Genomic DNA, 72,089 nt, shown 5'->3' with positions numbered 1-72,089 from the left:
CAACTTTATCTAGTAGAATATTGTAAGGAAGGTGTCCATGTGGGTTTGCATATTATATTTTTTAATTCTATAGTTCTATATTTGTGGAGATAATAGGAAGCTCATATTTTTTCTTACAATGTTTTTTGTGTTTATGTATTTATGTTATGTGTTTCTAGTATTAAGGGAAGCACCCTTTATCAAGTGGAATCTGAGTAGGGATTCCTAAGTGTGTAGATATATTTTTTACTATGAGGAAATTTGCATGAAGATAATGGTTTGAGATAAGTGTGTAGATATATCATTGATTGTGAGGTAGTTTTCACTAGGGTTTCAATAATAAGCACAAAATTGCCTCCATAAAGGGAACATTGCGAAAGAGAAAGAGATGTAAAACTTGAGCATTTTAGAGCCCTCTAGAGACAAATGCAAGCATTGAAACAATGTATGCATAGAGGGATAAATCTTCTCATGAGATATAAGAAGAGAAGGAGAAATTTTTGACCAAGAAGAAGAAGGAAAAATTATGAACCAAGAGGACAAAAGGTTTTTTAGGGCCATTTCCTACCTTAGGAAGATTGAGGTTCCCACATTTTTGGTAAATCTTAACCTAGAGGAATTAATTGATTGGGTCAATGGATCGGAAGAATATTTTGAATATGAAGACATTAAGGATCCTAATAGGGTCAAGTTTTCAAATGCTAGACTAAAGGGGCATGTAAAGCTCTAGTGATAGGAGATTCAATTTGAGTGAAATAGAAGAGGAAAAGAGAAAACCAAAGAATGGGAGAGAAAGATAAATTAAATCAAAAATTCATTCCCATTGATTATGAGCTTGTCCTTTTGAGCATAATGCAAGGTTTGAATCAAGTGGAAAGATATTTTCAAGAGTATATATTACATTTTTACCGAGTTCATATCAAAATAGGCCATGTAAAAACTAACAAGGAGAAATTTACTCATTGTTGATGTAGAGCTCTCCCTAAAATAGCAATAATAATGTGGTGTAGCCTTGTATCACATTAAAAACCCCAAAACTAATTCAAGAGAGGGTTTTACACCTTTGAAACAAACTTACTTACAAACATGGCCTAGGTACTCAAAATGCACAACTAGGTCTTAGAGCACAAAATCTCCCAATAGTATGTTTTTGTTTGAAAATGGAACTGATGAGTTTATAGGGGAGTGGAAAGGTTCCTTAAAATCCAAAAAACTCAAACTAGTAGGTTTGATCTGCCTATCTTGTTCACAAAGGTCATAGAGAGCAAAATAGCCTTTTAGGTCTTAGAGCCCCAGTTAGCCCTATCAACAAGGTAATAAGGGTTTATTTTGAAATTTCTCCAAAGGATCTAGAAAAAAGAAAAAAACTAAATATATTGATACCATTTTGGAAGCAGTATAAGATCCCAAACTTTCAAGCTCTAGACTGGTCAGATGACCCCCTTACCAAAAATGCAGCAATTTCCACTATTAGGCCTAATTGCTAGGTTTACAAAGGAAGTACTAACCAATAAATTTCTTAGGCCAAAAAACCCACTAGGATACTTTAAGGGATAAATTAGAGACCACAATCTACCAATATTTTGGTTCTATCCACCCCCAAAGTGCTATTGTTGCTTCAATTCACTCTAGATATTATCAAACACATTGAGATGTTTGGCCTAGGGCTTGAGTGCAAAAATAGTAGATATAATCCCCATGTTCAAATATTTTTGAATCTTAAAATTAAAAGGTCCTAACTTTAATTCTATAGAGAAACAAGGAATTCCAAGGGTGGAATTACAAGTTAGGGCATTTTTGGTAAAAATTACCAAATGAAATAGTATTTTGGTGCACCCGCCAGAGATCCTTTAATATCTTTTGACACAAAAAACTTGAAATATTAAAATCAATTGAATTATTCTTCTAACTCAACTAGGAATCCAAATCAAAAAATCATTCAAGCTTTCCCATTCATACCAGTCTATACATAATCATTTTCTTGTTGTTTTATAGGGAAAATAGGGATTTTTATGGATAAAAATGGTCAAGTAGAATTCTATTTCTTTTGCCTACATATAAGGTCAATGTGAAGACCTTTTCCAACTATTCCAACCAATTTTTAAGGTTTGTGAGTATTGGGAGTTTAAATTACAAAAGTTGACGACTTTTTCAGAAAGTTGTCAAGCAATTTTTGGTGCACAATGCAATTTTTTGCAAAGTATGCACCAAGCACACTTTTCCCTTACTAGGACCTTTCTAAAGGATCCTAAGGACTTAAAATGGTTTAAAAAACATTAAAAAACACCTACCCTAACCTAGGAACTAGATGGTACCATTGACCATAGTCAAAACTATTGGTTTATAAAATATCAAATGTTGAGTTGGCCTCACATTTTAGGCTTTATTAGCACCTAAACTATCTAGAAAATGTTATGTATGAATTCCCTTGGATGAATTTCAATTAATATCTTGGAAAGTGTAAGAATTTTCCTTAGGGAAGAATTCACCCAAGACCAAGGAACTTAAACATAAGCACAACAGTAGACCAAAGAGAGAGTATGATCAGAATGACAATATATTCATTCAATATGCCATATGAAAGTACACTAGGAGTGCCTATATATAAAGGCCTTTAGAGAGCTTCTGGAATGCATAGAAGTTAGCATCATGATAATTCATACAACCAGGGACATTTCCATCACATATGGGTTATCTTCCATTAAGCACAGAAGTAAGTGCAATGATGAGAGGATAAGTCTACAATGTTGTATCACGTAAATCAATGGTGTAGACAACATGTGCTAAAAAGGGAGTGCATATAACTATGTTATCTACATGAAAACTTAGTGAATGATGCAAACTCCTATGTTGTAGACACCATATTTTGAAATACAGTTGTGTACTTCTATGTTGTCAACATGACAACTCATGAGAGTACACAAACTCCTAAGTGTCTCACCTAAATAAATAATAAAATAATTCAAAATAATAAAATAATGCATTAACCTAAGTAAACTTAAGTAAAGTGTAAATAGTAAATACTTATTTACACCAATACCCCCCATTAAGTGCAACTTAGGGAAATTTCCTTAAGCTTACTAAAATGAGGAAAAAGTGCAGAATGGGTCTTGGCTACTAGGCCATGTTAGGTATCCATGTACATAATGATATGCAATCTCTCATAAAGTGGAGAAAGAGGGAAAACCTCATGGGAAAAACCCTCCCCCAAAAAGAGAGATGAAAAACACATACGATGTATGGATGGATGGAGTAATCAAGACCACCCCCCCCCCCCCCCCCCCCCATTATGACATACATCAAGTATATACATAAGCAAAAAATGAGAAGAAGAAGAGAGACAAAATAGATAGAATAGGCTCCCCCCCAAAGAAGAATGCCTACCAGTGACTGTTCCGATGAAAAAGTTGATCCAAGACTAAAAAATGGTGTTCATCCCCTTATGAAAAAACAAAGCCAAGGGTACAAATAAGATTCTTCTATTATGCATGGAAAGAATCCCATAGGAAAGTGATGTCTCTAAAACCTACTCAACTGGCTGAAGAACCTATCTCAAAGAGCTATATGTCTCCTTAGCTGATGAAGAACCCTTCTACAACTGTTGATCAGGTAGAGAATGAACAAGAGGTTCGGATGGAGCCCTCATGAAAACTAAAGAAGGTGTTGTTGCATCAAGAAGAAGAGGCAGATCATCAATACTATCCCCCAATCTATCACTGAAACTAGACCTGGAAGACTGGATGTACCTTGTTGTGTTGGACCTATCAATGTGGCAATATATGCATGTAGATTGAATTGATGTAGTAACCTCTCACTACAATTATTGATAGAACCCCACATGTCTAAGTCTGTCAAAGCACTATCACTGGTGTCACTATCAGTTTCCACATGGTATGATGTGCAAAGAGGATTAGAGGATAAGTTGGGTAAACTTTCCTCAAGTCTAAATCCTTCTCCACAAAAATCTAATTTGTCTTTGGATCCAATAGTTTGTATGCCTTCACACCATCTTCATAACAAATGAAAGTACAAGGCCAAGGTGACTATGCCTTGCATCCCTTAGAAGATATCTTTTCCCATGCAAGATGACCAAAGAATTTGAAGTGTGTCACAATAAGTTCTCTATTGCACCATGCCTCAAAAGGAGACTTGCCATCTAAGGCTGGATGAGGAGACCTATTTAGAATGTGAGTGGCACTACTAATTGCTTTGACTTCAAGTGATGGATATAGAGACTTGGCTTGTATCATGCAACTTTCTATAGATTTGGGAGTTTGGATCCTCAATACTGTGATATCTATCTTATGTGGACTGAATGTTGGCAAAGTCTAAAGATCAATTCCCTTAAGTCTACAAAATTATTTTAGTCTTCTACTTACATACATGCTTCCACTATCCCTTCTTAGAAATTTGATGGCTTTCCTCAATTTCTGCTCTACATGAGTCATGAAGGCTAGAAACTTGTCTAACACTTCATTCTTACTATGAAGAAAGTAGACCCAAGTGTATCTTGAAAATTCATCACTGAAAGTAAGTATATAGTAACCTTGGCTAACTGCAAAATAACCTACTAATACCATGTGAACCATTTGCAGAACACCTGGTGCTCTTGAAGACTTCCCTTTCTATAACTTTCCCTCTGGATGCATATCCACTAAATCTGTTGAACATTCACAGTGGGAAAAGTTTATTTGAGATAGACCTTTGACCATTTTGTTTGTGCAAAGTTGTTGAAGATAGCGAAAGGAAAGATGTCCAAACCACTCATGCCATAATTGCACATTTTAATTTGATTGAGATAACAAGGCCTTTGAAGGAGTATTGGGCACAAAATAGGAGAAAGAGTACAACCTTTTGTTATGATTCACTTTCCCCACTGCAACCAATATGTCATATTTTAGACTATGCACTTGTATTGAGTCTAGAAGGAACTTAAACCTTTGTCCATCTCTAAGGTGAGTGATTTGGTAGATTGATAGGAGATTAGAACTTAGGTTTAGAACATAGAGAACATCTTGAAATTATCCATTTTCCATTTCCACATTTCCTTTTCCTTCAATTTCCATTTTGGTATCATCTCCTATGAAGATGTGCATACCTTCATCAGTGGTATCAGAGTGGGAGTTCCTGAGCATGCAGACAGATCACCGAATATGAGGCAGTTTGCACCAGGACCTTGAGTTGGGTATAGTTTGTCAACAAGTTCTTGATTGTGTAGACAAATCACTGATTGTGAGGTAGTTTGCACAAGGTTCTTGTGTTGCACTAGATTTTTCTTCTAAAGACTTGATTATGGAGAAGAGAAAGAAGAAGATGACTTTTGTGATTGGATGGATTCTAAGGATTCTTCGACTTGAGAAATTTAGAGCAAGAAATTGACAATCATTGCTAGTTGATTTGTAGAAGCAAGTGAATGAATTAGAATTTGAGTTGCAGAAGAGAAGAACACATTACCAAAAAAGAGACGTTGATAATTATTTGGATGCGAAAAAGAAAGAAGATCTAGTGGAGTATCTGACATGTGGTATAAAAGAAGAGCAAGAGGATGTAGAGGAAATTATTTGCGAACCTAAAGTTGAAGAAGATGAAAGAAAAGAGGAAGAGCATGAAGATATCCAGATTTGTATACTAGAAGCAGATGAAGGTGATTTGAAGACTAAAACAATGGTAGAAAAATATAGTGCCTTAGTTGCAGATCAAACAAGTGAAGTTATTACATGCATTATTGATGACATGAAAGAGGCAAGAAAAGATGAAGATGTCAAATAGGCAAATTCTTATGAATCATGGGATGTTGTCTTTGAGATGAGTTTAAAAGATATTGATGATGGTTTGCATGAGAATCTTGTTAGTGATGTGTGGTATGCAAAGAAAGATTGGTATGGTGTTGTTGGGATAGGTGTGATTAATTCAACAAGATTGAATGAGGATGAGATTTATATTTGGACAAAGTTCATTGCAAAGGAGAAATTTCAGCAACAGACACTTGTTCTGACTAGGTGTTGGAAAAGAAGAAAGAAGAAAATATATTGGCACTAGATACTTGTTCCAGCTATGTGTTGGAGGAAGACATATATATATATATATATATATATATATATATATGTCAACAGTGGCTACTTCATTTTGTGAATCCATATTCACAATAAAATTTCTACCATGGGAGTCAGATGCAGGAGCATCATGCATCAAGAAAAAAAAATGTGCAAGCCTTTAGTGAAGATGAAGATGGTTGTATATCTTTCTTTTGGTGTCAAAGTGCAGGACACACTTTTCTATCTACCAAAGGAGTCTGATGCAGGAGCATCTTGCATGGGAAAATTTTTTTAAGAATTATTTAAAAAAATTGTGGAGAGAGAAAGTGATGAAAATAGAAGGAAAAATAATATTTTTTTTTTAAGGGAAAAAGGAGAAAAGAAGAATAAAAAAAAAGGAATTTCTATTTTCAAGGTGCATGGGTGGCATAAATAGGAAAATAGTTCTCATTCCATTTATCGAAGTGTGTAGGTGGCATCTTAAGAAGTTTGTGGAAAGTTCCTTAAATCATGCATTTAATATTTGTTGTGATCTACAAAAGAAATGTAATTTTCTAATTGGGCCACATGGTGGTGCTTAGTTGTATTTAGGTGGAAATTCTAGAAGGTTGTGGATATTGTAGAAGGTTGTGGATATTCTAGAATTTTGTGGATAAATCATGCATTGGGTGGTAAGTGCCTATTTAAGGAAGGGTTATGTTCATTTGTAATCAAGCTCTTTGAATTTAATCTCTTGTAAGGAAGCTCTCAAGGTGTAGCGAACAACCTTTTTTTTTGTAAGCTCTTCTAGTTGGAAGCCCTTAGTAAGGAATCTCTCTTATATTATAAGAGATGGATTTTTTCCATTTGGAAAATATTGTAATGAATAACAAGTATTAATGGATGGTTTATGAAGCATTGTTTTCTTCTCTTTGTCTCCATCTTGTTGCATTTTTTGTTGTGAGTTGGTCCGGGTGGTGCAGCCCTACATCAGTGTGGTACCTTTGACTACTCCATTGAAGATAAATCCTCCTTTGAAGAACCCATGTGATAAGAGGCACTTGAGTCAAGTATCCATTCCTTTGAAAATTTTGAATTAGCCATGAGTGCTTGCCCTTTAACCTTTGAATCTGAAGAAGACCCTTTATCCTTATAACCATTAGGCAATGGAACATTATTTTTCTTCCTGATGTTTTTCAACTCATCAATCTTCTTAAGATAAAACTCATGTTCTTCATGACCCATTTTCTTACAATAGGCACACTTCTTCTTCTCCTTATTATTGTCCCCCTTCTTGTTGGAATTCAAGGAATTGCCTTGTTGATTGGATTGTGGTGTTGTCTTTTCTAAATCCTCTAATTTTTTGTCCTTCCATTTTTTATTCTTACCCTTTCCTTTATTTGAAGACTATCCAACTAAATTTTGAGAACCCTCATTGTTGGCCACCAATCCTTTAGACTTAGGTGATTTGAGAATCCCCATTGATTTCAACTTCTTTTCTTTTGTATCCAACAAATCAGCATATTCATCAAAAGTGACTTTCTTATAGGTAGACCCTAATGTATTCTTTGAGGTGTTAAAAGAATAAACAAATTTGGAATACTCTGATTGTAGCTTGTTCTGAATGAGATAGATCAAACTGTCATCTTTGATAGAATTCCCATAATCAGTAAGCTTTGTCCTTAATTCATTCACCTTGATGATGAAATCTTGTATAGAATCAAATGACTTAGGATCTAAGGAGACAAGCTCATCTTCAATTTTGAAAACATCCTCTTCAGACACTTTACCATATAGGCTTTTGAGGGTATCCCAAGCTTCCTTGGATGTAGAACACTTCTTGATTTGATACATGATCTTGTCATCTACCCCCAAAAATATATCACCTAGGGCTTTCATATCCATTGCCACCCAAGCTGAAATATCACTAGTTGATACATTATCACCTACTAGTTTAGGAAGGGTACCATCTACATATTGAGAAATTCCATTGTGCATTAAATGATACCACATTTTGATTGAACATGTAGCATAGTTATGAGGAGTTAATTTTGAAAACTTAAAATTTTCCATGATGCAGAAAATGAAAGAAGAGTATAGAAAAGAGAGAGCACAACACCAAGAACACCCCCCCCTTGTCACTAAATCAAGAAACCCCCCCAGAATAGATATTTTTTGACACTTTATAAGTAGTGCAATTATAATGGACACTTGCCAATTTTGGCCTTTGTGGACTTCTAATTTTTCTTGTTACAACCTCTTAATGAATTACAAATGTAAAAATTTACAATGTGCTACAATTATGAAGTAATACAAAGCAAAGAAAGGCCTTATTTCTAAAAGTGACACTTTTTTCCGCACAACACTACAATTTGATTGCAGATCTAGAAAGTAGACTAAAATTAACACACTTTCAAAAAAAAGGAACCTATTTTTTAGTCTAGATGTGCCCATATGAAGCGTTTGAAGTTGCAAAATGTAGGATTATGCAGGTTTAGTTGCCAAAAAATGCAAATTTTGACAAATTTGTGCACCAAAACCAGAAAAGAGTTGCACCATTGAAAAGTTTAGGAAATTCTACCCAATTTTTAAAAAATCACACCTGATTTAGAGTCTGGCTAACGGAGATATGGCCTCCCAAAGTCAGACTACAAAATCAAAAATCAATCTGGAGAGGGGTTGCATCAGCAAAAGATGAGGTTAAATTTGATAGTCATATGGCCATTGCAGTAGTTCAATTTTACCCTGGAATGACGGTCAAAAGGCCATCAATTTTAGGATCATAAAAAGATGACGACAGTGACTTCTACCCCTAGGATGATGTTAGTGATGACATCAGTAGTACGGATGGTGATGTTGATATATGAAATTGTACGTCCATACTATACAATTGTCTGAATAGAGGAGGCAACAAATGACATGTCTAGTGATTTGATTGTACGATGGCTAAGGTGTACTTGTATGGTTGCTAACTATATTGTTGACTCAGTCATCTAGCTGGCTACTTATGTGTAGGGTGACACACTGTTGATGTTTGCATAGGTGGCTAAGTTGGTGCAGAGGGTTGCTGATGTGGTGGCCAATGTAATTGAATTATGGATGTCACATGAGTTGTTCTAACAGGTCTATGTGGCAATGATGTAGGCAAATTGTCTATCACTTACTGGCACCAAGGTAGTGTACATGGAGTGCAAGAGGCACTGAGTTGGCAAAGGCAGAGGTCATGGTCCTAGAATATTCATGTGCATGTGTCAAAATTATAACAGTGTTTGCCAAAATTTAAAAAACCATTGTTAGTTTCTTTATTAAATATCCCACATTCATGGGGAGAGAAGGATAGGAACTATTTAAATCCAATAGTCTGCAGGTAATAAAATAAAAATGGAGCCCATTGGTGGAAGGAGAGGCTCAGCCGATCAGTTAGCTATTAGATTTTGTGAGATGTGCTCACCAGTATGTTAGTATGACCCTTGCCGGTAAGAGTGACAGTAGCCAATTTTAATGCCCAAAAAATGCAGAGATCCTCAGGAAATTTGTACAGAGCCCACCAAATTAATAATGTGTGTGTGATTAATTAATAAAATAGTTTCCAAAATTGTAGAGTCAGGGTGTGCCTACCCAGTTCTACAAAAAAAAATTCTCTGACTGGGCAACTGACAGAGAATTTCAAAAAATAGAAATTTGGAAAAAAAAATTGCAGAGATGAAATTAAATATTAGATCTGAAAAATGAATAATGAGATCAATTAAATAACCATATCCAAACTGCAAATCAAGGCCTTTGGGTGTCGATTTGCAAAAAAAAATTGCCTCACAATGAACTTTACCCTAGCATAGACAAATTTATAGTTGATCTTCACTGAATTGATGTTTCGGACACAATGGTGAGGTCAAATCTAGCTCTAAACACTCCCATTTTTTGCAGATTCTCTAAATTTGGGTTAAGGTGCTAAAGCATGAATAGTCTCAAATGGCTATGTGTAGAGAATCTCCCTGAGCTTTGGTACCATGTAAGAATTTTCCTTAGGGGATAATTCACCCAAGACCAAGGAACTCAAACACAAGCACAACAGTAGACCAAAGAGAGAGTATGATCAGAATGATGATATATTCATTCAATATGCCATATGAAAGTACCCTAGGAGTGCTTGTATCTAAAGGCCTCTAGAGAGCTTCTAGAATGCATAGAAGTCAGCATCATTATGATTCATACAACTAGGCACATGTCCACTAGATATGGGTTATCCTCTATTAAGCATGGAAGTAAGTGCAATGATGAGAGGATAAGCCTACAATGGTGTATCACACAAATCAGTGGTGTAGACAACATGTGCTAAAAAAGGAGTGTGTATAACTGTGTTGTCTACATGACAACTTAGTGAATGATGCAAACTCCTGTGTTGTAGACACCATGTGCTAAAATAGAGTTGTGTACTTTTGTGTTGTCAACATGACAACTCATGAGAGTGCACAAACTCCTAAGTGTCTCACCTAAATAAATAATAAAATAATGCATTAACCAAAGTAAACTTAAGTAAAGTGTAAATATTAAATATTTATTTACACCAATAGAAAGGTTTGATGCCCTGAATAGAGGAGATAGATGCTCCTGCACCATACTACCATGTTTTAAAAACTCAAGTTGCACTTGAGAGCAGTTTTTAAACAAAGGTGCCATTTTTTTCTATGCATTCCTCACTCATCCATGTAGCATCAATATCTAGGAGACTCTTCCATTTCACCAAATGATATGTATAGGTCTTCTTTCTTGTTCGTTTGACCACCTCAGAATCAATAATTTTCTCCAACTATAATGGTTGGCTATGTGGTAGATCTTTGTAAAAGTTGTTAGTATATGGTCCTGCATCACCTTTAAAAAGAGTAAGGTCACAAACATTAAATATAGGAGAGATATAAATTATTGGAGATAAAGAAATTTCATATGTATTTTCTCCAAATTTGTGCAATATCTGACATGGCCTAGTCTTCCTCATGTGTAACTTGGTGTGTCCTCTTGGTAGCCTTGGTTGTTGAGATAATGTGTGTTGCACACATTACATAATATTGTTATATTGTATTATTTTATTTTATTATGTAATGTTGTACCTAGATGGGCGTTCAACATGGAAAGATTCCCATGGGATATACTTGATGACTTGTATTGTAACATTGTGATCATATTTTATGTAATTATTTAATATTGGAGAAAAGAATTAAATGCCCAATATTAAATGTGGGGTCAGTGGGTTAGGTAGGACATGGTTTATGTAATACCACTTGGTAGTTTTGTAAGACTTGCTACTATATAAGCAGCCACAAGGGTAGTTGTTCTGACAAGGAGAAGACACAAAGACAAGAGTCGAGCGGGACAAGGCTTGACAGGTTAGCCAAGGGAGCATTTGTGAAGGTTGGAAGCATGGCATGGGATGTGTGGATTCATGCTTGTTCACATGGATTGCTCAGTGGTGGCTATGGCTTTGAAGGCTTCCATGGTTGTATCAAAATGGTATTTTTGTTGAATAATACATGGTGATGGATGCTTTTGGAGACTGGGTTTTTCCCTCAATGAGGGTTTCCCAGGGTATATCTTGTGTCACATTTTTGTGGGTATGTTGTCTATTCTCTTGCATGTGGATTTTAATTATGTGTTTATTTCAAATCTATTATGGGTTATGTGGAAATGGTTATATTCTTTGTTGCCAAGTTTCCTTACAAGTGGTATCAGAGCTATGATTTTATTGTGGTAACCCTAGTTTGAAATTATGAGAATGCATGAGAGGATAAAAGAAAGGGCATGATATATGAGTTATTTATTATAGATCTAAAGGTTTTGGATTTTTGGTTATGATGAGATATTAAAATATTTGGGCATGTGAAATTTTTGGACAAAATAATTTTTTGGATGTTTCATTTAAAAGAGGATTCTAGGGGGTAGCTTGTAGTAATGACCTCCTAGATAAAAATAGACCTCACCATTGGATCTGGGTTGACATTTCCATAAATTTTTATATATAATGTGCCCTAGTTTGGCCATGTTCAAAGGAAATGAAAGAGTTTATAGTTTCAGCCCGTGATGGCTATCAAATTTAATCTCGTCAGAATTTTCGTCACAAAAAAAAATCACAGTGAAAATGGTTAAAAGACTGTCTTAGTAAAATGGCCATAACTTTTACCAATAGTGGCATGTTGTGATGGTTAAGTTGTTAAGTTGTTATCCTTTCTATCAAGGTTCAAATCCAATGGGGATGAGGTCCCCCATTTGTGGCCTCACTTGTTCATAGCTCTAGGTCAAAGCATTTACCCTTCTTCAAAATAAAATAGCCATAACTTTCTCTTAGGATATCAGATTTCAGACTTCTTATAGGTGTTGGAAACCTAATTCAAAGTACTACAACATGGTGTAAATTTGGTTCTATGATTTTGAAATTTTTTTAGGTTTTAAGAGCTCAAAATTCAAATGTTATTTATTTTGAGCACAAATTAGGACATAACTTTGGCATACAAAGTTGGATTTTGGACTTTGAATAGTCAAAAAAAAGCTCTTGGAGAGCTCTACATATTGGTTTAGATTTGGTGTAGGTTTAGCATGATTTATTTGGTGATATATTAATCAGAACAGTTTATGGTATATATTTTAACTATGGTAACATTGTGAGTTTATGGCATTGTATATTTTGGAGATTTAAGATTTGATGTCATTGTATACTCAGTTGATATTTCAGATTGGTCTCATGATGATATGGTTATTAGTGTTTTATTTTGGATATGTATGATGACTTGTTGGGTCTACAATTTGTGTAGCATTCTAAGCGGTCTATACTTACAGGTTGTATTTATAGCTTGGTTATGAGTTGTCTATGCCCATTGATCTTTCATTATTGATGCATATTTAGATTAATAGCTTGGATTTTGGTTGTCTATGCCCTAAGTTACATGATTTACTAATTGTTCTTCATGTAGAAGGGTTGTGATGTTGTTACAAGGTACAGTCATGAAAAAGGATTGTGGTTGACTATTTTATGCTAACAAGTTGAGCATATTGAGAGTTAGATGCTTAGTTCATGAATGTGATCATGGTGCCATAGATTTTGGCATGACATGATTGGATATACAGTTACATCCTTGATTTTCATTGGTTTGGATTCCTAATTTGGTTATGGTGGTATATCTTCTTGGTTGAGGATCATGGTTAATTGGTTTATTTTGAGAAGCTCGTGATGTGCATTTTGAGTTCTTTGATGATTTTATTCCTTGGTTGATTCTCATGGTTAGAGGATGGATTTTTCATCATGATGTCATGGATAGCTTGGATACATAGTTTAGTGGGATCTGGTGATAGTGATGAGGTGACAGTATAGGATTAGTTCCTGGTTTGGTTTGTATCTTCTTGGTTTGGAGATCTTGGTTTCACTTGGTATTGACACTTTGGTTGTGTGTAGACATGAAGGATCTTCATGTAGGAGATGGATGTTATGATATCATGGGTGACTCGATACCACATTTTAGTGGGAGTTCTTGGCATTGATATATTTATTAAGTGTTTGCAGATGTTGGAGGTTTTTCTTAGATCTTGTTGTTGTAGAAGTACCTTTGACATTTTCTTGGTGCACTTGTTATCTTCCTGGTATGTGAATATGGTTAGATCTTGAGGACTCATGGAGTTCTTCATTTTCTTCATGGTGTGTGGAGATGGTTCTTCATGGTATGTGGATATTGTTTTCTTCATGGTGTATGGAGATGGTTGCATCTTAAGGACTAGTGGGGTTCTTGCTAAAGGTGTGGTTTGTGCTTTCATTTGACATGTTATCGTTGGTGTAAGGATGGTTTCATTTTTATGTCATGATATACTCTTGATATGCATTTAGAGTTGTGACATGTTATATTATGTTCATATGGAGCATGTTATCTCTTTTGTTGAGATCATTAGATCATGTTGTCATATTTATGTTCTTGAGGCCATGGTTGGAACTTTGACATTGATCTTGGTTTAGTTTCTTGGTATTAAGTACACTAATCATAAGCTAGATACTTCATGATATTTTTATTTTTCATTTGGAGCAAGAATGGATTGATTGGTTACAAATGCTCATGGATACTTAGAAATAGTGGTGATGTTGATTTCTCTAGGATTAGAGAAGTATTTGTTGGGACAGTTGATGATTTCAGCAAGAAGTCTGAGGGGCAGTCACCTGATATGGACCTAAGAGGAGATTGTTCCTAGATGATTCTTAGTTGGAGACTTGGGTATCTTGATGAGCATTCTCATTCCCTACTCTTGGTCTAATTGGCAGTTTTATACCTGAGAGGTATAGCCCATAATTTTTTCTCAAGTGCATTATATTTATTCTTGTCTTTCATGGACATGAATCTTGAGCCATGGTACATTAATTAGTTCTCAAGGGTTCATCTGAGAGATGGTTTAGCATTGGTTATCTCCATTTACATATGTTGTTATGTTGATTGAGTTTGGGAGATGGTTTTATATTGGGCATATTCCTTGGATTAGGAATGGTTTATGAGTTTGATCTTCTTGTGAGAGGCTTACATCCATGATTAGTTATATGGTATGGTTTGGGTGTTGTTGAGGCTTCTTGTTGGAGTTTTATGGAGGAGATCATACTTGCACAATTTACATCTAAAGGTGTATGTAGAAGGACATGATACAATTTATGAATTGCATGGTTTCTCTCTGGTCTTGGTTATTTTCCTAGATGTTTAGTTTCACTTAAATTGGATTTGAGATTGGTTAGAGATTATGATCATTGCTTTGTGCTCATGTATTTCATGTGAGAGATGACATGGTTATTCCTTTATCTCTTTCCTTTCTTGGTTGTGGAGAGCTTGGGAGACTATTGGAGACTTTTTATGAGAGTTATTCTTGCAAGTTATTGGTTTATGTATTGTGGATGTCCTTGATACTACATGGATTCACTTCTTTGAGATGTTGTGAGTGAATTGGTTATAGATTTGACATTATCTTTTACAGTGGGAGATTCTCGATATATATGTGGCAAGTATTGCTCTTGAGGCTTTTGATTGCAAGTTATAGATTGGATATGTTGATGATGTGAGATTCACTTGGTATACCTTTGGAGGTATGGATAGTTGGATGGGTTTGGCACTTGTTGTGGGTGCTATTTCAGCTATGGATATTTTGAAAACCATGGATACATGTGATTACCTTTGGATTAGGTTTTTTTTCTTGGTATTTTAGTTGGTATAGGATTTTATGATCTTCTAATGTGACAAGTCAGGTGGCTTTCTCTTTGGATGGATTCTATGTATGTCCAATGGTAGTGGCATAATAGGAGGTGAGATCATTCATTTTTGAGATGTTGGATACTTGTATTTTTTTGTGAGCACCAGGATGGAGCACTTGATATACTTTGATCTATGATGGTGGATGTGTTGGGAAGGATTGTTCCCTTGTTCATTTATGTGGCTACAAATTGACCCTATGCAATGTATACAACAAGTGGGAGATTGTTGAGATAATGGATGTTGCACACATTGCATAATATTGTTATATTATTTTATTTTATTTTATTATGTAATGTTGTACCTAGATGGACGTGCAACATGGAAAGATTCCTATGGGATATACTTGATGAGCTATATTGTAACATTGTGATAATATTTTATGTAACTATTTAATATTGAAGAAAAGAATTAAATACCCAATATTAAATGTGGGGTTAGTGGCTTAGGTAGCACATGGTTTATGTAATAACACTTGGTAGTTTTTTGGGACTTGCTACTATATAAGTAGCCACAAGGGTAGTTGTTGTGACAAAGAGTAGATAAAAAGGAAAGAGTTGAGTGGGACAAGGCTTGATAGGTTAGCCAAGGGAGCATTTGTGAAGGTTGGAAGCATGGCATGGGATGTGTGGATTCATGCTCGTTCACTTGGATTTCTCAATGGTGGCTATGGCTTTGAAGGCTTCCATGGTTGTATTGCATTGGTATTTTTGCTAAATAATACATGGTGATGGATGCTTTTGGAGGTTGAGTTTTTCCCTCAATAAGGGTTTCCTGTGTCACATTTTTGTGGGTATGTTGTATATTCTCTTGCATGTGGATTTTAATTCATGTTTATTTCATATCTATTATGGGTTATGTGAAAATGGTTATATTATTTGTTGTCAAGTTTCCTTACATTGGCTTGTTTAGATATGACCAAACCTAATCTCCTACCTTGAAATAAACCTATCTTTTCTTCTTATCTTCTTGTACCTTCTACTTAGTAGTATTTTGGTTTAAGGTATCCTTAACCTAATCATGAATCTATTTGATCCATGTGGATAGTTCTTCACCTTGAGCAATGAACTTGAATTCATTGCATAAGTCTTTCAACTCCATAACTCCTCTAGGGTGAATTCCATAGTTTACTTGGAATGGCAGCTTGCCTATTGATCTATTCACTGAATCATTGAAATCAAATTCTTCTTGGGGAAAGATAGCATTCAAAGACTATCCATTTTTATTTTTTAGGCACCTTAGAAGGTTTCCCAAAGACCTATTAACAACTTTAGTCTACCCATCTATTTGAGGATGGTAGGAAAAATTAAAAGAGAGATTTGTCCCCAACTTTTTTCATAAGGTTCTCCAAAAATGACCTTGGAATTTTACATCTCTATCTGAGATAATGAATGTTGGAAATCCATGAATTTTGACCACTTAAAAGAATAGGTTAGTAATATGTGAAGCATCATTTGAGCTCTTACAAGGAATAAAGTGAGTCATTTTCCTAAATCTGTCAATAGTAACAAAAATGCTATCAAAACCTTGTTTAATCCTTGGGAGTCCTAAGAAAAAATCCATACTCACACTATCCCATGACTTTGTTAGTAAGGGTTGATAGGGACCTTGATTTACTTTCACTCCTTTGGTTCTTTGAGATATTGTACATATCTCCACAAACTTCTTGACATTATTATGGAGTTTAGGCCAATGATAGTCCCTTCTTGGGAGCTCTAGGGTCTTATTAATCCCAAAGTGACCTCCTAGAGTGCCACAATGTTTTTCTTTGATCAGATTTTCTTCCATAGAACACTTGGGTATATAGAGTTGTCCACCATTGAATAAGAGACCATTCTACAATAAATATTCAAAATAAATAGCATTGTAAGCATCAAAAAGATTAGAGAAAACCTTATAGATGTCACCAAAATTTAGATCATCCTTGTATAAGTGCTTAAGGGCATCAATCCCCATACTTTATATTTGAACTTCTTCAACCAATCCCATTCTTCTACTAGGTGCATATGCTACCTTGTAAGATGTTCCTTTCTTGTGCTTGATTGAAAATGTGAAGGCTTGGAGTTGTTCAATCCAGTTCATGTGCCTACAACTTAGTTTGTCTTGACTGTTTAGGAAACTCAAGGCATGATTATCTGTGTAGACAATAAATTCTTTAGGAAGCAAGTAGTGCCTCCATTTCTTTAGGGCTTGAACCATTATATAGAGTTCTAGGTCATATGTACAATACTTCTTCTTTTCATCATTTTATTTTTTAGAGAAGAATGTAACTGGTCTTCTCTCTTGATTGAGAATTGCATCTATGGCTAGGTTGCTAGCATCAATTTCTATAGTGAACAATTTTTTTAAGGTAGGAAAAGAAAAAATAGAATATTGTGCCACTCTTCCCTTCAAATATTCAAATGCATCATTAGCTTGTGTGGTCCACTAAAATTTTGTTTTTCTACCACCTTTAATGGTATCAAGTAAAGGTGCACATACGTGACTGAAATTTTTGACAAATTTTCTATAAAATGTTGCCAAACCATAGAAACTCTTGACTTCTCTAGATGTCTTAGGTGTTGGCCAATTGATGGTAGCCTCTACCTTTTCAAGATCCATTTTCAAAGTGCCCTTTGAGATGACAAATCCCATCGATTTCAACTTTATTTGCATAAATGAACATTTTCTAAGGTTTATTGCAATTTTCTTCTCGTGTAACCTTTTAAGGACATTTCTCCAAATGTTTCATATGTTCTTATTTGCTTCTACTAAAGATCAATATATAATCTAAATAGACCACTACTAACTTTCCTATGAAGTCATGAATCACTTCATTCATCAACCTCATTAATGTACTTGGGGAATTGCTAAGGCCAAATGGCATGACAAGCCATTCATATAGTCCCTTAGTGGTTTTAAACATAGTTTTCCACTCATCTCCTAGATTTAATCTTATCTAGTGATAGCCTAATTTAAGGTCTATCTTGGAAAATTAGCATGCTCCTCCAAATTTTTCTAATGGATCTTTGATCCTTGGTATATAGAATCTATACCTGATAGTTATTTTTTTGATTGCCCTAGAGTTAATGCATAGCCTCCACTTTTCATCTTTCTTAGGGGCTAGAACACTAAGGACTACACAAGGGCTTAGAATCTTTTGTATGAGTCCTTTAAATAATAGATCATTGATTTATCTAGATACCTTTGCATTTTGATCAGGGGTGAGTTTACAAGAAGCTTTGTTGGGTAGAGAAGCACCTCGTATGAAGTCAATCTTATGTGAGATGTCCCTCAATAGTGGGAGTGCATCTAGTGTGTCCCCTTAAATAATTCATTTATAATTTTCCAGTAGATCCTTTACCTCTTTAGGCACTTCTTGGTTGACTACTTTCATCTTGGGTTTGAGTACTAGGGTGTACCCTATTTGAGATTCTTGGATGGTTTCCAACATCTCTTGTTCACTTTCCATGACAACTAATTATTCTTTGGGTTTTTCTTAGTGAGGGTTAGGGTTGGGAAGGAGATTATACTTATGTCCATCTTTCATGATTCAATATTTATTAGTAAAACCATCATGTTTTGCCTTAAGGTCATATTGACATGGATGACCTAGTAGAAGGTGAAAAATTTCCATGTCTACAATGTCACAAATAAGTCTATCCTTATGGTCTTTTATTTGATAGTCTACCCAAGCTTGTTCATTTATCAGTGTTTATTCCCCTTTTTTCGGCCAAGATACATGTGATGGATTAAGGTGGGGTATCATTTCTAGAATCATCTTGTCTACCATTTCCTTAGAAACAAGATTTTTAGTAGAACCAGAATCAATAACTACCTTACATACCTTTCCATGGCTTTTGTAGTTGGTCCTAAAGAGAGTTTTCCTTTGTGGATGTTCCACTAGTATGGGTGCTTGGATTAATTTCATCTTCATCATGAGAGTAGCCCCTTGTTCACTGGTACATTCTCTAACACTTTCATTATCATCATCCTCTTAAATAAGGTTAGTTTTTCTTTCTCCTTGGTTTTTTTTCTTCTTAGGCCATTTGTTTGTGTAGTGGCCCATCTGGTTACAATTGTAGCACTTGATCTACCCATTGCTTCTTCCACCATTTATGCCTTTGCCATTTCCTCTCCTTCCTATATATCCACCTCTTGAACTATTCTCACCTTGGGTATTCTCCTTATTAGAATCTCCTTGAGGTTTACTGCCTTGTGTTCCTTTACCCCCAAAGTTTCATTTTCCTCTATCATTCTTTCCTTTATTTCTATCACTTTCTTCATTCCTCCTCTTGAACTTTTCTTCAACCTTGAGTGCCAATTGATAGCACTAGTTTATAGTGGTGGGGCTTATCAAACCCAATTCATCTTGAATGGAAAGCCTCGTGCTTGCATGTACCTTACAAGTTTCACACTTTTAAGTTCAATAAGTTTGGATTTCATCACCAACTTCTAAAATTCCTCAATATAGGTAGGGATGTCCATCTATTTCTACCTCAAACTCATTCTTTTCTTATGAAATTTAACTTCATAATCCTCAAGGACATAGGTCTCTCTGAGTAGAGCCACCATCTTCTTCCATGTGGTTACTAGATTCTTTTCATTCTTCACCCTATCATCTTGAATGAAGTTCCACCATGTGAGTGCAGAGCCCTTGAATCTAGACTTGACAATCTTCACCCTTTGGTTCTTAGGGATGTCTTCACAATCAAAGAAACTAGTTAGGGAATCTAGCCAATCCATTGCAACCTTTGGGTTCATCTTCCCATTGTATGTGGGCAAGTCAATCTTAGCATCCATGGTTCTTCTCTCCATATATTTCAGAGTCCTCATAATCAACCTCTAGTCAGTAGGATAATCTTCTTCCTCCTCCTCAAGGACTTCTTCATCACTCCCTTGTTTAACTTCCTTAGAGTTTGCACTACTTTTGTTATGAAGTTCCTCTTTCATATTTTCCATCTCTTGCCTCATCATTTACATCTCTTTGTCTCTTTGTTTATTTTTCCTTATCTTCTATTCTCTCAAGTATTTTACAATCTCTACATTGGTCATCCTTAAAGATAACCCTCCTTCATCTTCTCCTTCCTTGGTGTTGTCAAAATTTCTTACCCTAAGGGATCTTAGGTTGCTATGATACCACTTGATGCAAAGCTCTCCCTTAAATAGTAATATTGATATGGTGTGTCCTTGGATCACCTTAAAAACCCCAAAATAAGTCAAGAGAGGGATCTACACCTTCAAAATAAACTTACTTCGGAACATGGCCTAGGAACTCAAAATGCACAACTAGGTCTTAAAGCACAAAATCTCCCAACACTAGATTTTTTTTTGAAAATAGAACCTACAAGTTTATAGGGGATTGGAAAGGTTCCTTAACATCAAAAAAACTCAAACTAGTAGGTTTGATTTGCCTATCTTGTTCACAAAGGTCATAGATAGCAAAATAGTCTTTTAGGTCTTGGAGCCCCAATTAGCCCTTTCAACAAGGTAATAAAGGTTTAGTTTGAAATTTCTCCAGAGTATTTAGAAAAAAAACTACGTATATGGATACCCTTTTGGAATAATTATAAGATCCCAAACTTTTAGGCTCCAGACTAGTTAGATGCCCCCCTTACCAAAAATCCAACAATTTCCACTATTGGGCCTAATTGCTAGGTTTACAGAGGAAGTACTAACTAGTCAATTTCTTAGGCCAACAAAACCACTGGGATACTTGAAGGGATCAATTAGAGACCATAATCCACCAAAAATTTTGTTTTATCCACCTCCAAACTACTATTGCTACTTCAATTCACTCTAGACATTGCCAAACACATTGAGATGTTTGGCCTAGGGCTTGAGTGCAAAAATAGTATATCTAATCCCCATGCTATAATATTTTTAAATATTAAAATAAATGTTCCTAACTTGCATTCCCTAAAGAAATAAGGAATTCCAAGTGTGGAATTGCAAGTTAGGGCATTTTTGCTAAAAAACTGCCAATTGAAACATTATTTAGATGCACCCGACAGGGATCCTTTAATATCTTTTGACTCAGAAAACTTGAAGGCTTCTAATAAATTGAATTATTCTTCTAACTCAACTAGGAATCCAAATCAAATAATAATTCAATCTTTCCAATCTGTACTAGACCATATACAATCATTTTGTTGTTGTTTTAAAGGGAAAATAAGGGATTTTATTGATAAAAAATTCTCAAGTACAATTATCTATGTTTCACCCATCTTTAAGGGCTATATGAATACCTTTCCCAACCATTACAACCAATTTTGAAGGGTTGTGGTTCTTGCAATTTTGAATTACAAAAGTTGACAACTTTTTGAAAAAGTTGTCAAGCAATTTTTGGTGCACAATGTAAATTTTTGCAAAGTATGCATCAAGTGCACTTTTCCCTTACTAGGACCATTTTAAAGGATCCTAAGGACTTAAAATGTTTAAAAAAATATGAAAACACACCTTCCCTAACCTAGGAACTAGATGTGCCCATGGACCATAGTCAAAACCATTGGTTTATAAAATACCAAATGGTGACTTGGCCTTACATTTTAGGCTTTATTAGAAACTAAACTATCTAGAAAATGTTATGTATGACCCTTTGGTATGACTTCCCTTGGGAAAAGTTTAATGAAGGCATTGGAAAGTTTTAATGCCCTAAATAGAGGATATAGGTGATCCTGCACCAATTACCTTAACTGCTTAAGGCCAAGTATTCAAGAGGAGTTGAGTCTGGTTAGAATGAATAGTATTGAAGAGGCATACCAATTTTCCTTAAGGGTAGAGGAAAATTTGAACAAGAAATTTAAGAGTAAGAAAAGAGGAAGAGGTCATGCTGGATGGTCTTTTGGGGGATAAATTGGGGATCAGAAGAAGAAGGATGAGGCTAGCATAGCAGTTAGAAGTAAAGAAGGAACCATTTCAATCATTCTTGATGGTCTGATTTTTCACCCAGCAAAAAAAATTTGTGATATCCTATGGAAATCGGGAATAAAAATTGTGATATCCTATGGAAATTGGGAAGAAACTATGTTTCAGTTGCTTAGGGTTTCTAAGAATGTGTCACTTCTTGTGAAAAACCCTAGAAAATAACAAATGTCTTATGTTTTAATTGAATTGTTCATAAATTGACATGCAAGTATCAAATAGGGATAGATGAAATTCTTGGTTATATGTTGATTTATTTTATATCCCTAAGTCATTTAATTGTTTTTCATATAACTAAGTTGTGTCTCTTAAAGTTTTTTAAGTTGAGATGTTGCGATATATCTTTGATTCCAATGTCACTCCTTTATGATCTCTAGCAATTTTGGAAGCTACAAAGATCTGAATTAATCAAGCAGAAGGTCATCACAATGTTGCTAGTGTTAAGTTTAACTTCACAGTCAGGGTTGCAAAGAGGCAATAAACTAAAGATTGAAAGGTTGCAAGTTGTATTAAGCTTCAAATGTTTCAAGTTTCAATGATGTAGAAAATAACCACAACAATCAAGGTATGGGCTATCACAACATTGCATGCAATTAAAGATGTTAGGATTAACCTTAGACAGAAATAATAGTTACATGCAAATATAACCAATATCAAAAAATAATAGATTGCATAAAAGAGAACACAAGACACCAAGATTTAACATGGCTCACCCAATCCTTGGGCTACATCCACCAACAACAAGTACAATATTATTATTATCTATTCATTACAATTTGTGATCCCTTACAGCTCAATACCACTATAAGAAGCTACAATATCAGCATTACATTATGAAATCCCTAACCCTAAGCCTTTTTATACAAGTTTTTTACCACTTACACAATTATGGCTAGAATAAGTCATCCAATAAGAAAAAGAGTAGTCGATGCCTTTTAAAATATAAGGCATTTTTGGCTTTGAGGAAGTTGTCCCTAAAAACCTCCATGAGGGAATTTCCCCTCAAACCCACCCTATACCATGATAGTGAGTGCACCTAGGGTGTTGCCCCATGACCTTGCAAGGGAAATGTCCCTTAACTCCATCTTGGGGGCGCTGCCCCTAAACCCCTGTAGAAATAATATGCTGAGAAAACCACACTGAATAAATCTTTGAGTCTTATTAGGCTCCACATCACAATAATTTCCCACTTCGAGACTAATCAAACTCCACAATAATAACCTCCCACTTGGAGACTAATCATAGCACTACTAAACCCGTAGTTCCCACTGGAATATATAAAACCACCCTAGACTCTATTGTTCTTTTATTTTGTTTTGTCTAAAAGACTAACTGAAGCCAAAGAGGAATTCAACTTCTATCTTGTCACTATGTAAACATATCTACTAGATTTTCATCTATATGTATCTTGTCTAGCTTTAACTATCCATCATCCAAAACTAACTAAATGAAATGGTAACGCAACTATATATGTTTTTTCTTTGAATGTAGAGTAAAATTCTTCACAAGATGAATGGCACTCTGACTATTTGTAAACAAATAATTATCCTTCTGTGGGTGTCCCAATTCTTCCATGAAGAATTGAAGCCATATCATCTCCTTGGTTGCCTTTGTAGTAGCAACATACGCAACCTTTGTAGTGGATAAAGCATTAACCTTTTACAACCTAGAAACCTAGCTTACTAATGCCTCAACACTAGTAAATACATAACCTATAGTACTCCACCTAGTATCAATATCCCCTTCCAAATTTGAGTCAACATAGCCCTATAAATCAATAGTAGAGTCCCCAAAATGTAAACACTTACTAGATGTTCCTCTCAATATTTGAGAATCCATTTAACTACATTCCAATACTCAGTTCCTAGATGACTCATGTTGGGGTTTTAAAATGGACTAAAACTACTAATCAGCAAAATGCTTAATACCAAGATGACAGTACTCATACAATCTAAAGACTAGCCAATTCTTGTTAACAATTGCATGTGCAAAGCATTTGGGCCCAACTTCAACAAAACCAAAGGTGGTTTTCTACTCTTCTGGCTCTACAAAACTAGGGTGGGTATACCTAGGGATGATTCAAGATTGGAAAAATTGTATGAGGATTATTTCTAGTTTCATTTTGATTCTCATCTCAAATCCTCGAATACATACACAATTCTTTATAACTTGATAAACACATCCCATATAACAAATATGGCCAAAAATTCTTCTATAGATCTACAGATGTTCTCAATAATAGTGGATAACTAAAGCTAAAACATTCCATGCAAACAAGTACAGGCCAACTTTTAAGATCTATAGGAAACAAAAGTAAAATTGATTTAATTCTTCATTTTTAACAAAAATTTGTGACATACTCCTCTTTCAGTTGGATCAAAAATGATCAGTGCCTAATCCATTGGGGTTTAGAGTCTACAGCAAATCCTTAGATCTAATTTTTTGCCTTACAACAAATTTTATCAGCAATTTTTATCAGAATTTATCATTCAAAACCCTTTTCACTACTATAACAACCTTATCACAATCACCAAAGCTTTTACTTAATCCATTGAATTAACAGTAGTGATAAATAGATATACAACTTAATTGGGTTGCATTCAATTGCACAAGTCTTTACCTATACAACATCAAGATAACCAAGTAATCAAAAGGAGACAAAGTTTAGAAAGAATTGATATGGGGACAGTTCAAAATTTGTATTCATTTTCCTTGAAAATTGTATACAATTTACAATAGACTCAGAATGACGTTCAGAAAGGAACACATATCATTCTGTATTCATGTATTCTCAGAGAAATGATAGAGAAAACACACCACAAACTTGCTTTCAAAACATTGGACCAAAGACAAACTAAGCATATTTAGAAAAATAGAATTTGGACCATTCTTTAGCCTTGGAATCTCACTTAAATAGTGTGAGATGCAACAAGCTTCAGGCTAAGAGAAAGTGACAGGTATCTTTTACAAAAGGAATACACAAACAGCTATCAAGAAGAAAAAGACTAACAGGAAGTTATGTCAATCACACATTCTCTTGTGGGCTTCTGTCTATCAAATTCTTTCATTGATTTTGCTCCAACAGTGATTCTGTCATATATATAACTGCTAAGCTTGTCCCTGACAAAGTCTATTCTGATGATTGCACTCTATCCTCGACCCATGAGTTTTTTCAAGATAACTTCTTTGTGAAATTCATCCTTACTTCCCATTCTTCTTTGATCATGCTAGGCTTCAAAAATAGTGGAAAAGTTACTTAGTGCGCAACCTTGGAGCAGGGAGACGATGTGGCTGTCAACTATAACAAAATCGATAACTTCTTCTCCCCAGCCACATCTACTTTCTTAACCACCCTTTGACCAAAATTTTCCATCCACTGATACAAAAAGGTGTAGACTAACAAAAAGCAAGAAATATCATACCTATGAGTATGAAATCTTCCTCATCTTCCTCAAAAACTATGCACAGGACCCCACACATTTCTGCTACCCTGGCATCAGGCTATGATATCTTGAAAATTTGTTTAAATGATGATGTTACCACTGAGAGGGTTGTTATCTTACTAGGTTCATTCATTATCCTTCTCAAAACATTGGTTATTTGACTACGACATCTTACCATAGTTTCAAAAAGATGAAACTTTAAGAAAACACTCAAGATTACTAGTTTTCCTCTATCAAAAATCCAAATACTTCTACATGGGACAAAACACTTCTTTTCTGCAAACCAGTTTGAACTGGTATGCAGGATATTACAATCCTAGGCCCAAGCATTTTTGCCTAGTAATCCCTCTACTATCCACAACCCAGGATCTAGTGAACTCTTTGGAACCATCCTTTGATTAAACCATACAAGACTAAAAAAAATGGAAACTATGGCAGGAGAACTTACTTGGAGTTTTTTGCTCTTTGTAATTCTGCAATTTATCTTTGAACCAATTGCTTCACACTCGTGCCAGATTTATCTCAATCCTTGCATTAATTATCTTTGTTCAGAAAAGATTTCAAAATCTTTGTTCGTGCAAGGTGAAACTGAGAAAATCTTGCCTATTATACTCTATTATTAACTTCACATGCGAAACTTTTCACATCTTATTAATGTGCAGAATGCTACCACCTTTAGTATTTAAAACTTTGTTGTCAATCTTAAAATTATATGATCGTGGGGTATAGAGAGAGATAACTAGGTATCACACTTGACAAGTTGGCCCTCTAATCCAATGAGAATCTCCCATGTACATAGCTCTTTCCTTGATGGTGCTTCTGTCTAGATCCATTGGCAACTAAGGACACATGTCAGCAGGTCACTACTTCGCTATACATAAAGAACGAGCACCATGCCATAGAAAAGTAGTGATAGCCATCGATCTAAGATTGAATGAAAGGTGGAGAAGCTGCACGAAGTTTCCTGAAAAGTGGTGGGCCCTACACTCGCTAGTTCGCAAAGACTAAACATCATGCAACCCTTTATAGTGAGATGGGGAGGATCGTTGATTGAAACTTGATCTAGCGATTGGGATCTCTCAAATTCTTTTACAGGTCCAAGACATTGTTGATGTAGGAGAAATTGCACTACTAGCAATCAACAAAACATTGCTGATGTTTTGTTGATTGAAACTTGATCTAGCGATTGGGATCTCTCAAATTCTTTTACAGGTCCAAGACATTGCTGATGTAGGAGAAATTGCACTACTAGCAATCAACAAAACATAAAGAACGAGCACCATGCCATAGCAAAGTAGTGATAGCCATCGATCTAAGATTGAATGAAAGGTGGAGAAGTTGCACGAAGTTTCCTGAAAAGTGGTGGGCCCTACACTCGCTAGTTCGCAAAGACTAAACATCATGCAACCCTTTATAGTGAGATGGGGAGGATCGTTGATTGAAACTTGATCTAGCGATTGGGATCTCTCAAATTCTTTTACAGGTCCAAGACATTGCTGATGTAGGAGAAATTGCACTACTAGAAATTGCTAATGTTCGAGCCTGGTTAGCCATCCACATTTCCTGAGGTCCCACCGACTATTGGTTTTTATGGTGCCTCGCTACTTCACTAATGACGAGGAGTCAAATTTTTTCAATAGCGAGGTAGCGAGCTCCGATGACTTGAAAAGAACTCGGCACCATGAAATACAAAGACCTAGAAAATCATTATCGTTCATGCCAACTATTTCTAACAACAATTATTGCTTGTCATGCCACCTGGTCATATCATAGTTACTAATAAATTTTGAGGCCACCGTGCTTTTGATTTTGTGGCACCTCGCTACTTAGCTAACAGCAATATGGTAAACTTTTTTGATAGTGAGATAGCAAGATATCAGAGCGATCATCATTCCAGTGCCAATTTTTTATTGTCTCCAACCAAGTCCCTTTTCTTGATCTGACAGCATTTTCCAGGTGTCTGTGACTGAATGATCAGTTAAAATTTTTTGCCTGTCGTGTCTTCATTTTTCGGTCCCATTTTACATTTTTAGGCACTCGCTACTTTGTTATACATAAAGAGTGCCAATGTTTTCATAACAAGGAAACAACAATGGTGGATCTACTTAGATCAAACGGCTAGGAAATTTTGGGAGGAAAAGTAGATCAGGGCGCAGAAGATATAAAGGGAACAGAATATTTTCCTGATTTTAAACATTTTGCGCCCAACCGTTCATGGAGGGAAAAAGACATAGGGATTTCATAAAACTTTCAAAGGGTTGCAAATAGACAACTTATTTAGAAACCCTATTTATCAATTTATGGAGACAATCTAAAGATTTTATATCCAGGCAAAGGATTTCTATCATTTGAAAATTCAGACCAACAACTCATATACCTATTGACAACTCCCACTACATGTGCAATATTTGGCCTAGTACATACCATAGCATATGTCAAGCTTCCTATAGCTAAAGCATAAGGTACCTTGGACACCTTATCCTAATCTTCTTATGTCTTGGGACACATCTCCTTAGTCAACTTCAAATGACTGGTGACAACTTTAGCATTCTCCATAGAAAAACATTGCAACACCTTTGCAATATAATCAACCTGAGATAATGTTAATTTCTTGTTCTTCCTATCTCTACAAATCTTCATACTAAGGATTTATTTCTCTGCCCCCAAATCCATCATAAAAAATTAATGTGCTAACTATTCTTTTAACCCCTTAATGTGATCCATGTTAGACCCAGCTACAAGCATATCATCAACATATAAACATAAAATAATATATCTATCATCATAAAACCTCTTAAAATAAACACATTGATTTGAATGATACCTACTGTATTCATGCTCATGCATAAACCTATCAAATTTTAGATACTATTGCCAAAGTGCTTGCTTCAAGCCATATAAACTTTTCTTCAATCTACACACTAAGCTCTCCTTACCTTTGACCTCAAATCCCTATGGCTATACCATTTATATCTCTTCATCCAAAACACCATGAAGAAAGGTTTTTTTAGCATCAAGCTACTCCAAATGAAAATCTTCATTAGCCATAGTACTTAAAATAGTACAAATAGAAGTCATTTTAACAACAAGAAAGAATATCTCATCAAAATCAATGCCTTTTTTCTGTACAAATCCTTTTACTACTAACCTAGCTTTAAGTCATTTCTTACCTCCATCTTCTTCATTCAACCTATAAACCCATTTATTCTGTAAAGCCCATTTACCTGCAAACAACTTGCATAAATCCCAAGCCATAATTTTTAGCAAAGAGTCCATTTCATCTTTCATTGTAGACTCTCACTAAATCTTTGTATCCACCTACACAGCTTCATCATAACATTTAGGTTCACCAGCATCAGTAAATAAAATAGAATACAAGGAAGGAGAAAATATTTGTGGAGGTCTACTTAGCCTTGTTGATCATCTAACATTTACTAGGGTGTTTGGTATTTGTTGTTATGATTGTTGAAGATCATGAGGAACTATTGGAACATCATCTTTTGGAGTATCATCTAGCACTACATAATCATTTTCTTTCTTCTCATGTTGCTGAAATAGATCTATGTACAACACTTTATCATTGAATATGATATCCCTACTTCTTACAATGGTATGATTTGAAAAATCTCAAAGCCTATAACCAAATTCATTAATTTCATATCAAAAAAATACACATTTCTTCAACTTAGCTTCCAACTTGGTTCTATTTTCAGAGTCAATATGAGAAAATTCTTTACAACTGAAGGTTTTGAGAAAAGAATAACTTACCTTCTGACTAGTCCATGCTTCCACTGGAATACCATAGTCCAAAGGAGTAGATGGACCTCTATTAATCAAATATATAGTAGTATTGATAGAATCCACCCACATGTTTAAGGGCAACCCTGCATGTAGCCTCATGCTTCTTGCATGCTCCATTATAGTCCTATTCATGTGTTCAACCACTCCATTTTCCTATGGAGTTCTTGGAATAGTTTTCTATCTACAAATACCATTAGTGGAGAAATAATCTTCAAATTCATGATTGCAATACTCACCACCATTATCAAATTTGAGACATTTTCATTTCTTTCCTATCTCATTTTCAACCAAGCATTTCCATTTCTTAAAAGTTTGAAATACATTAGATTTTTGTCTAAAGAAATAAATCTATACTTTTCTAGTTGCATCATTAATAAATGTAACATAATAATGATAGCCACCAAGGGAAGATACCTTAGCTGGTCCCCATATATCTGTATGCACAAGCTCTAATCTCTCACTTTTTTTCCTTCCCAGTCTTCACAAAACTCACTCTCTTTTATTTTCCATACACACAATTTCTATAGAAATAAATATTGACACATTTTATACCTGGTAGAACTTTCTTTGAATGAATTACTTTCATACCTTTCTCACTCATGTGCCCAATTTTGTGGTGTCATAGCATTGTATCATAATCTACAGCAGTCATTTGTCCTTCGTACTCAACTGTAGCAATTGTTCCTAAACATTCATTTTTCTCTGAAACAATCAAAGTAGAAGGAACAATATGACCTATATAAAGATATAAGGTGCCTAATTTCACACCTTTTTCTACTACAAGGGAACCTTTTGAAACCTTCCAAGTTTTATCATTAAAAGTAGCTACACAACCCTTGTCACCCAGTTGCCCTACTGATATTAAATTCTTACTCAGCCTTGGAACATGTCTTACCTCATGTAGTAGCCAATGATTCCCATTTTGCAACTTAATCTCAACTTTTCCCTTTCCAACAATCTAACAGGGTTCATTATCCCCCAAATAAACAAGCCCAAAATCCCCTTGGTCAGAATCAATAAAATAACCTCTATGAGGTGTAGCATGAAATGAAGCACCAGAATCAAAAACCCATGAATCATCAATACTTTCTAAATAAAGAAGCAAAGAATCCTCTTCATTTGTTACTTACCACATTTTCCTCCTTGTTCCCTTCTAGTTTATCTCCTTCATTTTTCTTTTGAGTCCAAGAATCTTTCTTCTTATGCACCAGTTTACCATAGTACTAGTAATCTCTTGGTCCTCTAGACTGAGATCTCTTCCTCTTTGACTTTCCTATTGATTTCCCACAATTTTCAAAATTATTTCCTCTCTCAATCATTCTACCTTTTCTTTGTGCATTCAAATCACTTCCTAATGTAGATCCACCTAAGTTTTTCCTATGAGTTTCCTCACTCAAAATAACATCGATCACATCATTAAATTTTAGTGTATTAGATCCAAAAATAGAATTACCCACAGCCATTACCAAGCCATTCCAGCTTTCAGGCACAGAACACAAAATCAAGAGAGCCCTAATTTCATCATCAAAATTAATACCTACCAAAGATTACTAACTAGTAATAGTATTAAACTCATTTAAATGATCTACAACAGATCCATCTTCTATCATCTTCATATTAAATAAGCACTTCATGAGAAATTGATAGGGAGAATAGGGATGAACCAATCATAGGCTCATGCTTCTTATCTGCCTCTGAGACTTAAGGTGTCTTGCTAGATCACCACGTGGACTTATAGGATCCTTTTTATACAAAGATCCTCCAATCCTAAACCCTACTCCACTATCTTGATCACACTTCACTTCTTGTTATCTACCAAGCTCCCATACTAGATGGAGAGTATACAAGGTCTTCCAACTAAACTAGGTATTTTTGACCATCTAAAAATCTAACTTGAAAGATCATGGAGGAGTCACAAAAATTTTCAATTCAATTATTTGGTATGCCAAAACAACTCTTCATGGTTAGACTTCCTACCAATTTCACCCTTTTCCTTCAAAATAGGGCTATAGGGAAGAGCCCCAATTAGCCCTCTTCTTCAAAAAAAATAGGGATTTTCTCCAATTTCTTCCACTAATCCTTCCAAGGTGTCTTCATATACCTTTATTCATTTCAAGAGTACTTTCAAATTTTCTAGGTTTCAAACCCTAGAACTATCATACTCCATGCCTTTGTTGATTTAGAGGGTTTTTGAGGGTTTTCAAGGTCACTATGTTGTTTGGAGCTTTTGGGTGCCTAAATGGATTTGTGGAACCTTTTCCTTATACCCAAAGGATTTCCCCTCACTCCTTTGCAATCTCCACATTCACTTTCCAAAACATTTCCACAATCCTGCAAACAAGAAGCTCTGCAATCCAATCATTCCCTAGTTGGGCATGCTTTGGCTCACAGAGGGCAAGAGCTTGAAAGTACTTCCCAAGTTTTTTAAGGGCCCCTAATTTTTCAAATTTTAAGTACATTATGTACACTCACTAACCCCAAAATTTCATAGAATTCCTACAGTGGGATAGTGAGTTACAGCATTTCCAATACAAACTATCTAGAAGAGGACAACAGCCTTGCTAGAAAGAAAAGATTTTGCAAACAATGAAATAACACACAACCAAAATAAAATTTCTAAAAAAAAAGTCTTAATTAACCCTATCTACAATTCTAACTAGTACAACACACAAAAACAACGTTCAAAAGACTTCTAAACTTAGCTTTTCAGTCTTTTTGTATTCAAAACTCATGCTACAGCATACTATTCATACAATAACATCTAACCTTTGACCACTTTAGGGTTTGGGAAGCTTATATATGTCCTCCTAGGTCTTCTTCCTTCATATTTAGGGTTCCTATTCACCTCCTTCATGTTTTGAAAGGAAAATCGGTATTTCTTGTAAAATTGCAAAATTGCAATATTTCTTGCATAGCAACTTTTGCAATTTTTCTTGCTTGTAATTTTGAACACTTCCTACTTGCTAGTTTGGTTATCCCTTAGCACTTCCATGCCAGGGACCCTTCCAAAGGCTAGAGGCCTATTCTCTTGGTTACTTACAACCCTATGGCAAATAATGCCTTGATTCTAAGGTCATTTAATAACTCTTCTAAGGATAGTTTATGACTTCCTATACCCTAGCTAACACACCTAGGTCCTTAGACCCTTATTCTACTTACAAAGGCTCTCTTGGAGCATAACACAAAAAAATTAAAATTTTAAGGGCCCTATGTTTCAAGGTACTCCCCACCAAAGAATTTAAGTCCCCTCTAGAACCAAAAGGTGGAGATCTATGCCCTAAAGCTTGAACTGATTCTCAAGGATCCATATAGCCTCTGAGTTTGCTTTTCCTTGCCATTTGATAAGGTTCTCTTTTTATGTTCCATGTATGATCTTGGTATGAATTTAATAATCTAATATCCTCTTCACTTGAAGCTTGGGCTTAGGGGGTAAAGCTATTGTTTGAGCATTCTTCTAAATTTCTTCCACATGTTGATCCACCTCAATAAGAGGGCTTTTATATCTGACTAGGTCTGCTACATTGAAAATGGGGGAAATAGCTAGATCATCTGGCAACCCAACCTTGTAAGAATTTTTCCCATACTTGGCTAGTATAGGACATGGCCCAATTCTTCTCATTTTCTTCTTTGTTGAGGTTCCCTTGTCCATTCTTTCTTTGTTTAGCTGAACCATGATGAAGTCCACTACACCAAACTATACTTCTCTATTTTTGAGGTCAGCTTTTTCCTTGATCTTCTTGGTGTTATCAATGAGGGAATATTTTACTTGATCATCCACTTCTTTCATAGATTGACTGAAATCTTTAGTATAACCACTATTAGGTACTTGACCATCTAGGTTTCTCAATTCACATAGACTCCTAGGATGTATCCCATATACAATCTCAAAGGGACTCTTGCCCGTAGTTCTATTAATGTTATCATTATAAGAAAACTCTTCTTGGTGAAGGACTAAATCCCATGTCAAACCATACTCCTTGGTTAAGCATCTTAACAAGTTTCCAAGTTTCCTACTGACCACTTTAGTTTGACCATCAGTTTGAAGATGGCAGGCTGAATTAAAGGAGAGATTTGTGCCTAGTCTTTGCCACAAGGACCTCCAAAAATGTCACATAAATTTGCTATCCTTGTCAAATACAATGTTGGTTGGAAAACCATGAATCCTCACAACTTACTTGAAAAATAAGTAAGCAATATGACTTGCATCATGAGTGACCTTGCATGGAATAAAATGACTCATTATGCTAAATCTATCCACTATTACATAAATGCTCTCACAACTACTCTTTATTCTAAGTAAACCAACCACAAAATCCATACTTACACATTCCCATGGTCTGCTTGGTATTTGGAGAGGCTAATAAAGTCCTACATTTGTAGAAGTCCCCTTTTCTCTAACATATGATGCAATTCTCAACATAAGCTCTAACATCTCTTTGCATTTTAGGCCAATAGTAGTACCTTTGAACCAATTCCAATGTCTTACCCAAGCCAAAATGGCCACTCAAACTTCCATTGTATTTTTCTTGAATGAGGTTCTCCCTCATGGAACCTTTTAGCACACATAACTACCCTCCTCTGAAGAATAATCCATTCTAAAATGTATTGTCTGCAAACTCACCATGAAATTGATTTAGGTTCTTTTGACACACCTTGTATGCTACTGCAAAATCTCCATCAGTTTGGTAGAGTTTTTTGAAATTATCCAACCCTATGATCCTTACTTGGATTTCTTGAATAGTAAGCAACGTTCTACTCAAAGCATCAGCTATCTTATTTAGTTTCCTCTTCTTGTGCTTTATGGTGAAGGTATAAGACTATAAATATTCCACCCACTTGACATGTCTATGGCTGAGTTTTCCCTGGGAGTTGAGAAAACTCAAAGCTTGGTTATCAGTGATCACTAAAAACTCTTTGGGCAAGAGATAATGCCTCTGCTTTCTAAGGGATTGAACAAGTGCATAAAGCTCCAAATCATAGAAAGAGTACTTGTTTTTGTTGCATTTAGCTTTTCACTAAAAAAAATCACTAGTCTACTACTTTGACTTAAAACTCCTCCCACTACTATATTACTAGCATTACATTATACAACAAAAAGTTCATTAAAAGTAGGTAACCTTAGGATAGGCTTAGTAGCTACCTCTTTCTTCAATGTTTTAAATCCCTTTTTTTTTGTTGGTGTGCACACAAACTTGGTCTTTATTCCAACGTTGATAGTATCCATCATGGGAACACATATCCCACTAAAGTTCTTGATGAACTTTCTATAGTACTAAGCTAGGCTATGGAAACTCCTCACTTCACTAGAATTTTTAGGAGTTGGCCAACTCAATATTGCTGCAACTCTTGAGATAAAACAAAGCCTAAATAGACTAGTTCTTGCTTCATGAAATCACACTTGTCTAGATTGATGGTTAAGTGTTCTTCTTTCAACTTAGACAATGCAATCCTAATATTCTCTAAGTGCTCTTCTTTACCCATGCTTAAAATAAGTATATAATCTAAATAGAGTAACACAAACTTACCTATGAAGTCTTTCAACACCTCATTCATGAGCCTCATGAATGTACTTGGAGCATTGGAGAGGCCAAATGGCATAACTAGCCATTCATAAGGTCCTTTAATGGTTTTAAAAGCTATCTTCCACTCATCTCCCTCTTTTATTCTAATCTAATGATAATCACTTTTAAGGTATATCTTGTTGTAGTACTTAGCCCCCCCTAAGAAATCCATTAAGTCCTTAATCCTAGCTATGGGAAACCTATATCAGATTGTGATCTTGTTTATGGCTCTAGAGTCTATGCATAATCTCCATGTTCCTCCTTTCTTTGGTGCCAAAATAGTAGGCACAACACATGGGTTGATGCTCTTCCTTATCAACCCTTGATCAATCAACTCTTGTAGTTTCTTTGCAACTTCCCTATTCTATTTAGGAGTTAGCTTGTAAGGTGCCTTATTTGGAAGAGATTCCCCTAAAACCAAGACTCTTTAATGGGTGATTGCTCTTTTAGGTGGTAGGCACACATGTGTTCCATCTAATATAATACTCTTAAACTCACCTAAAATCTAATGCACCTCATAAGGTATGTCCTCCTTCTTAGCCTCTCTTTCCTCCTTGGGTTTCACCACAATAGCATAACCCACTCCTTATTCTTTATCAAGAGTTTTCATAAACTCTTTCCCCTTCAATAGTAGCACATTAGGTCCACTCCCTTGATTATCATATTCAAATAATGACTAAATTTTATAACTCACCCCATCCTTCTTGAAGGTGTATGAGTTGAGCTCACCATTATGTATGGCTTTCCTATCAAACTACCATTGTCTACCTAATAATAGGTGACAAGAATCCACAGGAAAAACATTACATAGAATCATGTCTTTATATCCTCCTATGGTGAACTCAATCCATGCTTGCTCATTCACCATAACATGTTGCTCCTTGTTTAGCCAAGTGACCTTGTAGGGAGTGCTATGAGGTATTTTAGGAATCTTGAGTTTAGCTATGGCTTCCTCTAAAATTATGTTATTAGTATACCCTGAGTCTATGATAACTTTGTATACCTTTCCTATAATCTTACATCTCACCCTAAAGAGTGATCTTCTTTGTTTGGGCTCTCCTTTAACTAGTTCTTTAATTAGGATCCTCTTTGTCATTAAGTTTTCACCACTTTCAAAATCCAACTGGATGTCTAGTGACTTCACACTTGAAGCATCTCCATGAATGTATGCTATCTTCTTTTCTCCTTGTGATGTTGATCAATTCTCAAGACACCTATAGGCAGGGTGCCCAAGTTTTTAACAATGGTAACACTTCATTGTAGCAAAATAGAATGGTCCCCTTCCTATTGGTGATCTACCTCTACCTCTATCTCTACTTGAACCGACTCTTTGACTACTTTCTCCACTTTTTTCAGTCAACTTGGACTCACCTTGGGATCTTCCATCATTGCTTCCACCTCCATAGCTTCCCTTATGTCCTCTGTCATCTCTACCTCTTCCTCTATTCTTTGAGGTATGGTCTTGCTTTCTTTTTCCTTTCTCTTCTAGCTTTGGAGCCATTTGATAGCATTGATGGACTGTTTTAGGAGTGGCAAGGCTCACGTCTTCTTGGATAGACCACTTGAGTCCATTAAAATATCATACCAACCTGATGCTTTCATCTTCCACCACCTTGGACCTTAAGCACAATTTTTGGAAATCTTCAGTGTAAGAGTGCACATCCATATCTTTTTGCCTAAGATTTTGTCTTCTCCTATCCAATTGTATTTCATAATCCTCACAAATATAAGCTTGTCTAATTTATGTCACCATTCCTTTCCAAATAGCAATGGGAATTTTCCTTTCTTTTTCCCTCTCTATTTGAACAAACTTCCACCAAGTTAGAGCAATACCTCTTAAGCTTGATTTTTCTACCTTGACTTTTTGAGCATCAGAGACACCATCACATTCAAAATGGTTCTCTATTCCTTCAATCCATTCCATGATGAGGTCTAGATCCATCTTTTCACTGAATAAGGGAATGCCTTCCAAGGCTTTACTATTTATTTCTTTTAGTTCCTTCAAGAAAGGCTCTTCTAGTATGATAGGCTTTGGTGATGGGGCTTCTTCCTCCAACTCAATCTCTTTCTCTTTGACTTCCTACTCTTCTTTCTACTTTATCTTGTCCTTGACTTTATCTATTGTATCTTGAACCTCACTCAACAATTGTTCAAGTTGTCCCAATCTTTCTCTCAAAGACCTATTGTCTTCCTCTTGCTCTTCTACTTTATTCTCTTGTTCTTCTACCTTCTTGGCCAATTTATAATTGGTCACCATTGTTCTACAACCATTGGATTTATTAGGTGACAACATTCACCTTTGTTTTCACTTTCTTTTCCCATACCTTTTGTGACCTTTGATACCACTTGATAGGGAGAATAGGGATGAACCAATCACAAGCTCATGCTTCTTGTCTACCTCTGAGACTTAAGGTGTCTTGCTAGATCACTAAATGGACTTATTGGATCCTTTTTAAGAAAATATCCCCCAATCCTAAACCATACTCCACTATCTTGATCATACTTCACTTCTTTCTATCTGCCAAGCTCCCATACTAGATGGAGAGTATACAAGGTCTTCCAACTAAACTAGGTCTTTTTGGCCATTCTACACATCCAACTTGTATTATCATGGAGGAGTCAAAAAACCTTGCAATTTGCTTCTTTTTTATGCCAAAACAACTCTTTATGGTTAGACTTCCTACTGATTTCACCCTTTTCCTTCAAAATAGGGCTACAAGAAAGAGCCCCAATTAGCCCTCTTCTTCCTACTAAATAGGGATTTTCTCCAATTTCTTCCACTAAGCCTTCCAAGGTGTCTTCATAGACCTTTATTCATTTCAAGAGTACTTTCAAATTTTCTAGGTTTTAGACCCTAGAACTATCGTACTGTGCCTTTGTTGATTTAGAGGGTTTTTGAGGGTTTTCAAGGTCACTATGTTGTTTGGATTTTTTGGGTGCCTAAATGGATTGGTGGAACCTTGTGCTTCTACCCAAAGGACCACCTCTCACTCCTTTTCAATCTCCACATTCACTTTCCAAAAGATCTCCACAATCCTACAAACAAGAAGCTCTACAATCTAATCATTCCCTAGCCATGCATGCTCTAGCTCATCTAGGGAAAGAGCTTAAAAATACTTCCCAAGTTTTTTAGGGCCCCTACTTTTACCAATGTGAATTAAATTATGTACACTCACTATCCCCAAAAGGCCATACAATTCCTATGGTGGGATAGTGAGTTACACCATTTCCAATATGAACTATTTGGAAGAGGACAACAAACTGGCTAGAAAGGAAAGATTTTGCAAACAATGAAATAACACAAACAAAACAAACTTTCCAAAAAACAAAATTCCTAATTAAACCTATCTACAATTCCAACTAGTACAAAATGCAAAAACAACATTCAAAATATTTGTAAACTCGTATTTTTAGTCTTTTTATATTCAAAACCCATGCTATAGCATACTGTCTGTACAATAACATCTGACCTCTGACCACTTTAGGGTTTTGGAAGCTTATATATGTTCTCCTAGGTCTTCCTCCTTCATACATAGGGTTCTCATTGGCCTCCTTCATGTTTTGAAGGGGAAATCAGTATTTCTTGCAAAATTACAAAATTGCAATATTTCTTGCATAGCAACTTTTGCAATTTTTCTTGCTTACAATTTTGAACACTTGCTAGTTTGTTTATCCCTTAGCACTTCCATTTTATAGACCCTTCCCTAGGCTAGAGGCCTATTCTCTACATTAGTTATAACCCTATGGCAAGGAATACCTTGATTCTAAGGTCATTCAATGACTCTTCTAAGGATAGTTTATGACTTCCTATACCCTAACTAACACACCTAGGTCCTTAGACCCTTATTCTACTTACAAAGGCTCTCTTGGAGCACAAAAAAAAAAAAATTGAAATGGTGAGGGCTCTATGTTTCAAGGTTTTTGTGCACCAAAAATACCCTTTTTGAAGAGGAGGGCTTTTCATACAGTTTCTCTAGGGTTTACATCAACTCTTCTATTGTATTCACTTTTGTAATATTAAATGTCACTGATGGTTCCAAGAATAATCAAATTCTTCCAAGTTCCTTTTTATCTAAAATCTCCTAGTCCTCATCTATCATAGTTCCTAGTTTCTTGGATTTTCCTTCCAGTGGCTTCCATAAGTCCTTCTGATAAAGATAGTCTTCCATTTGCATCTTTTGTAATTGAAAGTTCTACCCATAAAACTTCTCAACCTTTAGCTTTCTCTCATATACCATCACTCCCACTCAACCATGAGACTCCCACTTAACCGTGAGATCTTCTTGTAGAGGATCATTAAAAATAAATGATAATAGTCTGGGTAAAATAATGATGATTGTTTGGCTTTGATACCACTTGTCAAGATTAACCTTAGATAGAAAAAAATAGTTACATGCAAATATAACCAATATTAGAAAATAATAGATCACATAAAAGAGAACACAAGACACCAAGATTTAATATGGTTCACCCAATCCTTGGGCTACATCCATCAATAGCAAGTCCAATATTATTATTATCCAATGATTACAATTCACAATCCCTTAAAACTCAATACTACCTCAAGAAGCTACAATATCATCATTACATTATGAAATCCCTAACCCTAAGCCTTTTTATACAAGCTTTTTACCACTTATACAATCAGGGCTAGAACAAGTCATCCAATAAGAAAAATAGCAGTCGATGCCTTTTATAATATAAGGGCATTTTTGGCTTTGAGGGAGCTGCCCCCAAAAACCCATACCAAGGCACTGCTCCTTGACTCCATCTTGGGGCCGCTACCCCCAAACCCTCGTAGAAATAGTATTGGGAGAAAACTATGTCAAATAAACCTTTGAGTCATATTAGGCTCCACATCACAACAAAAGATAACTTTGGATCATAGTTACGAAGTAGTGATGACTCATAATTGCAGTTTCATAGGGATAAAAGATGAGTTAAATTTTTAATTTGTAAGGTTGTGATCAAGGTAACAGATGAACTTCAAATGATTATCACAACATCTTAGGTGAAAAAGAATTTAAGACAATTTAATTTGTGAAGTAGTGACAAAGAGCCAGGACAGTTAAAGTTTAAGTCACCGTAGCTTCACAAGAGGTTGAGTTTGACTTAAGGTCAAGGTAGCAAAGTGAAAAAAGTTTATAATACAAGTCATCACACCATCATAAGAGATGAAAATTTTTAAGTCCTTAACTGCAAAAAAGTGGCAATGCAATCAAAATCAAGGTTTTTCTACTTCAGAGGTGAAAGTGATAGTTAAGAATGTAAAGAGCAATATTGCAATCAAATATCAAATAGTTGTTTTTATAGGACACTATAGTTAATAAATAAAATAGATTATGGGACACAAAAATGTGAGATGGTTAGTTTGATGGTCATCGCCACTTCGCAGCAGTTACTAAACTAAAGTGATGAATAGTTGTGAAGAAGTGATAAATAATAGAATGAAGAAATCACAATCTCGTAGATCCACGTAGTCAATAAGGAAATAGAGTTTTGAAGTGGCGAATAAAAGGAAATGTACCATCACAAACTTAACATCACAATTTGGTTTCAAGGTAGCAAAGGTGCGATCATGGTTAGTATGTAGTTGTCACAACATCATTATAGTGTACGGCCCCTTTCTTAGTACCCTATTATAAAAACTTAATAACATGAATATGGTTGGAGCTAGGAAGCATAAGGGGATAAGAGGTCATGTTTTGTGTCTTTTGTATAGAATGTGAATTGTATACTATTACCATATACCTTAAGATTGAGCGATGGTAAGAAGGTTTTGGGATCTAAGCATGCCAGGATTGGCATTTTTTCCTATCAATAAGGAACTTGAGATCTTATTGGGACTAATATACATTTTAGTCTTTGTTGTGTTAAGTATCATATTCAAAAAAACACTAGGTTGATAAGTTAAAACCTATGGAATAAAGGCTCAAGATGTCATAACCTGGAAACTATGTTGATGGGTTTATGATATTGAATGGGCTATTAGGATAATTAAATTTTGGAAAGATAAATCAACATGCACCCTTGTGAACATTACTAATAGTCACAGATGAAAATTATTTTCAAAATTGGATAAGGGTCTACATGGTAGAACTCAGTATTATGTAATGCAATAAGCCAATTATTGTGCAAGCAGTATTAGGTGGATATGTTGATATTCACGAGGACAGATTTTATGGATCAATAAAATGTAATATATTTATTCTATGATTGATTTCAAAAACTATGTGGCTATGCAAACCTCCTGATTTTCCTGACATAATTGATACATCTCATCATGTGTTTTATCTTGTAATGATAATAGGATACTATTAGAAATCAAACTATATTGAATCAAAGGATACTAGTTGTGATGGCTATATTTTGGTGATTTTGACCTAAGATTTGTATTCTTAACTAATTTTCATGATGGTTGGCTTAACAATATAGATTCAACATTTCATCACCATGATAGAAAATGGAATATAATGTGATTCAGAATATTAATTTGATCATGATAGAGAAAGGTTAATGTTGATATGTAGATTTTGATATCTTAAGGTTTTTGAATGATTTTTATATGAAAATGATTTTCAAAAATAGATTAATTTTGCAAATTTGAATATGTTGATTTTGGAAATGTTAAAATTGTCATGCATCTATACACATGTATTTCTATATGATTTTCATTGGACTACAATGCTCAAGTTTAGTGTGCAGGTCATTGAACCATAGAATTTAATCAGGGAAGCAAGGTCCAAACTTATGTGGACATAGTTTAGCTAAGGTTAATCTATGGAACATTCAAAATCCTTGTTGTGATGTGTTTATTTTGTAAACATAAGCTTGCATGTGTGTGGTTAATTTAGTCTCATAAATACACTAGGGACATGTCATGGTGACATGTAATGTGGTTTAAATGTGTCACTCAACACTTGTAATTGTTTGTGTGCTGATGACATGTCACCTAGGGTTTTAGTCATGGAAACACTTAACCTTAAACTAAATGCCCTTTAAAATATTTAACCAAATCCACTTGGAGAAAGGATAGGATGGGTCACCATCAAGGGGAATTTCGAATTCAAACTTGAAAAGGATTTTATAAGGTGAATATGTGGTCTTGAAGTGCCTTTTTTGTGGAAATAAGGTACCCATATGTTAGCATAACATACTAGGGGCCTAAATTTGACCATTTTATTGCTTAGCTAGCTTAAGGGTTCCCTTAACCAATGCATTCTTCCACCAATTCGAAATGTTGGGCTTTTCCATGAGTGTATCCTCACACTTCCACTTGGTCAAAGTTCCTTTTAGAAGAGACAACAATGTAATAAATAGTGGGTTGGATCTTCCTACCAAAAATGGGATAGTAGAGAGTCTTTTTAGTGAACTTTGACATATTTGTGGAGTGTTCACCCACTCTCTAAGTTTAGAGACAATTATGGTTATGGAAGAAAGACTAAGTAGAAGGGAGCTCTTCATCAACTATCAATGCCTTTAACTTGGACCATGGTTGGTGCCCATGTTGTGACCTTCTTTTGCATTTTCATAATGATGTTGTAATCTTGTAATATTGAAGTGATAGTAGATTGTGTTGCATTTACTTTCTTTGTATTTCCTTTTTTGTTCTTATTTTTTAGTATTGATAGTTAATGGGTGTGAAGGGTTCACTCCCTCTTGGGAGGGAAGAGATGCCTTGGGTGAAGGGGTTAGTTGGGCTCAACATAGAAGTTGAGAGATTTTTCTCTTGGAGAGGGTTTTGTTATTCATGAAGTATGGGCTACATTGAAGCCATATGCCTTGTTTGTTACTATGGGAGGTATAAGTGTATTGATGTGATGACGAGGATGTATTTTGATAGCCTTGAAGAGGCATTATGCAATTTCAAATGTATTTGTATATATGGATATGGAATTCTCCTCTTTGGAGAGCCCACCTTCACCCACTATTTCATGATTCCAAAGGTGAATCATTGTGTTAAACCTTGGAGGGATTGTAAATGAAATGTGATATTATGTTTTCATGCATTATGAAATGTTTGTGTATAACCTATTTGGGCCTTGTTTCCCTAGCTCAGTGGGTGGCTTCTTAGAAGCCTAGGATGGGAAGTGAGCCTCCATGGTTCTTGGTTTCATGTTGTTTTGCAAGTTTGTGAGAATGGGATCTTTGAAGAAATTTTAGTTTTCTCCTTGGTATTATTGTATAATCAAGTGTTGTGTTAATGTATTATGCAGTTGAAGGAATCAATCCTTCACATGTCATTTGTAATGTGTTGAGATGGAAAAATCTCCATTGTGGTTTTATGTACTATGAGAAGGATTTATATCTTGTTGCATATAAATGTGAATTTGTAAACTAGGGTTGGATGATATGCATATAGTTGGCATTATAAGAGAAATATTATATCATCTTCATAGTTGTAGACAAAGGAAAGAAATAATTTCATGTAAAGGAATAACCATTTTTGCGATGTACATGTAGAAGTTATGTAAATGGGATATTCATTCTCAAGTAGATTATGAATCAAACAATAGATATATTTCATAGATTTCTCGTGTGGGAGAGATTTGTCTTAATAGCTAACCCAATTCAAAACTTAAGTGATTGCATTGTAAGGTTACATGTTATGTATTTTGATGCAATGGAAAGAAAATCCATTGCATTGAAATAGTCATATGCTTTTAAGAAAGATATTTCCTATGTTCAGAATAATGAGCAACTCTATATAGAGATTATTCATCATTAGTAAACATATATTTGATCATGTGCAATGACATCTTGTGCACTAAACTATTGATTCTTGCAATTCTAGTAATCCTATAGAATAGATAAATGCAAAGGAATAACATCAAATTTATAATTATAAGAAATAGAGAAGTCAATTTATACCATCATCAAACCCATAATCTTAGTCTCCTAGAATGAGAAAGGAGAGAAATAAAAAAATAAACCATAGTGAAGAATGTTTGTACATGCACTTCTACTCTCTGGAATTTGTATGGGAGAGGAAAGTAATTCCCCCTCCCAAATACATACAGCTAAAATATTCAAATAGAACATTCCCTAGGTTTCCTATAAAGAGATGTGACAAAATAATAATATAGAAAAGAAATATCCTAGCTAAAAGGGAGTATGAAGGGACTTGGGAAAACTGATGTGATGATGTGACTTGAACCAAAATCTCATACTTTCAAATGAAATAAAATATAAATTATATATAATGCTAAAAGACCTTCTCTTAACCATGCAAAAAGGTACACCTAGGGAAAATCATCAACCTCTAAAGAGGGTGATCTTCACATTAAGAAGCTAATAGAAAATATCACTATGGACTATGCCATGTTACCACCTTGTTGGGCATGTAACCCCTTGAAAGTGTGAAGTCAACCAGCTACCCACCATGTATCTTGGTTAAAGGATCTAGGGATTGGCTATGTGTGCATAAATCTAGTTAGGCACCATGTGAATTGAGAAGGAGAGACCCACATACATGAGAACAGATGGGTCAACTAACCCCCATGCAATTCAGGGAAAAAGACATGCATTAGCACCTTGGGAGGAAGGACAGGCACGTGACTCCCACCTTTCCCCCTTATCTTTCCTTCCCAAACACCTCTAAAGGCTGCCACTTTTTTAGAGGTAAACTTCTTGAAAATACCCCTCATGTGCCAAGAGGATGACTTGGGAGAAAATGCAAGGGATTTGGAAAAGGGTGTAGGGGGCATAAAAAAAAGTTAGTAAGATGGGTTTGGGGTTGATATAGTAGGGTAGATAATAATATGTGTAAGGACATTTAAAAGTAGATTTATTTATTTTACTATTTTGTTTTAGTAAATTAGTGTTCTTTAGAAATTATAGCTAGTATACTATTTTATATATATTAGTTAAATGTTAATAGTTGTTAGATGGTAATTGGAATAGGAAAGAAATGAAATTTTTAAATTATGTTGTCTATTTAGGTATGTAAAATATTATGGATATATGATTAAAATATATATATATATGGGAGTTTGATATAAGTATTTATCTATTTATCCATTTGATTAATCCAAACCATTTTTTGAACCTACAATCAATAAAGAATTGATAATGAGTTACATTGATAAATGTGCATAATTACCTTGTAAGAAGAAGGATATACCTATTATTTATTAGTTGGTATATGAGTTAAGTAATATTAATATAGGTTATGTGGTATACATTTGGGGTAACATTCATCTATTAGATGTTATATATCTCAAAATGAGGATATGTGGATTTTAACATTTCAAAGTGTTCAATAATTGGTAAACTAAGTAATAATATTAGTTAAAAATCATTTAGGGGAATATTAAGTGGTAAGTGGGTAAGATTTTATTCATGGGAAGGAAATTTTTATAATGATATAAGTCAAGCTATTATGGTTGTAGGAAGAGTATGATAAGCTATCAAGGAAGTATATATAGTCGTAAGTTGATAGGTAATGTACTAATAATTGACATTGATAACTTAAATAAGTTAGTAACTTGTATAAGTAGATCATATACGATTACTTGATGTTAAAAAAAAAAAACAATTAGTAAACTATGTATAGTAGTTAATGGGTTGAGTGAGCATAGCAGTAGAAATTTGTTGGATTTAGTTGATGATATAGTTAAGGATAGACATTAAGTAATATGTTGATCATATGTTTTTACTAGCTTCAATACTTTATGGTTAACATGACTAGTATATAATAGTTATTGAATAGTATGACATATGTATGCACCTATATACTAAAAGGGTTACTAGGGTCCTTTATACATACATGGTATTGTGTAGCATATCACTAGAGACAGGTATGCACACTAAATAATAGTTCACAATAAAATTGTAACACTTAAGCATTCCATAATATAAGATGATTTAAGGTACCCAGTAATATGGGAACCCTAATGTTCTTATTTTAGTCTAACTAGCAAAGTACCACTTCCAATTTGGATGAGGACGTTCATGAGAACTATGTTGGACCCAAAATGTTAAAAAATTATATCTTGATTGCTTGTCTAGTCGTAACCCCTAACTGCAACTTGACTAGAAATTTAGTTGAAACATGTGTATGTTGACTTGAAATATGTTAAGTTTGGTTGTGAAATAATAATAATATTTTTAAATATATATATATATATATAGTTGTGTTATTGCCCTGAAAATTTGGGCATGACATTCTGGTATCAAAGCCAAGTTTTGCAACACTAATCATTAATGAGTCCATGAATAAATGTACAATTTGAGTGTTACCTTAAGAAAAGCAGAACTTCAATGAACCCATCTTTCAAGCTAGTGGCTTCTATGAGTGAGTCAAGAGAAAACATAACATCCTTAGGTAAACCCCTCAAGGATAAGTGATCTTAAATGATTAATGATAGAAAATGAGTTTGTACTAATGACACAAAGATATAATAATATAGTAAAGAAAAAAAATATTGTATTGCAAAAGAGATTATGCTCTCCTATGATCATCGAGCCATTATAGATAATGTCTTCTTGAAAGAAGAAGTAAATTGTAGACCTTAATGGATACTATTATTCAGTCATAAATTCTAATATTTTGAAAACTTCAAAGGGTTAAAATATATTAAAAGTAGAGCAAGATAAGAGTTAGTGTTGAGTGTGTCAAACTAAAATCCTTAAATAACATGATAATGAGGAAATCTGTATAATACCCCAGTAGATATAAGATCTTCATAAACCATGATCATGTCATGCATAAAAGAAATTTTTGGGACATACCAAGATTTGAAAGGATTCAGTGAATTTTTAACTTATAATGATAGTTTATACTTAAGTAAAATCCATGAATTATCCTCAAACCTAGTTGCCCCTTTAGATTGGCACAATGCTCTTAACTAATCGATAAGAATAACAAATAGAAGAGAACCATGAGGGTGTGAATAGCTACCCTAATATGAAGTTTTGGTGAAACAATGATTAAATATTATACATTAATAATAATGTTTTATGTTTCAACTATTGTGATAGTGACTATATTTTCAATGATGGAAGCCACACATGTAGATATAGAGCAGGAGACTCCCCTTAGAATGTGACATTTTAAGGTAGGTTAGCCCTATAAGTAACCCCTTATGTAATAATTATTATAGAATCCTTAGACAAAACCCACTCCTATTTGAATTCATCAATACACCTTGAATGGTGCTTGTTAGGAAAGTGTTCTAGGTTAATACAGAGGATCTCATGGGTCCTTCTAGTTGTGACACTCAAGTATTGTGTTCCAACATGTATAACACAAACCTTGATCCCTTTTTTATAGCCAAGGGTCCATTAGTATAATTGGCATAGAAGCTGTGAATTTAGACAACTTCCAATATTCCTTGACAGTAATAAATAGAAAGGTAAGAAAGCATAGTCAATTGAAGAATGAGCTCCTAGACTCAACAACCCCATTGACAATAAGAGTTGGATCACATTCCTTTCTACTTTTGGAAAATACTGAAAAATACAAGAGATTTTTTGATGCAGGAGCATCCAGAGGTATAAGGGCAATCCTGTGTCACAGAAAAAAATTGTTCTGGGTTAGAATATTTGAGCACGTTGGGATACGTATAAATGTTGAAAAAATAGGACTATATAATTGAGCCATAATTATGGTGGATTAGAAGGTATAAATTGGAAGGAGGATTAAAATTATAATTTAGAATATTCCAAAAAAAGAACCAGGTCAAAAGGCTACATAGTTTGAAAGTTATCGCAGTTTTTCAATTTTTGGAGACCTTTTAAGAATGCTTCAAAGTCAGGTTTAGGGCATTAAATGACCTTGTACAAGGCTGAAAAATGGGGTATGAGTGATGCTTGTTCATAGGGCTATAGAGTGCTTTGAGAGCTTTCCAGAAATGTAAACAGTTCATCAATCAAAGCTACGGTTCAAAAGTTATGCCTCCCAGAAGTTCGATTACCATTTTTGGACTCTTCTAGTTTTACACCAACCTCTAACGTGACTTCTAGAGCCTTATATTTGGTCGATGGATGCCAACTAGCACTTTCTAGAATGTATTCCTAATCCTTAACCTTTTGGGTTCTATTTAAGGACATTTCTGGCTTTGTAAAAGGTAGTTCAGAGTGGAGTTTGAGAGAAGGTACTGGGAGAAGAAATTATCTCCAGATTTATGCTATTGTAAGCCCATAGGGCATGTTTTGGAGTCTTTTTTTCTGCACTAAGTGTACTAGCATATTTTCATAGTTAATAAAATTTTCCCTTTCCTATTGTGTCCATTCTATGCTTGGTTTTTGTCCCCGTCAAGTGGTATTAGAGCGAGTTTTCCTAAGTGTGTAGACAAAGCGCCGACTGTGAGGCAGTTTGTACCAAGACTGTGTGGTTGTGGGTTTGAATTAAGAATATGCCTTCATGAAGAGAGCATGGTGGAAAGGCCAGAGCTATTAATCCTAAGGAGGTTAGAGCCCTCTAAAGGCAAGTTCAAGTGTTGCAGGAGGAGCTCCGTAAAGGAACAAATGTTACTGCAAGTGACGAAAGTGAGGATGACAATGAAGAAGAAGAAATTGGACCAGAAGGGGAATTTGAAGGGGAAGTTCTGAATCAGGTAGAGGAGAGGCTTTTTAGGGCCATTACTAAGTTTTGGAAAAGACCTACAATTGATATGGGTGTATTTTCAAGAAATCTGAAACCAGTGAGTTGATCGATTGGATTAATGAACTGGAAGAGTACTTTGAGTATGAGGATATCAAGGATCCAGATAGGGTTAAGTTTGCAAAGGCCAAACTAAAAGGCCATGCCAAAATTTGGTGGCAAGAGGTTCAATTGGAGAGAAATAGAAGAGGAAAGGAGAAGATCACAAGGTGGGATCGCGTGATGGGCAAACTAAAGAAGCAGTTCATTCATGTTGACTACGAGCTTCATCTGTTTAAGCAAGTAGGAAAATTAGTCCAGGAATATACAGAGGAGTTTTATCGACTTCTTATTAGAGCAGGGCATGCAGAAGCAAATAAGGAGAAGGTTGCTTGTTATATCAGTGGGTTATGACCTAGCATCTAGGAGGAATTAAGTCTGGTAAGAATGACCAGCGTTGAAGAGGCATACCAGTTTGCCCTATGAGTTGAAGAGAAGCTACATAAAAAGTTTGAAGGGAGACAAAGAGGGTGTGGTCAAGGAGGAAGGGGTAGTGGTAGGTCATCTGGAGGTTGAAATGAGACCCAAAGGAAAAATGAAGATGTGGGTACTAGCAGGAACTAGAGGAACGAGGATTTCAACCACTCTCATGATCAAAACTTTGGAGATTAGAGAGGAAGAAGTAGAGGACATGGACAAGGTTCAGGAAGAGGAGGTTTTTGTGGTACCTATTTCCATTGCAATGAAAAAGGCCATCGTGCCTTTGAATGCCCTCAATGACAAGGAAGAACAAATAGGAGAGCTGAGGGCCAAGCTAGGGTTGCTCATGTAGATGAGGATGCACAGTCATCACATTCAGAGGATGTAGAAAGAGGAGAGACTTTAGTAAATGAAAGGGTTCTACTAAGTGGGGAGATTGAATTGAGACAAAGGAGGAGTCTATTTTGTACCAGGTGCAAATGTGAGAATAAATGTTGTGATGTGATCATTGATGGTGGTAGCACTGACAACTTGGTGTCAAAAGAGATGGTCTCTAAGCTGAATCTTAAGAGGGAGAAACACCCCCAGCCCTATCAGATCGCTTGGGTGAAGGATGAAAAATGTTTAGTGAAGTTCAAAATTGGGAGTTACCATGATGAAGTTGTCTGTGATATTATTCCAATGGATGCCTACCATCTATTATTGGAAAGACCGTGGCAGTTTGATAGGCATGTAGTACATGATGGTCATGCAAACACATACTCTCTAACAAAGCATGGAGTTTTCCACAAACTGAAGCCCATGGTAAAGGAAGGTGAAAAGGCATGCAGTAGTGCTAGGATCTATCTTGTTGATGGAAGAAAATTTTTAGATGGCATGAAACATTAGCATATGTGCTATGCTTTGATTCCAAGAAAAGATAAGGAAGGTAGTAGTGAAATACCACTTGAAGTTTCAAATTTATTAAGTGAGTTTGGACATATCATTTTTGATAATGTTCTAGAAGGACTACCACCAGTAAGGAAAATCATTCATCAGATAGATTTAATCCTTGGAGCTAGTTTTCCTAACAAGGCGGCTCATAGGATGACTCCTACTGAAACTGCGGAGCTAAACAGACAGGTTCAGGAGCTATTGAAGAAGGGTTTGATTCGAGAGAGCTTGAGTCCATGTGTAGTACCTACAGTATTGGCACCAAAGAAGGATGGAGAGTGGAGAATGTGTACAGACTCTTGACTTATAAATAGGATAACCATCAAGTATCGGTTTCCTTTGCCAACAATGGATAATCTTATGGACTGCTTGAGTGGAGCTCAGTAGTTCACAAAGATAGATCTCAAGAGTGGCTATCACCAAATATGGATTCAAGAAGGAGATGAGTGGAAAACTACCTTTAAAACCAAGGAGGGTCTTTACGAGTGGCTAGTCATGCCCTTTGGATTGACGAATGCCCCAAGCACCTTCATGCGGCTTATGAATGAGGTACTTAAGAAGTTCTTGGGAAAATTTGTTATTGTCTATTTGGATGATATTTTAATTTTTAGCAAGACTTTGGAAGACCATTTATTGCATATTCATAGTGCCCTTGAAAGGTTAAGGGAAGAGAAACTGTTAATTAATCTAAAGAAGTGTAGCTTTTTTATAAAAGAGTTAGTCTACCTAGGGTTTGTTGTATCACCTAAAGGTCTCAAAATGGATCCAACGAAGGTAAAATCCATCTTGGAATGGCCTACTCCAAGGTCTTCTACTAAGGTGAGATCATTTCATGGTCTGGTTAGTTTTTATAGGAAGTTCATTAAGAATTTCAGTGGCATATGTGCACCCCTAACTGACACAATAAGAGGGGATAGAAAAGAGTTCAAATGGACTGTGGTAGCTGCGAGAAGTTTTGAACTATTGAAGATGAAGGTGACAAAACAACCTGTGTTGGCACTTCTTGATTTTAGCAAGGTGTTCCAGGTGGATTTTGATGCTAGTGGCAGCGCTATTTGGGTTGTATTAAGCCAAGAAGGTAAGCCTATTGCATATTTTAGTGAAAAATTGAATGATGCAAAAAAGAAGTATTTTGTTTATGATCAAGAGTTCTATGCAATAGTTCAGGCCTTAAAGAAATGGAGGCATTATTTATTGCCAAAGGAATTTGTTTTATATACTGATCATCGAGCATTACAATATCTAAATAGCTAAGGTAAATTGAATCAGAGGCATATGAAGTGGGTAGAGTTCTTGCAGAGTTATGCATTTGTGTTGAAGCATAGAAGTGGAAAATCTAATAGAGTTGTAGATGCATTAAGTAGGAGACAGTTGTTGCTTACAATAATGCAGGTTGAAGTAGTTGGGTTTGCTAAACTCAAGAATCTATACCCTAAGGATCCTAATTTTTCTAAAGCATGGAAAGCTTGTAAAGAACCTTTTGCTGTAGACAGAACTAAGTGGTTAGACTATCTAATTCAGGATGGTATGTTGTTCAAGGGTAGTCGATTGTGTATTCCAAGGAGTTCCATGAGGGAAAATTTGATTAAGGAGAAACACAGTGGAGGGATGGTAGGACATTTTGGTCAAGATAAGACCATTTCCATTCTTAGAGAACATTATTTTTGGCCTCAAATTTCATAGGATGTGAAGAATTTTGTATAGAGTTGTCAGATTTGTCAAGTGGCCAAGGGATTTAGTCAAAATACTGGACTTTATCAGCCATTGCCTGTTCCATCAAAGCCATGGAAGGACATAAGTATGGATTTTTTTCTTGGATTTTCGAGGACACAAAGGGGTAATAACTCAGTATTTGTGGTGGTTGATAGGTTCTCCAAAATGGCACATTTCATTCCATGCCATAAACCTCATGATGTTGTCCATATTGCAAACTTGTTTTTCAGAGAGGTGGTAAGACTACATGGCCTCCCAAAGAGTATAGTTTCTGATAGAGACACTAAATTTGTGGGGTATTTTTGGAGAACATTATGGAAGAAGTTGAGAACGGACTTGAAATTTAGTTCCACACATCATCCACAGACTAATGGCCAGACAGAAGTGGTAAACAAAAGTCTGGGCAATTTGTTGAGATGTTTAGTTGGGGATAAGCCCAAAGGATGGGATTTGATTCTACCACAAGCGGAATTTTCTTATAATAACTCTATTAATAGGAGTACTGGTAAATCACCATTCCAAATTGTATATGGAAGTAGCTCAAGGACTACACTAGAATTGAGGAAGATGGAGCAAGGGGAGAGGACAAGTGCTAAAGTAGAAGAGTTTGTTGAACATAACAAGCGCCAACATGAGGAGGTCCAAGCACACATTATCAAGATGAATCAACAGTATAAAGCTAGGGCTGATCAAAGGAGAAGACATAAGGAGTTCCAAGTAGGGGATCTAGTCATGGTACACTTAAGAAAGGAGAGATTTCTAGTAGGTACTTACAACAAGTTGAAGATGAAGAAATTTGGCCCCTATAAAATTTTGAAGAAACATGACTCAAGAAATGTATATGAGGTGGAGTTGCCAGATGGAATTCACATTTCTACTATCTTCAACATTGTAAACTTGACTGAGTATCATGATGATGGTGCAAATGAGGAGCTGATCTTAGAGCCATGTCCAATTCTTGCTTCTAAGAAGGAGGAGATAGAAAACATTTTGGATCATCGTGTGGGCAGGAGTACTAGAAATAGGGAGTATGAAGAGTATCTAGTTAAGTGGAAAGCTTGACTGATCGAGGACTCAACTTGGATATCAGCAGCTGAGGTTTCCCATTTGAAATTTCCTCTACCATCCATAAAGTGACAAGGTCACTTTTCAATCTACCCTAGGTGTCTAATGCAGGAGCATCCAGAGGTATAAGGGCAATCCTGTGTCACCCAAAAAATTGTTCTAGGTTAGAGTATTTGAGCACCTTGGGATACGTGTAAATGTCAAAAAATAGGACTATGTAATTGAGCCATAATTATGGTGGATTAGAAGGTGTAAATTGGAAGGAGGATTAAAATTTTAATTTAGAATATTCCATAAAAAGAATCAAGTCAAAAGGTTGCACAGTTTGAAAGTTATCGCAGTTTTTCAATTTTTGGAGACCTCCTAAGAATGCTTCAAAGTTAGGTTCAAGGCATTAAATGACCTCATACAGGGCCAAAAAATGGGGGACAAGTAATGCTTATCCATAGGGCTGTAGAGTGCTTCAAGAGCTTTTCAAAAATGTAAACGATTCATCAATCAGAGCTACGGTTCAAAAGTTATGCCTCCCATAAGTTCGATTATTGTTTCTGGACTCTTCTAGTTTTATGCCAACTTCTAACGTGACTTCTAGAGCCTTCTGTTTGGTCAGTGGATGCCAACTAGCACTTTCTATAATGTATTCCTAATCCTTAACGTTTTGGGGTCTATTTAAGGATATTTTTGGCATTGTAAAAGGCAGTTCGGAGTGGAGTTTGAGAGAAGGTACTAAGAGAAGAAATTATCTCCAAATTTATGCTATTGTAAGCCCATAGGGCATGTTTTGGAGTCTATTTTTCTGCACTAAGTGTACTAGCATATTTTCATAGTTAATAAAATTTTCCCTTTCTTGTTGTGTCCATTCTGTGCTTGAGTGTTGTCCCCATCAATTTTCTTAGCATACCATCGATTTCTTATGTAGCTATAAGACAACTCTTCTCTTCCTCCCATCAAGAAACCTTGATATGACAACATCATGCTTGAAAATTTTATTTGATGTGAATTATTGTTATTCTCAATTTTCGTATGTTTTGCCAACCTTGCGAAGTATTTATTGCATTGATTTCTTTTTTATGATCCCATTGCCTCGGGGACATCCTTGTTTTATTTTTAAGATTTACCATTGTGGCCACACTTGTGTTTTTTTTCCTTTTATTGGTTATTTTTATCTTAGATTTAAGTTATTTACAAGGCATTCTCTTGTGAACAAGTGTGTTGTATTGTTGATGTAGGAACATCCAGTAGTGCAAGGGCAATCCTGTATCACCCAAAAATATGCTTAGAGATAGTTTATGTTTAATGTGTTTTCATTTCTAGATACCCATTTGGGTCAAATAAAGGTTCCAACTCTCACAATTCCACTATTAGTTTTATGGATTAGAGTTTTATTATTTTTTAAGCACCTTGGGATACATGTAAATGTAGAAAATGAGTTATTTTGTAATTGAGCCAAAATTATGATGAGTTAGATGGTGTAATTTGGAGGGATGATTTTTCTTATAATTTAAAACACTCCAAAAAAAGAATCAGGTCAAAAGGCTTTATGGTTAGAAAGTTACTACAGTTTTAATTTTCCTAGAGACCTCCTAGGAGCACTTCAAAGTCAGATATGGGGCACTAAATGGTTGTTGGTATTATGCAATTTGTATTATGGGGCACTAAAATAATTGTATGTTGTATTCTATTTTGCAAATCTAAGAATACAATGAATTTTGAATGACAGGTTTTGTCATATATTTAGTTATATTTTGAGTTTCATACCAGTAATATATGGTTTTCAAGGAAAATTAATATAAAGAAGAAGTTATGCATATTTGTGTCTCTAAGTTTTGTTTCCATTTTCATGTGTCTATTGCTTTAAGATTGAGCATGGTTCTCTCAATTTAATGCAGCTTGGATGAGTTTTATATCTTTTCCTTGTTATTTTTAATTCAAGTAATTAATTAAATGCTTCCATGAATTGATAGGCTTTCTATGTATATGGAAGGGATATCATAAGAATGAAATTTAGGGTTAACAATTGATAAGTTTAATTTCAAGTCAATTAAATAGGTCTAGGGTTACTGGTTTGACTCTGTATAACAATGGATAAGGCATTGGTCATTAGTTCAAATGCAAATGTATGTAGTCATGTGGTTGCACAATACACATATAAATCAAAATAAATTTTTCATTTTCATAATAAATAATTAAATTTTTGGGCATTCACTTGTTTTAATAGCTTCCTTGAAGTTTATAGTTAGTTTTTGTAACACATAAGTTGTTTACAATATCAAGAAGAAAGTTTACCATTTATCTGCTATAAGGGATAAATATAAGAGGAAGAGTATTATTGAATAAATTTGAAGAAGAAATCATAGATGAAGCCCAATAAATCCCTAGGTGCACCTTCCTTGGGCCTGTAGAGCCTAAAGAGTAGAAATCCCATGTGTCCTTTGTTGAATTTGGTCTAAATTTGAGAGAATTTCTATTGAATATGGGAACTAGTTAATCCTTAGGAATTTATCTTTTCTCTGCATCCTAGTAGAGGGTTTCTACAACCTGTAGTTTATTTTAAAACACCAAAAATTCCCATTATAGAAATAATAGAGATGAGTGAGGAAGAGGAAGAGGAAAAGGATCTAGAAGAGGAGGCTTCCATGGAACATTTTTTCACTATGGAGAAGGTATCGTATAGTATTTGAATGTCATAAATGCCAAAGAAGGATTGGTAGGAGATCTGAAGACTAGGGAAGAGTTTCACATGTGGATAAAGATGGAAAATTATAACATTACGAAAATGTTGAAAGAGGAGAAGTCCTAGTTAATAGAAGAGTCTTGCTAAGTGGTTGGAATGAGCCATATCATAGGAGGAGCTTGTTTCATGCCAAGTGCAAGTGTGAAGATAAGTGGTGTTGTTAAAGGAGCACCTAGGGTATTGGTCTAAACCTAGTTCAATTTTGGCTTGTAGTGGTCTTATCCAAACCACAAGTGAATAAGATCTATTTAATAGTCACAAGTATGTGTGTTTAGGTTTTTTAGAAGTTCAAAATTTCATAGGCACAAGGTTACCTAAGTAACTATCAATTTAAGCTTGTTATTGCAAAAGTTGCTTAGGTTGGTCAAATAAGGTAAAACTTTGACTTTGACTCCAACATGAGTGGGAAGGTTCTCAAAAGTATATAAATTTTTTTTGGAGCCAAGATATGTTGGAAGTGATTATGAGTCTAAATTACATTATAATGCAAAACTTGTAAAAGTTTCTCATGAAAACTTTGCAAAGTTGTCATGACAACATTGTTAACAAACTAGCAAATTGCCAAGAACCAATTGGAGGGTCATACAAAAAATTAGTACACATGAACCTAGGCTATATAATCTCATTTTAGATGTGAGTGAAGGGTTGGTGATCTGTGTGTATAGATTTTTCATTTGGAGGAAACAATAATAACATCAAACTTGTTATCAGTTACCTTGCAAGCCCAACATCCACATGTTAATGGATTGACTTGGGAGTCTTACTAGCATGGTTAGAAAGAATTGATTTTCTATTTTATTTGTGTGGCATTTATTTTTAATTTATTTATCACTAAAGGTAAATTGTTAGGTCACTTGGTTGGAAAAGGAGTTAGGATAGATCCAAAGAGAGTATTGGCTATTAACAAAATTTAGAAGCCTAAGAATGTAAAGACATCTAGTCTTTCTTTAGGTAGATTAATTTTCTCAGAAGATTTGATACAAATTTTGTAGAAATAAGTAGACCCATTTCCCAAATGTTAAAGAAATGATCTAAAATTGAATGAGATGATGAACCAAGTATGGCTTTTCAAAAGATAAATCAAGCAATAAAGGATGCTCCTGTTTTAAAGGCTCCTAATTATTCAAAACTAATGCACATTTTTTCCTTTGCCTCATTCTATAGTGTTGTTACAATTTTGCTACAAAAGAACAAAGATGGATTTGAACAACCTATAGAATTTTTCAGTAAATCTTTGCAGGCTATAGAGTTGAAGTATGGTATTAATGAGAAATAGGTTTATGCATTGGTTAAGGTTGTAAAAGAGTTTAGATGCTATTTAATGGGATCCATTGTGATTTCATTTGTTCCTAGTGTTGTAATAAAAATATCTTCTCACAACAAGAAGTCTCAAGGATAATATGTAGATGGATTAATACGATCCAAGAATTTAACATAGATATCCAAATTACCAAGTTGGTAAGAGGATAAGGACTTGCTAAGCTTATGGAAGAAGCTAATCTTGAAGTGACCTAAATAAACTAGCTTGATGATGATTATAGAAGTGGACTATGTGACATGGATATCTATGAGTGGTACAAGGAAATAATATTTTACTTACAATATATGAAAGCTCCACTAGCATTGAATGATAATCAAAAGAAAGCCCTAAAGTTGCAAGCTATTAGATATGTTATTATAAGAGGGTAGTTGTGCTAAAGAGATATGGAGGATGTGTTACTTAAAAGTGTTGATGAAGAAAATTCAATGACAGTTCTAAATGAGATGCATGGTGGAATATGCGGAGGCCACTACATGGTGAAATCAACATCTCATAAGGTGATTAGAGTAGGATTTTGGTGGCCTACTCTTTTTAAAGACACACATAAGTTTGTAATAAAATGTGATGCTTGTCAGAGGTTTGTTGGTAAACTAAAATTCTCTGGTGATTTACCATTAAGACTAGTGGAGGTGCAAGCACCATTTAAACAATGGGGAATTGACTTTATAAGAGAAATTGTGAATAAATCAAGTGGAAGACATTCTTGGATTCTGGTAGCAACTGATTATTTCACAAAACAGGTAGCAGTAATCCCTTCTAAAAGGTCTACCAGCAAAGTAGTGATGGATTTTATCTTGAACAACATCATTGTTAGATTAGGTTTCCTTGAGAATATAGTCATAGATAATACAATGTATTTCAAATCTGAAGAATATAAAGCTTTCTATGAAAAGTATGGCATTACTAGATCCACTTCATCACCATACCATCCCCAAAGAAATGGATAAGCAAAATCAAGTAATAAAAGTTTTTTGAAGATAATTAAGAGGACCGTAGATGAAAATAAGAGTGCTTGGATTCCAAATTAGCATTAGCATTATGGGCTAATAGGGTAACAGTAAAGAAGGCCATAAGATGTGCACCATTAGATCTAGTATATAGAATACAAGTTGGATTCCCCCAAAAAAATTTACATGGGATGTACAAGTTTTTCCAACAATATGATGGATATATCACTATTGAAATGTGAATTAGGATGGATGATATTCAACAAATGGATGAGACAAGGAGAGATGCTTCTGCCAGAAATTCTAGGTTGCAGATTCAAGTAAAGCACTTGTATGACAAAAGGATAGTAGCAAGGAAATTTAAGCCAGAATATCTAGTGTTGCTATGGAATGCTAGGAAAGAAGAGAAGGGAAAACATGGAAAGTTTGATCCTATTTGGTTAGGTCCATATTTGATTCATGATAATTAGGGTGAGGATTCCTATTTCATAAAATAACTATTAGGAGATATTCTTGAATTGTCAATTCATGGAGAATTCTTGAAAAAGTACTTTCGTTGAAGATACTTGTTTTTCTATGAACATTAGTTTTGGGTTTTGCATATTTTGTAAATTTTGTACGGTAATATTTTCTTATTGGTTTTGTGTATTTCCCTGCTTTATTAGTCGTTGCTCTCTAAATGTTGCAATGTTTTGTCAAGTATGCAGTCTGCTCCTCCAAAAATTCTAGATTCTTACATGGATACCACTAATCCATTATCCCCAGAGAGAGCCACTAATGGCCTAAATTTTCACTAATCTTAAATTTTGATATCTTGTGAAAATTAGGAAGAAATATGTCTTCATGATTAGGGTTTCATGAGTTTTCATCCCTCTTTAGAAGGATGCCCTAAATTAATTTTTAATCAAACCATAGGGTTTTTTTCCAAAATGATTAAGGCTTTGGTTTGCTTTCTTTTTAAAGGGGGACATGATAAAACTTTGGTTATACATATAAAAACTTTATCCCTAAGTTAATTTTTTAATTCATGTGATATAAAGTTGTAGTCCTTAATGTTTTAAGTCACAAAGTCATGAAAGCCTTTTAATTGTTGGATCTCTACATTATGTTTTCTAATCATTTCAGTTGTAACAATGTTGCAAAGTAGTCAGTTAGGAGGTTCATGCTACATCTTGAATGGCAAGGCTAACAATTAAGTTGAGGTTGTAAAGTGGAAAAGAGATTTGAATTGCAAGTTCTCAACTTATAATTTGCAAAGAAATCTTTAGGTTGTGAAGCTGCAAAGTATAACCACAGTGATCGGAAGTCAGTCTATCGCTACATCTTCTATAGTCAAAGTGAAATAAGTTGAGAGTAGAGATCACTAGTGGTCATAGCATTGCAAGGTTATTTAGGAGTTAAAGTTTATGGACATGAAGTCACAAAGAAAGTAATTATTAGCTCAAAGGAAATGTTTGCATCATCATGTGGGTTAAGGATGACAGGTTGTTGATTGTTGCAAAGCCATGAAGCAGCTAAGATAATGTTTTTGCAACATTGCCAATATGATAAATGTTAAGTTCTAAACCAAAGAGACTATGTACAAAAAAGAAAGTTTTATTACTTTGTGAGGTTAAATGGTTAACAAAGATAACAAGTTGCAATGAAGAGATAAGCGATCATCACGTCTTCACAAGGGTCAAACCATGGTAAGTTTTTAAAGGACAAGATGTGGTGATAAGAGTTAAGTAGTTCTTCCCCATTGAAAATCATCAGATCATTGTAGTTATTGAGATGGTTATTTGAATGGTCATGAAGATGCTAATTGATTATGATGACCAAATTTGCTACTGTGTGGGTTACATGAAAATAGCATAGATTTGACTATTTATGCCAAATCTCCACGATATTAAATGATAAACTCTTAACTAGTGAGATGTTGCATATAAGACCATGAAGAATTTTATGTTGCTATGTGGGTCTCCATGGAAAACAGAATGATATGGTGGTGAAGTAGAGATAAATGGTTAATGTGACATCTTGGGATGAAGCTAGGAATTTAACAAATAAACATCAAAGCAGAGAGGAGGTTGATGAGGCTAATTATTGCCTCTATTTTATGATAGTTTTAAACACTTTTTTGAACACTCTATTTTATTTTCATCAAGACATTTGTGAACTTATGTTTACCTAAACCAATGATTAACCTATGGGTAGATAGTATGTCACCTTTTGCCAATATTATATATATGATGCAGTATTTCATATAATCATCAAAATGTGTGTTCTTATATTTGAATTTAATCTGATAATGCTTATTTGAAAATATCTCTGCATTATAACTAACCTATTAGCAATGAAGCTTAAGATGATTGGAAGAATTCAAAGATGAACATTGAAGACAGCCAATAGCTTTCAAGGAGAAAAGACATTGAGGTTTAGCCATGGTGGAAAAATTATAACAATACCAAAGGACACGGCTACAAATATGGAGGAGCTATGAAGACTTACTACATTCTCTGCATTTATTATTATGTCAGAGTAGTTGTCTAGACTTTATTATTCCCCCCTTGAGCTGTAATCTTTTCTTCCTGCCTTGAGATGTTATCTTTCCTTCTTTTTCTCCTACGGATTTATAGCTAGTTTGTTTGCTTTTCTATTTCAGAATAAGCATTGATATTCTATTTATAGGGATCGGACCAATTGTGTTAGGGGTTATACAAGAAAGTTTATGAAAAAAAAATGTTAACTCTTGGAGTGAGTTATTTTTACAGTTCTATGTATTGTTCCCATGTGATGAATTTTTGAAATGTAATGAAATAGTTTTTGGCTTATATCCTGTGTTAGTAGATTAACAGAAGCCAACCAAGGGGACCCACTTGGCAAGTGGATTAGATTAGAGTAGTATAGATTCATTTTCAAGCATTTCTATTATTGCATATAGAAGTTATAAGTTCCTTCCTGTAGCATCATACTTTGTGAATGTTCCTATAGCATCTATGAGAATAGTTATAGCAGATGAACTAAGTTGGAATAGATGTTAGCATTTCATTACATTTCTAGTATTCATTTCAATAAAGAGTTAAGTGTGTTAGTTTCTTGCAGCACTAGTGTAGGTTCTTTTCCTTGCATTTTACTTTCTTGCAGCATAAGCATAATGCCTCATTAAAAGACCCATTGCACATACTATTCCAACCATTTCAAGTATACATCCCTGGGTTAACAAGATTAAATGCACCTCATAGTGGGAAAATAATCCTTAGATTGAATACAATATTCCTAAGCATGGTCTTGAGCATGATTATTATACACCTATTGTGAGGCAGACCATTTTTGGCACTGTTATCGAGGATGGTGTCAAGTTAAGAGAATTCTTAGTTCTTAGATAAAGTTTTTAGAAATTTCTAGTTTTAAATCTTTATTCACCAGTGTGAAGAATTCAATTGCATGCATTAAAGAGGAAGATGACAAGATGAATATGGCAGATTTCTTCCATGGGAGTCTGTTAATTTGAATTAATAAATTGAAAAAGAAGAATTTGAGTTTCTTTTAAAGACGCAAGTCCTATTTTTCCTACAAAATCATCCTCAAGAGTAGAACCTATAAATACAAGTGGTCTTCAACCTTTTTCTGAAATTTTGGCCAGTTTCCTTGATAATACTGCTTTAAATCCACCAGTTATTAATAATCCAATACCCAATGTTCCTTTTCAGCAGCAACCTCATAATCTAATACCTCCAGTAATGGCACAACCTACTTTTCCATTTCCTCTCCCAAGCCTCATAAATACTAATAATCTCAAGAATATACCTGCAATTGCTCTTCCAAAGTTCTATGGCCTTGCAACTAAAGACCCTAATACTTTCTTGTTTGAATTCAACATACTCTATCATAGTTTAGACTACAACACTTATGCCCATGAGCTCAAATTATTTCTAGAAACATTGAAAGAGTCAGCTCTATGATGGTTCATGGGCTTAGGAGCCAATGTAGTAGGAACTTGGGATGAAATACAAACTCTATTTCTAGATAAATATAAAGAGTATTGCAAAGCATCTGATTCAAGAGGAGATGATGTCTTTAGGATATCACAAAAGGAGGAAGAAACATTGGAAGACTATGTTTCACATTTCTTGTATACACTGTAGAAGAATCCTTAGCATGTGTTGTCTAAGGATTCACAAAAGCTAGTCTTTCTAAGAGGTGTGAATGATAATCATCTAGAAGCACTAGACCTAATGGCTAGCGGTGATGTATATCAAGCTTCCTAGGATGACCTCAAGAATATTTTTCAAAACTATTCAAGGTCAACTATGAAGAAAGGCTGAGGACCTCATTCCATAGTCGCTAAAGAAATCAGCCAAGGTATTTCAAAGCTCAAGATATCTAACCTATTGTTAGATTTCAAGCAAGACATCATAAATGATGTCACTACACATCTTGACACAATGATTGCAAAGAAGTATGTAGAAGTTGAGTTACAACTAGCTAAATATTGCCCTCATTGCCAGAAGCAAAAGAAGCATTGCCAATGCAAACTGGTTGCAAATATGGAGAACCAACATCTTCCAATTGAGTACCTCAAGATAGATGGAGATGATGAGCAAGTATTTTTTGTTTCTCAACACCGGCCATGGGCCCAACATCAAGGTATGGCTTAGCACCCTTTGCAAAATTCAAATTCATATGGTAATCAATGGCAAAACCATAATCCCCAAGATCCTCCATAATATCATCAACCTAATTGGAATAATTCTGGTCAAAACAATCTGCAACAACCCCAATGGCCTTAGAATTCCCAACCATCCTGGCCCAACCAATAGAACAACCAATGGAAGAACCCAAAAAACTACTGGCAAAACCAACATAATCAATGGAAACCACCCCAAGGGAATTGGTAGTCTACAAACCAATGGAGGGGATCTCAATAGTGGCCTAACCAAAATACTAGTACTCCACAATTACCACCCCCAGTTCAACAACCTACTCTAATGCCACCACCTACAAATCTTGGACCTCAAAAGTAGACAGTTACCTACACAACCTTAGCCAAATCCAAATAGCCAACAGCCACAACAACCCATGTATATTGTTGATGCTCAACAATATCCTTCTTACACTCTAAGTGTTGCAAATATACATTTGAGATTTGGTACAACTTTTCCAGTGCCTAAACTACCTCTTATAACTAAAATACCAGATACTCCTATAGCATCAAAACCCTCAATCTCTAAAGAGGTTGACCCAACCAATGTTACTATCTCAACCCAAGCTCAACCAGTGGTGGAACCTCATTTTCCAAAAAAGATTATACGAAATAAACCTATACAAACAAAGGAAACTCCTTTTGATATTGTTGATCAGTTGAAGAACATGCATGTCCAAACACCCCTATTCTAAGCTATTAAAGATGTTCCAATCTACAAAAAAATCATTACAGATGCCTACCTAAAGAAGCCTAGAAGGAAGAAAAAGGACCCCACCATAGTCCATGTTGTGTAACAATTTGCTAACATTATGTTAGGAAAATTGATCACCACAAAATATTTTGATCCAAGTAGTCTAGTTGTGGATGTGAGTATAAATGGTCAGTTTTTTAAAAATACTTTAATAGATCTTGGTGTTGCTATAAATGTCATGACCAAGGACACTATGAAGAAATTGAAAAAAAAAAGGATTAAGGGCTACTCTAACAATTTTGTAACTTGTAGATAGTTCTATTGTCACCCCTGATAAGATGATAGAAAACATAGTTGTAACCTTAGACTCTCTAAAGTATCCTACAGACTTCATGATTCTATCCCCCAAAGTTAATCTATCTAGTTACCATGTCATCCTAGGTTGACCATGGTTAGCTATATCTGATGTAAATATAAGTTGCAGGTTAGGGAATATGACCATATCCAATGGCCAAGCAAAAAATAAATTTGATTTATATCCTCTAGCATAACAATTACTAGATTTGAGTACATATGTTTGGCCATATTTAGGGGATGAAGAAGAAGAGTTACATTCTATAGCACATCTCATGATGTTACATAGACAATCCTTTCTAAAGCTGCAGGAGGAAGATTTAGTACTTTAGAGTATTCTTACTAACAGTTGTGTAGTAGAAAAAGATGTATCTGAAAGTTCTATGTTGAAATTAATCACATATGAGGAATGTGATGAGAATTGTACTCTGCTCAAAGAACCTGACATTCTTCATCCACTCTTACTGTGTGAATTAGAAGCAAGTGCAATCTCTAAAGTTGCTATGATAGAGTCTATCACTACTATTAAGCTATCCACAGGTCATCATCTTCATGTCAACCCCAAATTAACATCCACACAAATGTAACAGTTAACAAAGTTGCTTCAAAAGCACAAAAAGGCTTTTGCATGGGACTATGGTGATATGAAAGGGTTGAATCCTACATTGTGCACCCATAGGATATACATCAATGAAGGGTGTCTACCACTCCATCAACCCTAGAGAAGGATAAATCTAAGCCTTAGAGAAATCGTTAAAAGTGAATTGCAAAAATTGCTTGATGTTGGTTTTATTTATCCTATATTTGATAGTCAATGGGTGTCACCCCTAGTCATAGTGCCCAAAAAGGGAGGAAAATAGAGAATTTGTGTAGGATTATAGGGAATTGAACAAGCCCACCAAAAAGGATCGCTTTTCTTTACCATTTATAAATCAAGTTGTTGGATACAATTGTTAAATGTGTATTGTCTTTGATGTTACACAAATGTCATATCAGTCATCAAACAGAGTCTACCGAGCTCAGATGATTTGCAAATCAATTTACAGTGTCTATTGAATGTTCCTAAACTTAATAAAGAAAAGTTAATGTTTACCGAGCTCACTCGAGCATCAAAGGATTTTGTAGCAAAAGTCAGTATTAACTGAGCTCCCAAGGTTAACAAAGAAAAGTTAATGTTTATCGAGCTCACTCAGGCATCAAAGGATTTTGTAGCAAAAGTTAGTATTTACCGAGCTCGCAAGGTTAACAAAGGAAAGTTAATGTCTACCGAGCTCCCAAGGTTAACAAAGGAAATTTAATGTCTACCGAGCTCCCAAGGTTAATGAAGGAAATTTAATGTCTACCAAGCTCCCAAGGTTAACAAAGGAAAGTCAATGTCTACTGAGCTCACATGGTCAGCAAAGGAAGGTCAGTGCTAACCGAGCTCACTCGGTCTCCAAAGTATTTTTGCAGGGTTTGCAGTGTTTACCGAGCTTCACTTGGTTAACACTAGAAAACCATTCTGGAGTAGTGGTTACCGAGCTTGATCGGCCAGCAAAGGATTTTATTATTTTGATATTAAGTTTAATTACTTCATACGACTAACTAATGTAATGATTTTTTAGTTATTAGAACCTATATTTAAGCCGAATTGATAATCTAAAAGGTATATATATAGATGTTCAAGTTGTGAATTAGTGTGTGTGAATGTGAATATGAGTATATGGATAAGGATGGAATAAGTGAATTGAGCAAATTCTAATGAAGGATTAGATATCTTGGAGGAGATGCAAAGTTGTATTCGATTAGCTAGGATCCAGTAAAAGCAGAACAGAGATCTGTAATCAGCAAAATATAAGTTGCATATCATTCGGGTCACCTCATTGTTGCTTTCTAATCATTGTAACAGTGAATCTAGAATCTCTTAACAGAGTTGGTTTAACAGCCATTTTTCTCAAGACCTCTAACCAGGCCACTCTTAATATGGTGATTAAATCCTCTAACAAGGTCACACCTAACAGTGTGTTTTGTAACCTTTAACAGGGTTGGCTCCTAACAGGGCTCACTTCAGAAGAGTGAAAATTGGTGACTAGTTACTTGGTGGTTTTTCCCATATTGGCTTTCTATGTTAAATCTGGTGTCTCTTGTGTTCATTTATTTTAATCTTTGCAAGCATATTAATGACTATGAATGCTAGATAAACGGTAATTAATTAATCTACCGAGTTACAATTTTCCTGCACTGTTTATTGAGTATCAACAGTATGTAAAGACATCTAAGGGATTTATTTTGGAATTGATTTTTGTGGTAACAAATTCACTCCTCCCCTCTCAGTTACTTCATCTATATTTCCAACACAAGTTCTAGACAATCTAGCTAGAAAGAAGTATTTCTCTTTTCTAGATGGGTATAGTGGTTATAATCAAATCAATATTGCTCCTAAAGACCAAGAAAAAATCACATTCACATGCCCATGGGGTACTTTTGCATACTCTATTTTTCCATTTGATCTATGTAATGCTCCTGCAATATTCCAACGAGCTGTTATTAGCATCTTTGTTGATATATCACATGATTGTATGGAAATATATAAGGATGATTGCACAACATTTGGAGTCACTTTTGAGGAAGCAATGATGAATCTTTAAAAAGTTTTGGTAAGGTGTCAAGAACATAATTTGGCACTTAATAGTGAAAAATATTTCATGCTCATGCAGGAAGGTGTGGTACTTGGTCATTTCATATCAGCTGCAGGAATACAATTGGATCCAACTAAGATAGAGGTAATTCAAACATTGCCCATACCTACAAAACCGAAAGATGTAAGATCTTTTCTAGGTCATGTTGGATATTATAGACATTTCATAAGAGATTTCAGAAAAATAGCTAGTCCCTTGTATAAATTACTCACAAAGGAAGTTGAATTTAGTTAGACATCCAAATGTAATGAAGCCTTCCTGCAGCTTAAGAAACTTTTCACTACAACCCCAGTTTTACAAGGCCCTGATTGGAATTTTCCTTTTCATATATATATATATATATTTTCTTCTGACTATGCCATAGGTGCAGTTCTAGGACAACAATCTCAAAATCTTGAAAATGAAATATATTATATTAGCAAGAGCCTTCATGGACTAGAATTAAACTACATAGTGACTAAAATAGAACTATTAGCAGTAGTTTATGCCGTGAACAAATATCAGCATTACATAACTAGCTATCCCATATTTTTTCATACTGATCATGCACCAATTAAATATCTCATGAACAAACCTTCTATAAGAGGTAGGTTAGCAAGATGGTTATTATTGTTGCAAGAATTTGATATAACTATCATTGATAAACCTGGAAGAGACAATATGGTAGCTGATTATTTATCAAGAATCCATCATGATGAGGATGACACTACTTTGGTAGATGATGCATTTCTAGATGAGCATTTATTTCATATTGTTATTCAAACTCCATGTTATGCAAACATTGCAGCTAATAAAATGCCAGAACATTTTTCTTACAAGGAAAAGAAGTTGATTGCAAAGAAAAGTTTCCATTTCTCTTAGATAGATAATCTCTTGTTTTACACTGGACCTAATCAAGTTATGAGAAGATGTGTGAGAGCATATGAGACATATGACATTCTATATGCATGTTATAATGAACCATGTGGAGGGCACTCTGCAACAAAAAGAACAGCCTTGAAAATCTTAACAACTAGTTATTATTGGCCTACATTTCACAAAGATGTAGCCAGCTATACATGGAAGTGTGATAAGTGTCAAAGGATGGCTCGACCAACAAGAACAAATGAAATGCCTCTTAACCCACAGATGGCATTAACACCATTTGACAAATGGGGCATGGACTTCATTGGTCCAATTGATCCTCCATCCAATGGGAAATCATATATCCTTGTGTGTACTGATTACCTGACAAAATGGGTTGAAGTCAAAGCCATGAAGCATGCTCGTGATCACAAAGTTGCAAAATTTATGTATGAAGAAATTTTTACTCACCATGGTGTACCCAAAGAACTAGTCACTAACCAAGGTTTTCAATTTACTTCTAATCTGATCTTAGAACTAATGAAACAATATAACATCAAGCACCATAAATCAAGTCCTTATCACCCTTAAGTTAATGGGCAAGAAAAATTCACAAATTAGAAGATAGAGAACATCTTAACAAAAATAGTTCATTTGCACCATAGGGATTGGAACAGCAGATTACCAGAAGTTGTTTGGGCCTACAGAACAACATGGAAAACTACTATAGGGTTCACACCATTTGAGCTCCTATATGGGAAATTAGCAATTCTTCCCATTGAATTTGAACATAAAACTTTAAGAAGTACACTAGAATTGGACATTGAACTTCCTAGAGCATAGAGAGAACGTCTTCTACATCTTAACTCTTTGGATGAAATGCACAAAGCTACTTTGGAACGCACTGAAATTATATAGAAGCAAAGAAAACAATGGCATGACTCCCACATTAGTAATAAACAATTTCAAGTTGGTGACTGGGCACTACTATATGATTCCAAATTTAAAGATATGTCAAGCAAGTTGCAGACAAGATGGTTGAGTCCATATGAAATTATCATGTCTCTAAAAATGGAGTTGTCCAATTAACTACCATTGATCCAATGCCTTTTAAATTATTAGTTAATGGTCATAGACTCAAGTTATATAAATGGCCCCAAACAAAAGAGGACTTCTTGGAGCAGTTTCAACAGCCAAATTCAAATACAGACTAGGTAACTCTTCCTGTAGCCGAAGGTGTTAACCTTCCACCTGTAGTTCTTCAACACTAATTTCTTTATGCATGCCCATAATAAAAACTTTGTGCCCACATAAAGTTCCAAATTTCTCCATTCACTTTCTTATTTCTTCTTTATCCACCTCATCTCATTTCTTTACCTTGCACCTACCCACATTCCACGCCATCATTTTTTAATGCTTTCAATAAACATCGCAAGTTTGTTGACAGATGTTGTCACTACTAATGTACCTTCCACCACCTTTTGGTATGTGTGACGATCAATTAACAGGTATAATATTTTCAAATTATTATTCATTTATAGTACGTAGATTTTGTTGCTTATATCTAATACTAGATTCTTTATATTATGGCGGTGTTATGCCAGTTCCATACTTTATACTAAGTTGACAAATGTGGACACTTGTCCATATTTCGTAGGGGGTAGGGAAGGTTACTAAAACCTAATGACATTCCTATTTATTTGTAAAGATTTTTTTTCCAAATCTTCATATTTCCTTTATTGATGGAATTCAATTGTCATAAGTATGCAAGTGTCTAGGTGTCACACCCTTTATTCTTGAATGATTCCTTATTTTCAAGTTGTGATGTGACCTGTATTTAAATTTCAAGTGATTTGAATCCCATTTTTGGACAATTTTCACACATATCCATGATTTACTCTTATTAAAGCCATATTATTGCTCATAATGAATTTTTATGACATTAATTACCTATCAAATGAAATGTGAAATGGATCTATAAAACAACAAAAAAAGAAACCTAAATTCATAAGGGGGAAATAGTGAAAGCAGTGTAGATAGTGAAAGTGTTAAGCAAACATGGGTAGACAATTGCAGTGGTGAGAACCAGTGGAGCGTATCATTTTGCTCTCAAATATAGAGGCAGTGAGGATATTTTATGCATGTGGCTGGTTAGCATATTTCTTAAGTTTAACTGCATTTGATGAAGAAGTAGCCACAGAATTAACAAGGATGTTTGATGAAGGAGAAGCTTCTATATGGGGTTTAATGGTGGTTTCTATAGAGGAGTGAATAGAAAAAGTAACTAGGTTACTGGCAATAGGAGAACATTATCCTAATACACATGATGCAAGATCAGCCAGGGCTCAGTTTGCCAGACCAAGTGATCCTCAATTAGATATTACCAAGTAAGGTTGCAAAAGAAAGTCTCTTTTGTCTCCATACAATGAGCTGGCCATGCACATTATCAGGTACCTCACATGTGAAGGAACATTTTCATATTTACATACACATCATTTTAAATTGCTCAGTTGTATAAGACATAATCATCCAGTAAATGTTCCTAATTTCTTGTACAATATGCTATGTATTAGTGTTGAAGAAATTCAAAAGAGAAAGGACAATTCCATCACCCATCATGCCCTAATTAAATTACTCATAGAAAGATCACTTAGGGATGTTTCTCCCATGTAATGGGCACAATTTTCCAAGCTAAAACCCTACAACCCTAGGCTGCCCTTAATGAACAACCCAGTGATGAGAATGTAGTTCCCATTGATGAACCTACTAAGAAAAGCACTCAAGATGCTAAAGTCAAAAATGTGCAATAAAATTTTCAAAAGAATGTGCAAGAAACTATGCCTTTACCTATTCAAGAAACTCAAAAACCTACCTCTAGTCGAGAAAAGAGAAAATGGAAATTACAAGAAGAGATCTTTGCTCCAGTAAAAGAAAAGACAAACCCTATAGTCATGAGGCAAAAGAGAATTAAGATGGGTCCTACAGTAGTTACTCCTACAGTAGAGACACCAAAAGGAAGAAGTAGGCAAAAGGCTGTGATACTAGAAGAAACCCATGTAAGAAGAAGTCCTAGAATGAGAGGAAAAATTTCTAAAGAATCCACTTCATCCAAGCCATCTACTAAAGAATCCCTAGTCCTCACCTTGAAATTGCAAAAATTCCTAAAAACCCTAATGAGGAATATAGGGTTGAAGTCAATGAAAATCAAAATGATAGCTCAACAGGCCAACCAGGTACTTCAAGTTGTACAAATGAAACAATTCTTGAGCAAGTTTATCCAAACACTAGCCTAGTTCCTTATAAATCAACATGGCTTATTGATTTTGTAGAACATTTATGGAGGGAACAAAGAAAGAGGAAAAGAAACTATGAAGAGGACAATAGTTGTTCGGAAAACATATGTTTGTTGCAGCCCTATGGGAAGAAGAGAGGAAGAGAATGAAGAAAGACATAGTGTCTCTAGGTGCAAAAATTATAGATTTGAAAGAGCAATTAGTAAATCATAAACAAAGGATGGATCGTGCCCTAAATTTGGCTGATCAAGCACTTGCCTGTAGACCACCACCATGGATTTATGTGTTGTGTTTAAAGGAACAATTATTTTATTCCAACTTATGCTAACCCTTAAGAATATAAATGTAGGATTCAAATCAGCCCAAGAATTCTAAGGTTTATACCAAACTCTGCCATCCTAGTAGCAGAATTTGCTATGTGAATTATATGTGCACAATTTTATTATCCCATTAGAAACCCAATGGAATCCTTTACTCTATATAGAGGATATACATCTAGGGACTTTAATTTCTTGGATGTATAATGAAGCAAACTATGATAGGCAACTAAATAATTATAGAGATGAGGAAAGAACAGAGCCCCTACCATTAAGAGCTGAGAGTAGTAAACCAAAAGAAGTTCTTAGTGACTAGACTGCCAAAACCAAGTCCTATGCAAATTATGAGAACTTACCCTACTTTTCCTTCCAAAGAGCCATGGCTGGTGTTAGAAATAGATGGGCTAGATTGCCTGAGACACTTAAAAGGTCATAGCCTTGTAGTCCCATCAATTTGAAGGCTTCCCTTCACTGAGATCCAAAGTATATAGAGTTGGGGAAATAGGCTAGACTAGAACTATGGTGCCCACTCACTATGCAACTTCCAATGCTCATGTGGTCCCTGTGTGATATTAATGTTGAAAAACTTGACAAGCTATAGGAGGATAATAGAAGGAAAGTTTGGGAAAGAACACGAGGATTCTACTATACCTTCAAGATCAGTAGGAAAGGAAGGATTAAAGTTGGGGTATTCAGGTCACTGACTAGGGAATGCAATGCTTGAGGACAAGCATCAGTTTACCAGGGGGCAGATGATGAGGCTAATTATTGCCTCTATTTTATGATAGTTTTAAACATTTTTTTGAACACTCTATTTTATTTTCATCAAGATATTTGTGAACTTATCTTTACCTAAACCAATGATTAACCTATGGGTAGATGGTATGTCATCTTTTGCTAATATTATATATATGATGCAGTATTTCATATAATCATTATAATGTGTGTTCTTATGTTTGAATTTAATTTGATAATGCTTATTTGCAAATATCTATGCATTATAACTAACCTATTAGCAATGAAGCTTAAGATGATTGGAAGAATTCAAAGATGAACGTTGAAGATAGTCAATAGCATTCAAGGAGAAAAGACATTGAGGTTTAGTCATGGTGGAAAAATTATAACGGTACCAAAGAACACGGCTGCGAGTATGGAGGAGCTATGAAGACTTACTACTTTCTTTGCATTTATTATTATGTCAAAGCATTTGTCTAGACTTTATTATTCCCACCTTCAGTTGTTGTCTTTTCTTCCCGCCTTGAGCTGTTATCTTTCCTTCTTTCTCTCCTACAAATTTATAGCTAGTTTGTTTGCTTTTTCATTTTGGAATAAGTGTTGATCTTCTATTTATAGGGATCAAACCAACTGTGTTAGGGGTTAGAAGAAGAAAGTTTATGAAAACAAATTGTTAACTCTTCTAGTGAGTCATTTTTATAGTTCTATGTATTATTCCCATGTAATGAATTTTTGAAATGTAATGAAATAGTTTT

This window comes from Cupressus sempervirens, chromosome 6 (genome assembly GCF_028749045.1).
Source record: "Cupressus sempervirens isolate cs-2001-9-10 chromosome 6, ASM2874904v1, whole genome shotgun sequence".
NCBI classification, from domain to species: Eukaryota; Viridiplantae; Streptophyta; class Pinopsida; order Cupressales; family Cupressaceae; genus Cupressus; species Cupressus sempervirens.
This window is presented reverse-complemented; position numbering follows the sequence as displayed.